The 72,089-nt window shown below is 37.2% G+C and overlaps 1 protein-coding gene and 1 long non-coding RNA gene across 2 annotated transcripts; both read right to left on the bottom strand.

The window, feature by feature from the left end:
• Positions 1-40,807: 40,807 nt before the first annotated feature.
• LOC113060221 (leucine-rich repeat neuronal protein 3-like) lies at positions 40,808-43,552 on the bottom strand. Its single transcript, XM_026229123.1, has one exon. It carries the CDS (start codon positions 43,518-43,520, stop codon positions 41,400-41,402), a length of 2,121 nt encoding a protein of 706 aa, XP_026084908.1. The 5' UTR covers positions 43,521-43,552; the 3' UTR covers positions 40,808-41,399.
• A 4-nt stretch (positions 43,553-43,556) lies between these two features.
• On the bottom strand, positions 43,557-52,063 carry LOC113060225 (uncharacterized). The gene is made up of 2 exons (XR_003278216.1): positions 51,735-52,063; positions 43,557-43,847 (listed from the first exon to the last, which is right to left on the bottom strand). It is a non-coding gene; the product is annotated as an uncharacterized LOC113060225 (long non-coding RNA).
• Between the last annotated feature and the right edge of the window lie 20,026 nt (positions 52,064-72,089).

The raw sequence follows: 72,089 nt of genomic DNA, 5'->3' as shown, positions 1-72,089 counted from the left end.
TACTAATATATTGTACTTTCCTTTCACAATATGTCTATTTATTTATCTATCTATCTATCTATCTATCTATCTATCTATTTAATTTATTGTTTGTTTATTCATGCATTTTTTTCATTTTTTCGTATAATTTTAATTATTGCATGCCTGTACACTATCATTCAAAAGTTTGGGGTTGGTAAGATTTTAATATTATTTTTATTTAAATAAAATAATAAATAATAATAATAGCTTTATTCGATTATTATTACATTTTTATTAAATGCTGGTCTTTTAAATTCTCTATTAATTGAAGAATCCTGAAAATCATTCAATCAATCATTCATGGTTTTCTCAATTTTAAGCAGCATAACTGTTTTCAGCATTCATACTACTACTACTAAATACTAATAAATATTTCTTGAGCATCATATTAGCAAATTAGAATGATTTATGAAAGATCATGAGAGTTCCCTGAAGACTTAACAGTAATGATGCAGACTGATGGTGAAAATTCACCTTTGTATCACAGGAAGAAATTAGATTTTTTTAAATATATTAAAATAGAAAATTATATATATATATATATATATATATATATATGGTGTATTTGAATCAAATAAATGCTGCCTTGGTTAGCATAAGAGACGTCTATAAAAAAAAAAAACATTAAAATGCTGTGCACAAAGTTTTTACTTAATCTGACTAGGACAGTAAAGTATAATTCTATTCTATTCTATTCTATTTGAAAGAAAGAAAGTGATAAAGAAAGACTAGGCCCCCCTCCCTCTCACCCCTTACAAGGAATTCATTTCTCATTGCAGAATTCAGATGCTTTTCAGTCAGTTAAATTGAGTTCAAAGAGTTCATTCGAACACGTTAGCAATTAAAACTAAATTAAACCATCTCCAAGATGTTTGTGCATAAAGGGAAACTTGTTGTGCCTTCTAAAGACAGAGATGAAGAGGAAGACAGCCAGAGCTAAAACTGACTCGTCTCCTATAGCAAATGAGTCATGAACGTCGAGAACTCCTCAACACTCTTTAGTTTCCCTGCTTAAGTGCTCCACTTTCCCCCCGCTAACTAAGCCAAATACCGAGAGGAAAAATAAATCTCCTCTGATACATCAAACACTTCCAGAAAAGCCTCTCGCGCGCTCTCCTCCTCCTTCATCAACATCAGCTGTCTAATTAAACCTTCCCTCAATCCACAGTCTCCTCCCCTGATTCAGGTGGCGTAGCCTCACCGTGTGACTCCTCCGTTCCATCCACTCTTATGTGTACTATTTTTGGCTGTTCTTCCCTCTCTAGCCAGTGAATGAATAATTTTTCATTCTCCACCGCCACAAAGGTGAAACTCAATAAATGTCAGACTCCCCATGGGCCCGCGTTTGTGGAGCGATCATACATTTAGAGCTTGCAATTATGTCAAAGCACCAAAATTAATGAAATGCCGTTCCACGTGAGACCTCTCTTCATTTACATAATATTAATTTCACTCAGGTTTTTTTTTTTTCTCTCTTACTTTTAAGGACACTTCCATATTGCCGCAGTCACATTTCACGGCGCATTACAGTATTCCAGACACTCGTTAAACTTCCAGCGTGGAGGCAGGTTGTTTATTTCCACGTGTCACACGCTCATTTTTCATGTGGTGCTTTTCACGAGTGGATTACTTAAGCATAGCACTCAGGTGCATTTGCTCTTCACTCAGTGTTTTAAGGCTAAAGCGGGCCGTCTGGTAAATCCCGGGGGACGCGCTAAAGTATGCAATTGTTTCTGAGCTTTTGGTTAGTGGCTTCCTGTGTTTAAAGGAATAGTTTAAACAAAAAGGATTGTACTCACTCCCAGGCCTTCCAAGATGTAGATGAGTGTTCAGATCAGAACAGATTTTTCATCACTTGTTCACCAATGGATCCTCTGCAGTGAATGGGTGCCGTCAAAATGAGAGTCCAAACAGTTGATATAAACATCACAATAATCATTAACTAATCCACACGACTCCATAACAGTCCACCATTTGTTTAGAACTGTTTTTTTTTTACTCTTTTGGCTTGTAAACAGTGCTTGATCTGTGCATATTTCTCTCCTGATTCAGATCAGACTACTGGAAAAAGCAATATTATGGATAGAAGACGTATTTTAACAGAAAGCAACAGTTTTGAAGTTAAACATCTCTAAATTATGGATGTGTTTTTACAAATTCACTTCACAAGATGTGACTGAAAAGTCACTGATGGAGTGGAGTCGTCTGGATTACCAGTGGATTACTGTGATGTTTCTATCAGCAGTTTGGACTCTCATCCTGACGGCACCCTTTCACTGCAGAGGATCCGTTGTTGATCCAGTGATGTAATGAATCTAATTTATTTATTTATTTTAAATCTCAAAACTCATCGACATCTTGGATGGCCTGATGGTGAGTACATTATAAGCAAGTTTTCATTTTTGGCTGAACTATTCCTTTAAGGAAAATTGAAATGGAGATGAGGGTTGAAGAGGTGAAACTTTTATATCCCACACTCCCATCTTCTCTGGCCTCAGAGCAGCGTGACCTGTGGAGAACAGAGCTCTCCTGTGCTCATCTGGGTCTTCAGGGACTTGTTCTGATCCTGAGAGCTAGAGTAACCTGCTTTAACCACATTAGTTAAGTCTTGACCTCTTTGAGAACGAATGGGACTCATTAAAGAGCTTAAAATCAAGATTGACTGACCATTTTTCTCAGTAAATATATTTCTAGAGGTGCTGCTGACATGAAATTTTCACCAGATGTTGGTAACAACTCAAATAATCCATACGTGCAAATAAAATAAAATAAATAAGTTCAGAAATTAAGTTATCTGTAATAGAATATAATGACCCAAGAAAAAAAAGTATTGTATATATGGTTTAGGGATGTCAAAGGCAAATGCTGTTTCTAAAAAAGAAACCCTTTATTGCTTTTCATTTATTTCTTTGTACTTTATTAATGTTTGCTTGAATGAATCCTTGGGGAACTGTGTTTGTTTACCTTCAAATACTTGTAGGCCACATTCCATTTTATCTTATCTTATCTTATCTTACAAAGAGGAAGACAATAGTTTATCACAAAAAGCGATTGTATGGTTTCAGAAGACTTACTGTATAGAATTTTTTTTTTTTTTTTTTTTTTTTTTTTGGAAATTAATATCTGTGGTTTCTTTGAAAGTTGAATAGATAATACCTACTTGAGTCTTTAGAAAATATAATTATGTTTCCACCTTGCATTGAAATTCAAGTTATAAGTATAAACTAATTCATTCAGCATCAAACAATTATTATAACAATGTAAACTATTTTGCAGCATTTATCAATTTATATGTTGTTTATTTTTTAAGTTTTTTATTAGTTTATTTATTTCTTATTTTTAAATAATAAGCAGCAAAACTGTTAGTGGTCTCTTATGCTTGAACCAAGGCTGCCTTTAATATTGTAAAATATTATTACATCTTAAAATAGCTGGTTTTCTATTGTAATATATTTTTACTTGTAATTTAGTCTTCAGTGTCACATGATCCTTCAGAAATCATTCTAATATGCTGAAACATTTCTTATCATCAGTGATCAGTGAACTGCTCCTCAAATATGCACTATAGCGGTGTTTTATTTGAAATATTTACAAAATTGTCAGGCATCATTTCAGAAGTTAGGGGAAAATGTAAACCGTGCAAAGAAAATCATATGATTCGTTCACATAATTGATATTGTGATAAAAGAAAACTAAACAGGGCATAGTGAGTATAATATTTAGATTAAGATGAGAATATGAAAATATTCTGCATACTGTAGTAGCAGTGACTAGTGAAATGTTTCTTCTTTTTAACATTCTCATTATCAGATCAACTAGAATCATATTAGCATGACAATACATACTGTACTGCAGTCGCTGTTTATTTCCTAATGCACACGTTTATCAGACCTGCGCAAAAGATAAAATGATAAAATCAGTGTTTATTTTACTGTATTTTTAATCACATAAATGCAGCCTTTGTGAGCATAAGACACTTTCAAAAGCATTCATTTTAATTTATACAGATTTAAATGTCAAAAATTTATTATTTTTTTGTGTATGTAGAAGTTGTATTATTAAATGCATATTTAATGCATTTAGCAGTAAAGTTTATTATAAATTGTCCTATCCTTTTTTTTTTTTTAAACAGAAGAAAGTAAGTCGCACAGGTTTGGAACGACATGGGTGACTAAATTGACAGGATCACGCATGTTTTTTTCCCATCATTTTTCCTGTCATGAGATGGTGGTTTTTGTGTCAGTATACAGTCACAGAAGGCTCTGTCCTCTCGGTTTCGCGTCCTCCTATAATGAGAGGATCTGTTGAGTAAATGCAGGCGGATGACAGTTGGTCTCCAGAGCTGGGGCTTCCCTGGTGTAAACAGGCTCTGTGTGATTCCAGGGGCCCGTAGACAGGCGCTTCATTACCATCTGTGTCCTGAGAGAACCTCCTTCATAATTAATGTTTCCATGATGGATTACACGCGCTGCCTCCGAACGCTGCTGACTCCTACTCGTTTTTGTGTTTTTCAGCAATACAATTTAATTGACGTGTTTGCTTTCCACCTCCTCCTGACGACGAAGTGGTTTCGCGGGAGCATTTGATGATTAAAACGTCCCGTGATGTACAGCTCCTCTTTGTTAGAGGAAATTAGTTTAATGCGTTGCTTCACCCTAATGTTTTTTAAACAATGCTGGATGGTCCTGAAAAATGACACTTTATTGTGGACCTCATAGGTGGCTTCATCCAGCTTTTTTGCATTAATCAACAGCATCGTTACTGATGCAGAGAGCCGAGTCAGCAAAATCAAGCCTCGATGTTCACTCATGCTGTTCGCTGGCTATTTGTTCACGTCAAAGAATAGTAAAACATTGCGGTCTGATACATATGGATTATTATTGTAATGTGGCGTTAAAATAACTTCATCACGATTTTACTGTGTTTACTGTAACCCAAGAAGCTTATTGCTTTAATAAAGCAGCAGCAGATGTAATCCAGTGTGATAAAGACAACGATGTTTACAAATAGTTACATTGTAATTAGTAAAAAATATTTAATTAATATAAGGGTTTATGATTGCCAAGCAGCTTAGTCATTGATTTGGCATCAAACATGTCTCATCTAATCAGAATTTTGTGTCAAAATGAAATAAATATGAAGATCTGACAGTCTTCGTCAAAGAAAAACAAAGCTCTTGTTTTCTGTTGATGTGTGAGATCATTTGCATATTTTGTCAGTTGATCAGGATAATTAAGAGTTACAATCTAAAGCATCTGTAGAGCAACCCTTTATTCTACGCTTTTATTTTCACAGTATTTTTCATTAAATTGGCAGATGTTTTCTTGTTTTTACGCACAGCATGCAAAAAATAATAAAAAAAAAGCATTATTGTTCATAAATATTTGTCACTGAAAATCTTTGAACCCATATACTACTGTCAACATTTCTGAAGTGAAATATAAATAATTATCGGGAAATTATATAATTTATTAGTTGACAGTTGGATGACGGACAATAAATAAATAATATTAAATAAAATTAATAATAAATAAATAAATAGTATTAAATGAATATTAAAATAAATAAATAAGATATACTTGATTTTATTTTTTATTTATAAGTTGTACATAAATATAAGGATAAAAACAAATTGCTTTGTGGCAGTTTTGCACAGACCAATCACATTAATCAAACTTTTTTTTTTTTTCCCTCTGTTTAATTTTCGCTATAATTTAATTCCATTTTCAATGTTGGAAAGTACTCTTTTCACTTGTTAAATGGCTCTGAAGCAGTTTGCTCGCCTTGTTTTGGCAGTCTCACACGCTCAATAATCCAGCCGGTTTCGTTTGCGTTCAGATTACACTGTGTGCATTGATTATTTAGCTTTTTCTCCGTCTCTCTGTCGTTCTCTCTCTCTCTCACCTACAGCTCTCTCTGATCATCTCATCCATCAGTGGGACAGAAATCCACTCAGTGCTGAGGTATTCTCAGCTTTACATATCTCACACCGCTTGTATCCTGATCTCTCATAAACGAGGTCTTTCATGTGTAAGGGGAATTCGCTCCTGTCAAGAAGAGCGAAAAAAAGATAATACAGCATGGCTTATCCATGCTCATTTTTCTCTAGCATTGTTCCCACTCATCTATAAAACACATTTTCTTGAATTCTCTTGCTGTTTGAACTATATGACACGTGCCAGCTTCGGAAAACGAATACTTTGGATTCTCCCTGTACGATCCATCATCCCAAACACTGTTTGGAAGAAATGATGCACAAATCTCAAACTTATAAGTGCTCTAAATAAACAGTTGTTTGTCAAAAAGTGGCCTCTCACCATTTAAAGTTGACATTAATGAATTTACTACATGCACATTCCTGGTTTTATTATATGTGATTCATTGTCTTTATAATTAAAGAGAAGACTGATGTTAAGAGAAATTGTAAATTGCTGTAAACGTAAATTATCATTTGTTTCACTATTTTCTTTTTCAGGTGATGTCAACAAGACCTAATTTTGGTATGTAAAGCTCTCTCTCCAAGTCGATTTCTACTGGATAAATTATACAATAAATATCCTGTTTCTCTCTGAAATATGTAGAGTAATGGAAGTGAAATGGTGTTGATCTACCAGACTTCACTCTAAAGAGTTTTGTTCTCTCAGATGCATTCATCTCTGTCACTAAATTGCTCCAAAAACTAGATCGTTCTCATTATAGTCTAAGAAGCTGTAATGATTGATGCAAAAGCTGGATTTTATTGCATTGGATGGCAAATTTACACTAGCTTTTAAAAGTTTGAGATCAGTAAAGTTTTTTTTTAAAGAATGGTTTCATTCAGTTTTGATGCATTTAACTGATCAACTGAAGTAGTTAAGACATTTATAATATGAAATAAATGAATATTTCAAATTAGCTGAATTTCAATGCTTTGGATGGTAAATTTATAGTCCTGAGATGAGGTATATATAAATATATATATATATATATATATATATATATATATATATATATATATATATATATATATATATGTGTGTGTGTATGTGTGTGTGTATATATATATATATATATATATGTGTGTATATATATATATATATATATATATATATATATTTTTTTTTTTTTTTTTTTTTTCTGCAAGGATGCATTCAGCTGATCAAAAGCTTGGAATCAGTGAGATTTTTTTTTTATTTTAAGAAATTAATAATTTTATTCAGCTGCGATGCATTCAGCTGATTAAAGTGGCAGGAAAACCCTTTATTATATGACCTTTTTTAATAAATGAATACTTTTATAAAAAAAATGATGAATGTAACTGATCTAAAGATACAACAATATTAAATATAATAATAATAATCATAATAATAATAATAATAATAATATATTTCTTTTTTATTATACTATGTAGTAATACATAGAAAATACTTCTACAAAAAATAAGCATATTAGAATGATCTCTGAAGGATCATGTGACACTGAAGAATGACGCTAAAAATGCAGCTTTGACATCACTAAAATAAATTATATTTTAGAATATATTCAGATAGAAAACTGTTATTTTCAGCTAAAATAATATTTCACAATATTCTTGTTTTTACTGTCTTTTTTTATTAAACAAATGCAGCCCTAGTGAGCATAAAATATATCTTTTTAAAACCTAAAAAAATCTTTCTGTCCTTGAACTCGTGAACACTTGCCCATGTTCATAAACAAAGATGAATAATTTGTTTGTGGGCAAGTAGTGCAGTCAAACATCAGCTCGACTCACATTTAGTCAGCAAAGATGTAGTATCCATCTGTGTTTCGAAGGTCTTCACTTTCTGCTAAAGACAGATCAGGGTTGTAATGTTCTTGCATCATTTTCTGTCTCCCAACTTGTCAACTTGGCTTTAGTCTGTGAATGCAGTCATAAAACAATACGTCGAGAGGTATGTAGCTAATTTCTCAGCTATTCCCAGAATGTAATGGCACACGGGAAGGAGCGTTAAAAAAGATGTGAGCGGGAGATAATTGACAGCTTGTGAGTAATGTTCAGCTGTCTGCATTGGCAAATGCGTTAGGAAGAGCTTCATCCTGAAGATGCAGTGCACTAATTCGACGTACACGACGGCAAGGAAGGTTTTCATTTAAAACGAATTAGCACATGTGATCGTCTCAAATTAAGCAGAGCTTCAGTTCTGGCATCACATTTTTCACCTGAAGCTGATTCAGACTGATAGCCTTAGGCGTTTTATACACTATATTCACCCTCTGACATGTTTCTTTCCTTCCTACCTGTGTTTTATTTGAAACAATTTTCTCTGTTTTAATTAGCACATTGCATCACCTCAATACACAAAAGGGCCTTATAATTTGGAAAAGTTGTTTGATTTAATTTAAATGGGAACTAAATGTTTCTGATTTAACCTCATCCTGTTTCTAGCGAATTCTGGGTTTCCAAGGCAACCCGTGGCAATCTGGGGCAAATATGTGTTGCTCTCAGTAAAGACCACTGGGATTCATTCAATTGCTTTTTAAGAAATGCCTCGTGCCCCCCACCCAAAAGGACAGGAATCATTTTCCAGATGCTTCTTTCTGTATGTCAGCTCTGGTTAACACGAGGTTTTGTTCTTGTGAAGTGTAAATGAGTCGAATGGTTTCTCGTACCTTGAGTCGAATCAAAGCCACAAACATCTCACATGTTCACCACACACTCCTGTCTAGCCTGAGCTTTGAATTTAGTGAGATATATGTTTTTATTCTGCCGTTATATAAGCTATTTCTATTACAAAAGTGCATGGTAGCTATACATTTCTGTCAGAAATATTACAGCTCCAACAGCGTAAAGAATGAACTGTTGAATGACAGCAGACACATCTATTTCAAATAAATGCTGTTTATGCTCTATTTGAGCATCATGCTCTATTTTCTATTCATTAAATAATCTAAATAATAAAAATTTGCTAACTTTTGCAGTGTTTATAATAATGAGGAATGTTTCAAATCAGCATTTGAAGACAGGAGTAACGATGCTTAAAAATTCAGCTTTACATCTGAGGATGTAAAGCAATAAAATTATATTTTTTGAACATACATTCAAATAGGAAAAAAAAGTTATTTAAAATCATAATAATAATATTTTACTATGTTATGTTTTTACAATACTGTTGATCGAATAAATGGAACCTTGGTGAGAATAAACAAGACTTCAAAAACATAAAAAACCATACCCACTACAAACTTTTGAACAGAAATACATGTGCATAAAAATTGCTATAATAATAATAAAAAAAAATTAAGAAATTAATATATATATATATATAATTTATTTATAATATAAATTATTTATAATATAATTTTATTTAGCAAGGATGCATTTAATTAATCAAAAGAGGCAGCAAACACATTTACATGATGAATAGAAAAATAAATGCAAGGCAATATTAAATATCATAATGTTTATTTTTAGTAAAGTAATAGAAAGCATGCAGCAATTTAGAAGATAATTTTATCCGTAATTATACTCTGTTATCTAACCATTAAAATTTCATTTCATTCAGAAAACAAGTAGAATTTTGATCTAAATGAGTTTAATATGCATTTTGATCTACAGTATGCAGACATACCGATGCGTTCAAGGGTTAATTTCTTGTTTTGAAAGCAGTAGTGTTTTTTTGATTGAATCTGTTGTTACCGCGGTAAATATTTGTAAGGGTTTTTCGGGACAGAGTAAACAATTTTCAGAACGCAATCTCTCATTGCACTGCAATTTGCACAAATACAAACATGAATTAAGTTTTGAGATTCTTGTATTAAATTGTCATCTCGCTCATGACTAATTAATCAAAATGAACTCCTCCAAATATTCTCTGTGTCTGATGGGTTTTGGTTCCGGGTGAATCAGCTGGAGAGGAGATCTCGGTGTTATCGCGGCGTTGATCATATTACATTCTCTCAGGCCCGCAGTGCTCAGTTTAATTGCCCCAGACTAAATCAAATAGGCTTGGTCTCTGGAGGGGAAGGGAATTGCATGCGCCTGGGGTGTAAATCAAGTGCAGGTATAGGCCAGATGAGGGAGCCGGGGCAGGACCCGAGCCATTGAGAGTGGATGAACCTGTCACTGTCATCAAACAGTGTGACAGCTCGGCCTTCAACTTCCTTTTCATTGTCATAGCAGAAGAAAACAGAGCATACAGCTGCACATCTTACCTGTCACTTCAGTGTGTGTGTGTGTGTATGTGTGTTTGACTGTCTATGTTTCAGTGTATATGTACTTCCCAAATGCGTATGCAAAAATAGAATATATATATATTCACGAAACGTGGATTGTGTGCCTCTCCTCTTTTCCTCCAGACTCTGGGACCCTGACTTCCAAAGGAAATGCAAAATTTACTTTCATCAGAGCACATAACTTTGGACTACTCAGCAGCAGTCCAGTCCTTTATGATGCTAGACGCTTCTGACGCTGTCTGTTGTTCAAGAGTGGCTTGACACAAGGAATGCAACAGCTAGAACTCATGTCTTGCATACGTCTGTGCATAGTGGTTCTTGAAGCACTGACTCCAGCTGCAGTCCACTCTTTGTGAATCTCCCCCACATTTTTGAATGGGTTTTGTTTTACAATCCTCTCCAGGTTGCGGTTATCTCTTTTGCTTTCACTTTTTCTATCACATCTTTTTCTTCCCTTCGCCTCCCTATTAATGTGCTTGGACACAGAGCTCTGTGAACAGCCAGCCTCTTTTGCAATGACCTTTTGTGTCTTGCCCTCCTTGTCTAAGATGTCAATGGTCGTCTTTTGGACAACTGTCAATTCAGCAGTTTTCCCCATGATTGTGTAGCCTACAGAACTAGACTGAGAGACCATTTAAAGGCTTTGCAGGTGATTTGAGTTAATTAGCTGATTAGAGTGTGGCAGCAGGTGTCTTCAGTATTAAACCTTTTCACAATATTCTAATTTTCTGAGATACTGAATTTGGGATTTTCCTTAGTTGTCAGTTATAAACATCAAAATGAAAAGAAATAAACATCTGAAATATATCAGTCTGTGGGTAATGAATAAATATGATATACAAGTTTCACTTTTTAAATGGAATTAGTGAAATAAATCAACTTTTTGATGATATTCTAATTATATGACCAGCACCTATACACATGTAAATATTTTCTTAAATCTATACTGTATGTGTATTTATATATGCATATAAATATACACTTTACACACATATATTATGTAAACTTTTATTTTGCAAGCATTAGCAAGCACTAATATTTATGCAAGTGTATGTGTATGTGTGTGTATACGGTATACAGTCTTGTTCAAAATAATAGCAGTACAATGTGACTAACCAGAATAATCAAGGTTTTTAGTATATTTTTTATTGCTACGTGGCAAACAAGTTACCAGTAGGTTCAGTAGATTGTCAGAAAACAAACAAGACCCAGCATTCATGATATGCACGCTCTTAAGGCTGTGCAATTGGGCAATTAGTTGAATTAGTTGAAAGGGGTGTGTTCAAAAAAATAGCAGTGTCTACCTTTGACTGTACAAACTCAAAACTATTTTGTACAAACATTTTTTTTTTCTGGGATTTAGCAATCCTGTGAATCACTAAACTAATATTTAGTTGTATGACCACAGTTTTTTAAAACTGCTTGACATCTGTGTGGCATGGAGTCAACCAACTTGTGGCACCTCTCAGCTGTTATTCCACTCCATGATTCTTTAACAACATTCCACAATTCATTCACATTTCTTGGTTTTGCTTCAGAAACAGCATTTTTGATATCACCCCCCAAGTTCTCAATTGGATTAAGGTCTGGAGATTGGGCTGGCCACTCCATAACATTAATTTTGTTGGTTTGGAACCAAGACTTTGCCCGTTTACTAGTGTGTTTTGGGTCATTGTCTTGTTGAAACAACCATTTCAAGGGCATGTCCTCTTCAGCATAGGGCAACATGACCTCTTCAAGTATTTTAACATATGCAAACTGATCCATGATCCCTGGTATGCGATAAATAGGCCCAACACCATAGTAGGAGAAACATGCCCATATCATGATGCTTGCACCTCCATGCTTCACTGTCTTCACTGTGTACTGTGGCTTGAATTCAGAGTTTGGGGGTCGTCTCACAAACTGCCTGTGGCCCTTGGACCCAAAAAGAACAATTTTACTCTCATCAGTCCACAAAATGTTCCTCCATTTCTCTTTAGGCCAGTTGATGTGTTCTTTGGCAAATTGTAACCTCTTCTGCACATGCCTTTTTTTTAACAGAGGGACTTTGCGGGGGATTCTTGAAAATAGATTAGCTTCACACAGACGTCTTCTAACTGTCACAGTACTTACAGGTAACTCCAGACTGTCTTTGATCATCCTGGAGGTGATCATTGGCTGAGCCTTTGCCATTCTGGTTATTCTTCTATCCATTTTGATGGTTGTCTTCCGTTTTCTTCCACGTCTCTCTGGTTTTGCTCTCCATTTTAAGGCATTGGAGATCATTTTAGCTGAACAGCCTATCATTTTTTGCACCTCTTTATAGGTTTTCCCCTCTCTAATCAACTTTTTAATCAAAGTACGCTGTTCTTCTGAACAATGTCTTGAACGACCCATTTTCCTCAGCTTTCAAATGCATGTTCAACAAGTGTTGGCTTCATCCTTAAATAGGGGCCACCTGATTCACACCCGTTTCTTCACAAAATTGATGACCTCAGTGACTGAATGCCACACTGCTATTTTTTTGAACACACCCCTTTCAACTAATTCAACTAATTGCCCAATTGCACAGCCGTAAGAGCGTGCATATCATGAATGCTGGGTCTCATTTGTTTTCTGAGAATCTACTGAACCTACTGGTAACTTGTTTGCCACGTAGCAATAAAAAATATACTAAAAACCTTGATTATTCTGGTTAGTCACATTGTACTGCTATTATTTTGAACAATACTGTATGTGTAAAGAAAGAGTTTAACAGCTGCATTGAGCAGTGGGCCGCTGTTTGCTGGTAAACTCCACATTAATGCTGCGATTGGCCCACAGCTGCTAAAGGTCCCTGTGGAGGTTTGCTGTAGGTGTCCTCGTTTTGCCAGATCGATCGGGGTCAGGCTTTACCCGGCATCAAGGCTTCCCAAGTTACGGCATTAAACTTTCATTCTAATTGAACTTCAGCAAAGCTAACTGAATCTGTCGCTGTGAGCTGTCAAAAAGCATCAGTCAGTTAAATGGAGCTGTACGCTGGAAAATGATTATTAATACTCGTTTTTCCATGACCTTGTGGCAGGCTTCAACAGTAATGTTGTTTTTCACTTCTGTCACGCTGGGACTTTCCAGAAAAGAGCTACTCAAAGCTTTTCTTTTCCGGTGGTTTATATGCTGTTGTGTTTCACAGGGGTCTGACAAATCTAAATATAAAATTCCCCAAGTGAATACAGTGCCAAAGGGGAAATGTAGCATTCAGAGAAAAGTGTGTTGTGCGATTTATTTACTGAATACCAACACTGACATGCGTAGTTTCAAAAACAGTGCTTTTTGAACTATTAAATCACATTCGTCTTTTATCATAGTCAAATATCTGAGTTGGAAAACATTTGCGGGGTGGTTCAGAGAGAGTTTATCCGTCTATGCTGTGATATATGAGTCTTCAGGTATCACTCCGTAGAGCCATGCGTGTGTGCTTACTCTGCAGAGTTTGCCTCAAATCATCCATCACCATCATTCATGAATCTGGAAATATTTGCATCCCTTGGCATTCGATGCAAATGTGCCTTTCTCCCTCTAATGTGTATTCGTCCTCTCTTGAAATGGAATGTTTTGGGAATAGGGCATGTTACAGTATGTTTGGAATAGCATACAAGTATACAACTCTTAGTGTTCCTCCATTGCATCCCATATATATATATATATATATATATATATATATATATATATATATATATATATATATATATATAATTTAAAAAATTATAATATCGTGAAGTAATGTCACAAAATAACTGATTTCTATTTGAATATTTGAACATAATACTGAATATATTTGAATTATAATTATTATTAATGTTAAAACAGTTGTACTGCTTAATATTATTGTGGATATTGTAAAATGAATTTATGAAATGACTTTTATTCAGCAAGGAAACTGATGAAAAGTGACAGTTAAGACATGGATAATGGCACAAGAAAAACAGTTTTTTGAACTTTCTATTCAGTGAAAAATCCAGAAAACATTGAAATGTATTATGATTTCCATGTGTTTCCAGAAAATAGTCTTTTAAGATCAGGCGATCTCCCTGTCTTATGTTTTATGAACTCTGCCCGTGTATTTCAGCTCAAAGCCTCAGGGTTGACGGTCAGGGAAATATGTTGTGCCAGGGCTGCCCACCGCTGCAGGCTACGCTGGCTAATTAAGCACCAGATTAGCTAGTCAACATGCGTAGCTAACACTGATCTAAGTGCGGGTTTGGTTCTGTGCCTGTTAATGTTGGCCAGCTCTTTTCAAAATGCAAAAACCTTGTGCACATCAGTAGCTTGCGGCTCTAATCGCAGGTGTTCCCTAATGAGGCTATTTTATTCACCAGCCTGACCCCGAGCACAAAACCAGCTGCCATGCCAGTGCCATGCCCAGAAATAAGGCTAATTTATGTCTGCTAACCGGCCTGATAACACAAGCAAACAAGTCGCTGTGCGATTAATTGATTGGTGATTCTACACAGCTGGAAATCATCAGGGAGACTCTATCAAAAGATCTGGGTGTTGTCAGTTTTAAGTAGTTGAGTCAGTCGGCCCCTTTGTTTCTTATCTTGCTGTCTCTCTCTGTTCAGTGAAAGCTACAGTCGCTAATTAGTGGCATCTTACGAAAAAATAACTTTGATTGCAGATTAATAATGTGAATTATATATATTTTTTCTTACCAGAAGCTTTAAGTTAAACTGCAAGTAAAAATTATATATATATATATTTTATATTTAATGGTAATAACCAGCTGTTTGTATGTACTATTCACATACTACAATACTTATCATAACATTTTAGTTATTATAACAATACATTCACATTACACAAACTTAACTGCTGTATAATAATAATAATAATAATAATAATAATAATGTCATTTGTATTGTTTTACATTTATTGTGATGGTTCATTTAGATTATTATTATTATACTGTACAACTATATCAATTCTATCATAATATTAATTATAATTTATTATTCTTATTAATAATGTTGTTATTATTATTATTATTATTTTATTATTATTATTATTATTATGCTTAATTGAAAACATTTAACAAAATAATGTAAATAATAAAATAATGTTCAATACCCCCCAAAAAACAAATGTGTCAGATACAGTATATATATATATATATATATATATATATATATATATATATATATATATATATATATATATTCCGTTTATTATATATTCAATGATAAAAAAATATATATAATTGCATTATATCATTTTTTTATACTTTTATTTCTTGTACAATGTCAATTGAATCAATGTATTGTTATATTTAATTACAGTTACTGAAATGAATCGACCAAATTAACTAATTGGCTAAAATGATTCATATTTACACATATTCATGCTACACTGCTGTTTGTTTACTACACCATTATTTGTTAAACAGGTGAACTCCTTTCACGCTACTTAAAAAATGTAGTTCATTAAATAGAACCTTTTAGTAACTCCCTGAACGGTACAAACGGAGTAAGCGAGCATGTTTACTTGATCAGACTGTAACTGAGCACTCGATAGCTGCTGTGTCTCGTAGCACTGCCAGTGTTCAGCTGAGCGAGAAAGCAATCAGAGCAATTAAGCTAATAATGCTTTGTGACATCAGCATTGTTTGAACATCTATACAAAATCACATCTGATTGGCTAGAGACCGTGGGCCCAGGCTTGTCTTGTCCTGTGATCTTTAGATGGAAGAGGTGCATAAAGGACATTGAATCAAATGTCTCTCGGCTGCGCTCTTGATTGCGTTATTGATGTGTTTAAAACAGCCCGATGCAAATAATGAATAGACTGTGATTGCGAGATGATGCTGAAACATTGTAGAATTGGTGAATAAGCTAATAATGGAGCGCTAGCAAACTTGCTAAAGTTTTATAGGAAGTCTCATTTGAGCAATAATGGATCCACAACATGTTTTTATTACACTGTCATCGGCCATACCAGACTTATTTTTCATCCTTTTATTTTCCAACTATGCCATTTCCCTTTTTATTGATCATAGTGCATGCCGCACATACAGAGACATGAGTCCGTGCCAAATTGAATCAGATAGCTTGCACCAGCCCCTCAGTGAAATGGTATGTGGTTGAATGTTGACATCTTCACTTATGCGTGGTTTGTAGAAACAATCATGTGGCAAATCAACTTTAGTTTGGGTTTTGAAAACGTGGTACTTCTGCAGCCCTGCGGATTTAGCTGTAAGTTAAAGTGTGAAAGAGATGAAATAGTCATTTGTTTCCTCTCTTTCCTCTCATAAGCTTTTACATCTTTTGGTTGAATCATTCGGCATTGTGCTATTTAATGACCTGTGATGCAACATTGATTTTATTAGAACTGTCTAATTAATTTAGCAGATTTAGCCAATCATTATGAAGTACAGCGGGCTTGTAGCAATAAACACCCGAAGGCTAATTAACTGATTCAAGTGGATTTTTATTGCTAATTACACAAAAACAAATCTGTTGCTGCAAGGCCTTTCTTTTATGTATTTTAGTTTAATTAAAAGCATTTTTTTTATTAATTATCTGCTTTTTGAGAAGCATCATTGTGTCTTTAGAATATATCAAATTCTAAAAATCACAAGCATAATTTTCAGTGAGACCATACATTTCGTGAGAGTCATGGCGTGATCTAAATGATCTGGTTGCTAGAGTTATCTTGATGGTTACAAAGGTGATCAAAAAGACTTGGCACCTTGTTCTGGGTGTTTTCAGGATGTTGTTAGTGCGATGAAGGTGTTACCTTGGTGTTTTTGGGTGGTTGTTAGGGTATTCTTTGTGTTGTTAGGATGTTCTGAGTGGTTTTTCTATCAGGATTTGGGTGTTGCCTGGGTGTTCTGAGTGGTTGTAATGGTGTTCAGGGTGTTGTAATGGTGTTCGTAACTGTTGCTAGGGTGTTCTGAGTGATTGTTGAGGTGATTTGGGTATTGTTATGAAGTTAATAGTGATTGTTAGGGTGATCTGGGTGTTGTCATGGTGTTCTGAGCAGTTGTTAGGGTGTTCTGGGTCCTGTTAAGATGTTATGAGTGCATGGTTGTTAGGGTGATTTGTGTGCTGTTGTGGTGTTTTGAGTTGTTGTTAGGGTTATTTGGGTGTTGGGATGTTATGAGCATTTGTTAAGAGTGATCTGGGGTATGTTATGATGTTAAGATCGGTTGTTAGGGTTATCTGGGTGTTGTCATAGTGCTCTGATCTGTTGTTAGGATGTTATGAGCAGTTGTTAGCATGATCTGGGTGTTGTTAGGATGTTATGAGCAGTTGTTAGCATGATCTGGGTGTTGTTAGGATGTTATGAGCAGTTGTTAGCATGATCTGGGTGTTGTTAGGATGTTATGAGCAGTTGTTAGCATGATCTGCGTGTTGTTAGGATGTTATGAGCGTTTGTAAAAAATGTAAAAGATTGGATGACCAATAATTTTCTCCTATTAAATTCGGATAAGACAGAGAGATTACTTATTGGACCAAAAAACAGTACTGAGAATTTTGTAGATTACAGTTTGCAACTAGACAGATGTACTGTTACTTCCTCTACTGTCAAAAATCTGGGTGTTATATTAGACAGCAACTTGTCTTTTGAAAACCATATTTCCCATATTACAAAAATAGCATTATTCCATCTTAAAAACGTTGCCAAGCTAAGAAACATGTTACCTGTTTCTGATGCAGAAAAGCTAGTTCTTGCATTCCATACCTCTCAATTGGACTATTGTAATGCACTGCGAGGTGGTTGTCCTGCACAGAGGCGTAGCAATAGGGCAGGCAAGGCATGCAATTGCCTGGAGCCCCACATTTTGAGGGGGCCCCCGACATCTGACCATTGGAAAAATCGGAAATCTTTCTTAATATAACTACTCATGCATTTGCTAATATAAACATTAAGAGGACTTGTTTTTCTGGCAGCCAGAAGCGTAAAAAATGAGGAACAAAAATTAACATGCCAGTGGTAAATGATGGCGATAAGATTGACTAAAAGATAATTATATGACAAACTAATTCTTTGTTGTTAATTCCAGCTTATATTTGTTTAATTATTAAAACTAAATTTCACATTACTGCCAAAATATTTTTTTTCTCCCCATGGTAGTTACTGCATCATTAGAGAAAAGTGCAGAAGCAGAATACAGGTTGAGCTACCTTCTAAATGTTCTCAATAATAATAATAATAATAATAGTAATATAGGTAGAGCTACATCTGATCATCCTTCTAGCTAGTTTAAAATATTTTGGTTTTTGTTTTCACTTGCCCGACCGGAAAAATATAGCCTGATAAAAACATAGGCCTAAGTGACAAAAAAAAACAAAAACAAAAAAAACAAGCACAGCATCGAAACGCGAGAAAGATTATTTTAATTTTATTAAGACGACAACATACAGAACTACCAAATTTTGCTACAAGTATGATTGCATCTTATAAAAATTGCTGTTAATAGTGTTCATTGTCTGTTTGACTATGTCTTTATTTTTTCCGAAAATTTCTGCCATATGCACATTAACTGACAGTCACCACTGATATACTACTATTAAATATTGTAGAAACTAAATTGTAAATTGTTCTGTAAAGTTGCTTTGCAATTATTTGTATCGTAAAAAGTGCTATACAAATAAACTTGAATTGAATTGAATTAATCGGGTGCTGTTTAGGGTGTGATGATTGGTTGTTATGATAATTGGTTTTTTTTAGAGTGTTCTGTTGCTCTAGAGTTGCTCTAAGCAGTTGTTAGGGTGTTCTGGGTGGATTCTTAAGTGTCATAGGTCCCATAGGTAACCAATACTTAATTATCATTCTACCTACATACCCTGACATGCTCTTGCACCCCACACATTGACAACCCCTAAGGTAGGCCGACTCCACTTGCATTCATCCACATGATTTGTGGAGATGAGAGGTAATGTGATTTATATAGTTTAATTTCGAATCACCCAAGCCATGGCGTTCCACTTCAAGCACTGGTTACACACCAGTGTTAGTAATAGTTAAGGTTGGAGGATTTGAAAAACTTGTAACCCCATGCTTCGGTTCACTTCTCTTTGTAGCTGTGCCCTCTCTCACACTTCTTCTGCTGTGTTCTTTATTTCAGTTTGTCAGTTTTGTCCCTCACTGACTGGAGATGGCAGGTTAGTTGATCTTTGTAGATGTGAAACGGAGAGCGGTCCGTCCTGTCTGAATGGCTATTAATGCTGCCCATCAAACCTGTCACGTGGATTTTGTTGATGCTGGCTTTTGCTCAGATTGCTTTTAGGGAACAAATCAGCTGCCTTTCCTGTTTTCAGTCTCAGTAGTAACATCAGTTCGTATTGTAAAAGGGGACAGTTCGTCTTTCTCCTCCAGCTTTTCTCGCGACGCTCATCTCAGATGACTTTTCAAACCGTTTCTGATTTGTGGAACGAGGTCTCTTTTATTTCTCCTCCGTGGCCTGTTTGAATGAGGCATTTTCTCCTTCTAAGCTACATGTGCGGTGGAGAGTGGAAACTCTACAGGAAGCTGGAGCTTTTTCAAATTTAGCACAGCTCAGGAGAGGTTTTTTTTCTCTATTTGATGTCCTGGTGTCTTTTAATGAAGCCTGACACACATTTTTCTTCTACTGCTTCAACAATCCCTGTCCTCATGAATAGCCGCTCAGATCGAGGAAGTTGAAAATTGCCTGTAGTGTCTCGGCGGATAATGTTTTCATTGAAGACACAGCCATCCAAATGACAGTGTGGGGTCGAGCAGGATTGGCTAATGGTGAGGTTACTGGTGAGGCCTATGAGAAGATAAAGGTCACGGCTCTGTGTGATCCCAATCTGCTACAGTACTGAAAGAATCACTTGAAGAAATTAGTCGTATTTCAGCCCAAAATCAAAAGAAATTAAGCATTCTATATATATATATATATATATATATATATATATATATATATATATATATATATATATATATATATATATATATATATGCATTGTTACATTTTCTTCATGCAATTAAGCACATTTTAGTACTATTTCTACAGTATATTATAGGTTAAATTTTTTTTTACATTTTAGTAAATTTTTTATATTTTTTCTATTTTTTTATTAGTGCTGTCAATCAGTAAAAAAATGAATTAATTAAAAAAAATTTATTCCCACCTAACAATTACGTTTTTTAATATATTTTTATGTTGCAATAATTTTAAATTTGATCTTCAAATTAATGTAGAAAGAACATAGACATAACATGTTTAATATTTGTTTAATTAACTAAATTACAAATAACTGTCTGCATTAACACACTAATTTTGACTGCACTAATTTTTTTCTATTAAATGTTTTTCTTGTATGAATATGAATAATATGAATAATAATAGTGAGACTAATTTCTTGATCCAAACTTTTTTGATTCAAATTTTTGCACATATTTTTCTTGGTTGTTTATACTCTTCATTTTTATAGTGGTGGCATATTCCTTTAAAATTTCTAGACTACAAATAGAAAAACACTATGAAATGTTTGATGATTCAGAAAGGGCACCGTATGGGTTAGTCTAGTTTTCTTTGCCACTGTGGGGGCTCTTGTGGATGTTATGCATCGTATGCTAATTTATTCTCATTTGTTATCAGTCAGGTGTTCCCTCAAAGCTGTTTGGAGTTGTCTTTTGTAGAGTAGAGAGAAGCTGCTGTTTGTGCTGTCATAAGCATGAGCTTACGTGGGAGCCCTCGGCACTGGCTCTGACCCACGACCGCAGCGCATCAGCCGATTGATTGGCTGGATTCACTGTCGTTATCAGATGTTTTTGAAGCCTGTTCAATGTCTCCTCAGGGCCCTCCAATGATGCCCTTGTGCGTTGTGCCGAGAATGCAATCTGTGGCAAACAGCCCTACGCTCCCAGGGAGGATTAGCAAAGCCTATTTTCTCACGCAGCTTTCTGTTTTAACCGCAATCTTCAGAACGGGGAAGATAAAAGATGTATATTTCCTTTATTGCATGAAATATTGCGTGCATTAGGCGGTCTGTGTTTGTTTACCTAAATATCCATTTAAAAAAGATATATGACCCTGGGTTGTTCAAGTAATATGATTGGGACCCAAAATCTGAATCTCAGTGCAATTTCCTCTATAAATCTATTTAAACTCCATTCCTGGCAGCACAGATCTCTTCTAGCACTGTGATCTGAGAGGCTTTCTTTTACCCTTCAACCTCCTGTGGGGTAACACAAGAGTCTTTTCTCGCACACAAACACTTGCTGTGGGCTCCAAGGACACACGGTCAACCTTTACAGTGGCGTTGACAGCTTTATAGCCAGAGTTATCGCCTCCTTTATACCACCCACCCATTTCTAGTGTTCTTTGCATTAACACTGTAATTAACACACCTACCCAAATGGCGCCACGTTCACGTTAGCACCTTTGATTTAAAGAGCGAGGTTTCGGAGGTCATGCATCTTGCTCACGCTCAGAATCAACCTCCAAGGACCATTTGCGGCAAAGAGGTGAAACTTTCAGTCGGAAATCTTATTTGAAGCCTCGCCAAGCACGCAAATCTTCGGATACCCGAGGCTGATTTCTCCCCGCGGGACCCACGTATACCTGCGAGATATGATTTATTCAGCATTGCCAATTTTCCCACCTGCCTCGCAGTTATTACAGTTTGCAAAAGCAGATCTCTGACCTATTTCCTTAAACAGGATTTGATCCATTTTATCATAACAGTGCTTTAAGAGCTTTAAAATCCTATCAGGAAGGCCTAACCGTAGCATCTTGGTCAGTGCGACACGGAGATCGTCCCATCAGTGCAAGCGTGAACAGACTTTACCTTCACCTCGGCGCCTCTGTGGAGTTCGGAAATAGCAACTTGCTCTCCCAGCTGGTTCTCCGCATGGTGATTTAGATTTTCAAGTCTGCGGGAGTTTGGTGGAGAACGCGGGCAGTGTGAAAACGCTCTGGGATTCCACTTCTTCATTTTCATGCTATTTTGAGCCTTTATTTGGTAGTAGCCTTTCACTCTAAGGCCATGTAATTTTCTTTGCTCATTTGAGTAGGCTCTCAACTCTGTAAGTGGGGGAATATATCTCTACTCGAGTGGAGGAGGTGTGCTGGTATTGATTTCTCCTATGCACGTCTATAGGAATACTGACAGATATGATATTGCATATAGATTTCAGAACAGTGACAGTCTAAAGGTGAAATTTTTATTTCTATGAGAGTATCAGGAAAAAAACGGAAGAGTATTGATGGCTGTCAAACACATTTTAGACATTGGCTCCACTCCATAATCAACTCACTGGTTGAGCCAGTTTGTTTTAATGTTTCTGAATGTGACTCGTGTAGGCTGGCTTGGGAGGGTTAGTCTGATGCTAAATGAAGGTTGGCAGTTTTACAAGTATGGGTCAGTTGAAAGGTCAAATGCTTTTACAAATGCATTGGAGCACATGGGCCTGACTTGTCCAATGGTTGCTGCTTTCTCTGAACTGGACTAGGCCTTGGGGAAATCGTTCCTGCAAGCATTGCAGAAGGAGATTACAAGGTCAGTCCCCATGGAGAAGTGAGCTAAAGGGTAAATTAGCAGTAGCTCATAGATTGCCCAGACCTCATGGGGTTTAAACATGCACCACTTGAGTTACTAGTGCAGATTGTACATGCACTGCTGTTCAAAATTTGGAGTCAATAATATATATACGTATATATATATATATATATATATATATATATATATATATATATATATATATATATATATATATATACTTTAGATCAGGCAACACTATTCACTATTGACTAGTTGCTTATTAGCAACTAGCATATTGACTGTTTATTAAAACAAAAGCACATTTTAATGCATGGCCATATCCTGGATCGTGGATCCTTTTACCTTATCCAGCACCTAAACTAAAGTTCTTTCACTCCGTAAGGATGCATTAAATTGTTTGGTAACACTTAACTTAAAACCTTCATGTATGATGCATTATAAAAGTAGTACCTTAAAATGCATTGTACAATTTCATGGATAATTGTAATTTTAATGCATTTTAAATTTTGTTATTATTTACGATAATATATAATGTATTGCAATGCACATTATGAATAATTATGCATTATACCTTTTAAAAACCCTTTATAATGCATTATACATAAGGGCTTTAAGTACATTTTTTTGTGTTCTTTTGAACATTGTATTCATCAAGGAATTATACTAAACATCTATCCATCCATCCAACCAAACCACCAATTTGGTTTTATTTTATTTTGTCATTTTACTAGAATGAAGATCATTCAGATGAGAGATGTCTCTCAGAGCACTGTACTGAACATGATTGTGGGTCTTTCTGTAACGGTGCTAATGGAGGACAGGAGACAAATGCAAGTACGAGTAAGTTTATTAGGAGTATGGTGATGATGAACGGTCGGAGAGTAACGCAGGAACCACGGTGGCAGCACAGACTGGTGAGTTGAGACGTGGGGTGCGTAGAACGATGACGACAGCGGTGATAATCCAACAGTGGTGAGTGTATTCCAAGCGTGACGACAGGATCCGAACAGAACGGCGACAAGGCAAGGCAGGAACAACACGAACACGACATCAAACACCAGGATCTACAAACAACGATCAGACAAACAGGAAACGGAAGACAGGGTGTTAAATAGTCTGTGGGAACTAGCCGCACCTGCCGCTGATCAGTGATCAGCGGCCACACCCACATGAAACAATCAACATGACGTAACATGACTACAGCTGGAGACGGTGCATTCACGAACCGTGACACTTTCAGAAGGTCTGAACCTGACCCGAGTGAAGGATTATACTTAATGTAACAAACATTAAGTATTATCATCATTAAAGTTGTTTAATGACCAGTAACGCCAGGATTAGGTGTGAAATAACCACTGTTGATAAAAACGTGATGAGATCACATAATCACAGAGCCGGAAATGAAAGACAGAAGGGTTAGAATCCTCCTAAATAGCATCCACTCATCCGTAACTCATCAAGCACACCATGAGGTATAAAGGATGTCCACTCTCGCTACTCTTTGGCCAAAGCACTAACGCAGCATTTAGTCCTTTCACTGGCAAAGCAATAACATCTCAGGGAAGCAGCAGGTATCATTTATGTGTACTTTTTATTTTCCTTCCTAATTTTTTTTTTCCCCTGCAGAGGCCTGGGGACCCTAAAGTGGACAGTGGCCTGGCACAGCTATGGAAATCACTCTGTCATCATAATTCAGCCACTGGATCACCAACTCCATTAAGTCAGCTTGCAGGTGTTGCTACCTGGGGATGGGTAATTGCTCTGCAGGAGTCAGCCCTGCCTTCATGCCTCATTAGGCAATTTTGCCTGCATTTCGCTACCCCCTCGCCCCCCACCCGAATGAGCGAAGAAGCTCTGCTTCGCTTTCCTTCATCCAGCAGCGGAATACAAACCAGTCGGCCCCATCCCGAGATCAACCTTACATCAAATATTCACACACACATACGCGTCCAAGCGTAGATCTCTTCTTTACTCTGACAACAGTGCTAGATTCATCAGAGAACAATGACCCACATGACAATAATTCAGGCTGGCAGGACACAAGGCTTTGCCCATACGTGTTACCTGCACCGGGAGTTACACATGCTTTACATTATTCATTCAGTGCAATTTGCTTTGTATGGGAGATGAATGAATTGAAATGTTCAAGGGTTTGATGGGTTTAGACACCGTGCATTTTGTTCAGCCTCGGGATTGTTTATCCTTGGACTCTTTTGAAACCTGGTTTATCATCTGTTGAGAGACATAATGGTGCTAGGACTGGACCATGTTCTGCAGCTAAGACAATGCTATCTTTTTATTATTAATAATAATTGTCCATAGTAATAGTTATTCATTTATTTACATAACCATTTGTCCTATGTAGGGTCAGTGCACATATAATTTTATTTACATTTTTACAATGACTTGAAGAGTTAAGTCAGAGATTTATTTCATTTGAAACAGACCATTTGAATGGTTTCACAGGAAGGAATCAAACTTACAAACTCCAGTGGCATTTTTGCCATTGCATATTATCAGAGATGTTACTAAAAAAATATCAGCTGTTATTTGATGTGAGACTAGGAGGTATTGTGAAACTAGTCACACTGTAATTGTTGTGATGATATTCACAATGTTATAGCACCAAAAGATCATTGCAGAAATTCTGGTTATATCTTAACCGCAACCAACAGTTCAATTTCAGTCTAGATTCAAGAAGTCCAGTGATGTAACCAATCTCACAAGGTTTTATTTTCCAATCTAGGACCAGGAAGATGTAAAAACGTCTGTCTTCCGAGAGTGATTTCCCCGAATGGATAGAAGAGGCCCTTTGATTTGTGAGACAACTATGAAATTATTTTCTGAGAAATGAAACTGTCTCCTGGTCAAAAGATTCAGTATCTGACAAAAAAAGAAAAAATAGTAAAAAATCGCTCAACAATCAGTGATCAAAACTGGACAGAATCAAATTACTGCAGATCTCTCCTGCAGTTTCATCTGCCTCCATGGCAGGACAGTGAAGAGGGGAAAAGAGAGGAAAGTACTGGGAAAGAAAAAGAAACCAATGCCACAGAATAAAACCCTCCCTCAGGAGTTGATTATGGAGCATAAAATTGCATAATGTGGTCATTTCTAATACAAACGTGGAGGACAGGCTTTCAGGCGCCTGACTTAGAGGCTCGAGCTGAATGTGACCTGTAAACGTTCTTTAAGTGTAATGATGCTCCTTAGACTTTAATGCATTCACTATAAATTTTGCACGTGGCACAGTTTGTTAAGATAAATGTGTGTGGAAATGAAATGAAAAAATAGCTGGTTCCTTCCCACTCACACGTATTAAAAAAAAATGTGGTGATCCTATGGGGTAATACAAAAAAAAAAAAAATACATACAATTTTTGCATTGAAACTTGCTCCAAAAATGTGCTTGGAAATCCGGAGATGTCCCTGTGAGTTCAGCATGTGAAGCATTGTGAAAAGATGGCTTTGTGATGTTGCTGATGTTATTAAGTAGGCAACCATAGATATACTGCATATGGCCTACATTCAACGCTCCTGGATGTTTTCGAGTGGAAGGGGTGAAGATATTTAGGTTGTGACATCCCTATATGGCAAAACTGAACTTCATGAATATTAATTAGCTTGCACTTGCATTGATATGTAATCATTGATGTTGCCTAATTAATATTCATGAGCAATAGAAGTGTTACGGTGCCTTGGAATTGGAATCTTTTAATGTCCATTAAGAGCTAAAATGTCAACAAAAGTATACAGATGAGATTCTAAATAACATTTTAATGGTTTAAATCATTTAGTGAAATGTACTTAGAGTTTGAAGAAAACAAAGCAATGATGTAACCTCTAGCCTGTGTTCACCTGCATGTTTATGATTGCATGTGTTCAGCTCAGTATTCAGACAGATCTGACCTCCCGTTACTCAGAGGAAGGGCTTTATTTTGAGGACGGCTATACAGCCCCCCTCGCTCTAACGGCTGAGTCCTGTCACCTTTGATCTGAATGGCTCTCCATTATGCCAGAGTCTTCACATGAGCCTGGAGCTTCCCACAGCTGAGCTTCATCGGCCCCTGTGACCTGCTCTGGAGTATCTGTGTCATCTCTCCCTCACTGCCTCATAAGAAGCTTTCATGCACATCAGTCATGGCTTACAGATAAAATGTAGGCGTTGATAAAGGAAAATATATGGTCATGAAAAAATAGACTATAGGATCTCAAACAGATGTATAAATAAAATGATTTTTATAAGGGTGAATTTTTTTTTTTTTTTTTTTTGAAGATTTCAGGAGTCAAGAATTATTTAAAACAGTCAATAATTATGTATACTGTATATATTTTCCTCCAAATTAATTTTGTGTTGTAAAAACACTAATTTTAGCATTTAAAATAAAAATTTAATTAGCCTTTTTTGCTGATTTGAGCAATATTTTTTTTTTCATGCTATGTTTCTTGCATAAATTAAATATGATTGTACATATACATTCTTTCATTATGGTAATGCAAGTTTGTACTAAAAAAGATTTAATTTACAAGCTACAATAATTCTTTTTCCTTAATTCACAGTATTTTTTTTATTTGTTTTGAAAAAAATTGTTTTAAAAATATAAATTGATGATTTTTTTTTTTTACTACATTGAACAATGACCCTGTCAATTCTTTGTAAGAATCAACACATGATAATGTAAATAAGAGTGTGAGAGAGGGACTGTGTGTACAGTCATGCCATGATAGCCATATGGAGAAATGTGGTTCTGTCATTCTGCATCACCCATTATTGACTGGGAGATCTGCATAGAACCCCGACAGAGATCCGCAGTGGCTGCTGGCAGCGTATAATAATGCAGATTTGGCTCTTTCTTCCACAGTGTCTTTTCTGTCTCACATTAGTTTTGCTAAGAGGCTGCACTGCTCGACAGGGTTCAACTTTCATGCATATACTTTGAACACACTGCTGAATTTTATCAGCTGCATATTTTATCTCCACATGAATGCATTATTGACAACCGAAGGCTACATATAGTATTGAGCATAATGTGGCAGTGTTTAAGAGAATATAGATCAATAGCAATTTCCTTGTTGGTTTAATTTCTTTGTTCACAATTGTGTGAGTGGTGTTGTGCGTTTCAGACAGACGAGGATGTCTGAGGCATCTGTGATTTGCACAGATAATGGTTTGTATGTTTGAACGACAGTTTGTTAGATCTGTGCAATTACAGCAATGTATTTACCAGATGCATCAGTGGGCTAACAGCACCGTGAATTTGAATATTAATAAATGCACTCTGTCCAGCTTCTATACTGATTAAATGTTGACTTCTGACACCCACTGGAATTGAAATTTCTACATGAATCTGTGCACGTTTAAATAATACAAGCCAAATTGGCTTGATTTTTAGCTTGACTCAGTCAATAACTCCAATGTGCGCTGACCATGTGTTTTGCTCTGATGTGGAAAGCAGATCACCTTGCAACACCTGAGGGCCAAATCAGACCTGGGTGATGTGTTTGTACCTCGAATGAGAGCAGCGTTACTTAGACATTGCTGTCGGATTGATTCTGAGATATGAAATCGTGTGATGGCCATTTTGCTTTAGGGTTTTGAATGACGTGACTGGCTCTAGAATACATGGATCTTTTGCCTCAGTATAATGTGCAGTGAATATGATGAGTTTCTGTGAACAGAAATAAATGTTTTTTGATAGGTTTTGCCTTTGATCAGCTTCTTTAGTCTTCATATTACCATAAAGTCTCACATGATGAAAAGAGAGAAGTAATGAAAGTTATATCTGGCTAGAGCTTACAGGAGGTAAACCCTCTCAGTTTGACATAACCATGTTTTTGATATCTCCGAAGGCCAAATTTCACTATTCGTATCATCTGTAAGTGACGATAAAGGATAACAAGATGATTATAAGAGAGAGGACCGTTAGAGACTCAAGGTCTTGGTTGCTGACGCGCTTGGTCGCGTTGCCAGGGTAGACGGATGAAAGATTCGTCCCTATGTGACGGCGAATGCCTGGGGAAGATAAGCGCGAGACAACAAGAAATTCTCAGCCTGAAGGAACATGCAGGGCACGGAGAGACTAGGGACAGAGGAACATGCAGGTGTACCCCATTCATAAGCACCGCATGGAGCAACATGCACTCTTTTTAAGGTTTGGGGAGCAAGGAATTGAAAAGAAAGATCAATATGGTTCGTTTTGTTGAGGCAGCTTGTTTGTACAGAAACAAAGAAGATTATGAACAAACGAGCGAGTTGCACGCCCAATGCAGGGCACCCCAAAAATATCATTGCATTCATAAATAAGTGATTTTTTTTTATGCCTCCGAAACTTTTACGCTCAGAAAGCAGAAGAAAAAGAATTTCAGATGGGTTTCTTCCAACTTTCAAAGGATGGGTTTTGTTGCATTTCTCTTTGAATTATTAGGTAATGCCGAGATATGTTTGTGTTTTTATCAAACTGTTTCATTTGCGCTTACCTGCTGTTTTCTATCACAAGAGAGCCCAAACGATATCCCGACTCACACCCACTGTTTCTTCAACACCTCTCTATTCAATAATACTGGGACCTTGGCCAAGATGAGGAGCGACAAAGACGCAAATCTTTAATTTATGAATCGCAAATAATTCATGCATTCAAGCTGTCAAGAGTCCACCTTGAATTATTGTGCTTTGTGTTTGCAGGGATGTAAATAAACCACAACGCCCAGGACTGACGTGCGCCCTTTTTGTCTTTCAAGTAGATGATGTGTTTACCATTGGCTTCACGTGTGCCGTTTGTTCCCTGTTGTTCCCCGCAGTTTTTCTTTGTAATCGGCGTACAGGTTTGACAGCAGATCTCTTTGGACGGCGTAAACAAGCTGGAGTTTCAGATGTTTCTTTTGTGTCACTGCTGGGCTCCTTCCAGGTGTGTTATTGTGCTATTGATGCTTGTAGGGTTTCACCACGCTTATGCTGTATACCAAACCACATTGATTTGTAGAACTGCTTGCATATAAATGGGTGGAACCTTATTGGATTTGTTGGTGGTGGAATCACAAGTCTTGACTGAACTGAAAATGGAGGGGTGTTTAAAGCTTCAAGCTAGTCTTTTGCGCTGTCGGTCAAAAGATCAATATTATATTCATGAAAGAAGATGGATGTGTTGAGACATTTTCTCTGTGTTTTGCTTATTTATTTAGTTTTTTTTGTGATCTAAGCGTGGTTCCAAACATTGGTCCACTTTGAGATCTACCAAATCTGCTTCAAGCACTGCTTCCACTTCAGTTTTATTAATTAGGACCTCTACTTTTGTTATCTTCGGTTAAATGAAACCACAGGGTTACACTTTGTGCGAAGCACTGTTTTGATTGTACTCAAGGAGAGCGATAGTTACCTTCAAACGTCTGTGCCATTAAACCAGATGTGTAGCTAGCTATAAACATGTTTATGAGATCTAACTTACTCAGCAGATTATCTTCAAACATTTGCTTAGCTTTACAACAGATACTGAACAGAAAATGGGCCACAGAAGATATTTTACATGATGTACTTATGTTGCATCACAAATTGCGTTCTGAACATTTTGGAAATGTGAAAATGTGTGAAATGAATCTAGTAGCTAGAAGAATCTGTGTTGAAGTTTGTGTATTGTGTATAGTTTTCGGTCTTCCCCAAACATGCCATCACCAGATTACTGTATCTTCACAGTCTCTTAGAAATCTTACAGTGTTTTTTCACACATTTCGACCATGTTTTCCCAAACATGTGGGATCACTGTACAAGAATTATACGATTTTCCAGCTGTTTATATATATTTTGTATTTTTGTAGTTTAAAATAAATAAATAAAAATCACTGTAAAATATTTCCTTTTTCTGTTTTTTTTATGATATAAATAATTGTTTTGAGTTTCTAATTTTCCAGGTTTTCCATGACCTTGGAAATCTTGCTTACAAAATATTTTCTCTACAAATATTTAAAATCATCTGCAGAAAGCTATTGTAAATATTAATATTCATCAGTTTTCTCTTTTGATTTAACAGATAAACTTCTCCCAGATGAATAACTGATGTCATCTTTTTCCTGGAGACCATCAACTGAAGGTTCAACCTGGTGGAGGATAAATTTATAATTCTGTTAAACATGCCAATATAGAGCATTGGGCAGGGACTTCAAGCTTAATTGATGCAGTAAAAATGAGCATAAATGTCTTTATTGCACCTTTAAAAGCTGTTCCCAACAAAACTCTATGGTGCAGAGTGTTCAGTTAGCAGCTCACGGCCTCGTTCAGTCTCCTAAAGAGCCCCAGCGCTTCGGGGATGGCCTGACATTCTTGTGTAGCCCACGCCAGAATCAATACAACAAAGGTCATTTGCTATTCCAGTCATAGCCAGCTCCATTCCCACCGAACTGTATTTGATGCATACCAAAGATTCACACAATGACTGCACTCCTCTGTCATTATGCAAGCAACATGGAGCATCTATTCAGCAGAGAATAATGTCATTTAGTCATCTGTCCACTTGAACTCCAGTTTAGGAAAGAAGGGAATAAAGAGGTTGTTTATGTGTGTATAAGTGAATGCCGTTGCATTTCCAGAATATAGTCAATAAGTTAATTTTACAATGAACATTCTGTTTCTTTTAGAGGACATGCTGTGCGACATGTTGCAAGCTGGTAAGATATGCTGTGTTTTTGCATGTTTTGTTAGCTAAGAAGTTCGTTACAACACTGTTACCGCCTAAACTTAGTTCTCTCTCCGTGGGGATCAGGTGTGTACAAGTGTTGTTTCTCTAAGCTACTCTGACGACTTCTTCCACATGAACAGCCGATTCGCTTAGACATGATACTGATGTCATGCATCGAATGAAAAAGTAAAGCCGACTGGGGAGCAGCGGGAAGGCGAGGCTCTCACCATCTGTGCGAGTGACCTGCCAAACACAGGCTCATCATCATCATCACTCAAAGAGCCGACTGAAGGCACCTGACTACTCATTTGTCCATCTGCCAGTGCTGGACTGCCCTGGTTCTGGCACCCTTCAATTGGCCCACTGAGATGTCCATCATTGCAGCCAATCAAAAGCGAAATGGAACATTGTTGCTTGACTTGTTTAGGGTGTGATACTCTGTTGGTAGAGGTCAGGATTCATCTAAGCTGATGGCACATAGGCATATTTAGCGTAGCTTTTTAAACAGTATCTTTTAACGTTTTCATGATAATTGTAAAAAATACAGCTATTCTCTACAAGATGCATGTTCTAGGATCTAGATATTGAGTTATTTTTGCACTGAATTAAGTAATGGATCGCTAAATTACTTACATGGTCCATGCCGGGATGTATCACTATCTAGCATGCTATTGATTACAGGGCTAATTTAGCATGACATATTGCATGAAATATAGCTCAATTCAATTCTGAATCCCCTTACTACCTTGTTCAGTTCTGTTTAGGTACAAAGCAGCAGCAGCAGCGTCAGGTTGTTTGGCTAACGGCTAGCCTCGATGAATAATTCCCTTAGGGAAGAAAAATTATGTAGTGCTTGTTCAAAATAAGATTTCGATTGATTAGCTGACATTGCAGCAGGACAGGGTTGATATTCTTTAAAAAAACAAAACAAAAAAAACTCATGTTCTGTGCACTGAGAGGATTATCACAGCCTCATGAAGGGTCTAAGGTTAGAGATATAATAGGTTTACACACAAGTTCATCTGGATTCTGCGAAGCATCATTAAGTAAGCAAGGTCACAGGGTGCAGAGAAGAATGTCGAAGTCCTCATCATCCTAAATTGTTTAATCTGTCAGTTTCTTGAATCGCTCCTAAAGAGCACATTTGGCCCTACAGACCAGAGTTGGGAAAATTATAAAAAGTGGATACAAAGGCATGGGTGGAGTTGCTTGTACGCAGATTGACGTGGTGATTTCTGACTGCTTTATCATGATACAAATAAAAGGTTTGTTCATCCATGAGTGGAAATTGAGAAGGAATAAGGATGTATACCTACACACATGTACTGTCAGAGTCAATCATGCCCGTATTTGCCTTTTAGATTACGATGAGGACAGTATTACTGCTGCATGTTGCTGGGAAAACAAGAAAAGGTATTTTATGCTGTCAACTGAAGTGTGCAAATGAAAATGTCTCCAGTAGCTGAAGATGATTGAATCTGATGGCCAGTCAAAGTCCCCAAGTGTACTGCCTGATCAAACGCTATTGTTTTGCATTCCTTTGCTGTTTCCTATTCACATGGTAGTTGATTCTGATTTGTAGATGTGAAATGTTTCATAGGCCTGTCTGATACAGGGTAATTTATTTTTCTAAAATGTAGCTAAACAAGATTCAATCAAATGTGTATGATTCTTTCTTACATGTTTTTACAAGCACTATGGTCGTACCATGGTACAGTGATGGTAATACTAACTTACTAACTTAAGTACACAATAAAATAATGGTATTTTTTATGGATCAAGTTTAAAAAAAGTACCATTATTTTATAGTGAACTTAATGGTGCTCATGAATACCCTTACAAAAATACTTTGGTACTGTTGTTTTTTACTATTGTTTTTTTTTTGTTTGTTTGTTTGTTTTTTAACCCTGATTTTTTTCAACATAGTATTTTGGAGTACCATGATAGTTTTTTTTTCTTTTTCTTTGAAAGTTATTTATCAAAGTACCATGATATTTCATGATATTGATATAATTAATGCACCATTGTACCGCTACAGTGCATCTTGTAAGGTTATTCAGGAGTATTTTTACTCATTTCTTTCAGTTCTCATGGACAAAAATGATTTGTTTTAAGTCTGACTTCAAACAAATTGTTATTCTGTCATTGTCTATTTCTGCATTTTTATTTCTTTATTATAATTGTTTTGCTTGCTTGATGTGCATTTATGAACCTTGCCTGTCGATGGCAGCATTCGGTTCTGACAATGGAGCTAATTTCTACTCCCGGCCATCAGTATTTCTACATGGCTTACATAAAGGGCCACATAAATACGGTGCTGGCTTTGTTCTGCTGAGAAAGCACACTGCCTAGTAACATCACTCCAGATCGCTGGGATTGGTTTTGAAGTCCTTCAGCGCTCCATTGGCTTGCGGCTTACTGCTGTGTCGTGGTATTCAAAGCCTGTGCGTCTTTGTGACTTGAACTCTGGTGGCAAGTCATAGATCTGATGCTAGTTATTGCATCAGCATCATAGAATATGTCTAAGTAGAAAACTAGAAAAAGTAGGCCATGTACTTTTTAAATGGGGTGTTTTATAAGACGTGGAGCTGTACCAGTACATGACAAAGAGATTGTTTCAGAAAGTGCGTCAATATGATGTATTTCTGTTGGCGGATGTTGAGATATAATGTGGTTTGAGCTCATTTTGAAAAATAACCCCCTGGCGATCTTTCGTTCCTGTAGTAGTCAGTTCGAACAAGGCAGATCTGAGAACAGCAGCTCCTGACAGTCTCTACCTGGAGTGGGATGCTTTGGCTTTAGAGACGGCCATGTTCCTGATTGATTCCCCTCATTGGCTCTATGGATACACTCACACACACTCCAGTTGCCCAGCACGTCTCACTTCCATCCTGTTAACCCACACTGAAGGTTGGGTTGGAGAAAATTCTTCTATCTTTGTGGCTAACTGTATGATGGCATATATTAACATGCACCTGCAATGGCTAGAAAGCAGTCAGCTCAGGTCTGATGTTAATGATTGCACTGGCACGAGGCGCAAGGATCCATGTGTGATGAACCGGGCTCGCTCTGGTTATCACTAATGGCCTGAAAGACTTCAGAGAAAGGTGGACAGGTCTCATTAACACCAATGTTCTTCCAGAGGCGAAGTGCCTGGCAGACAACAGGCCTCTCCCTCAATGTAATTGATATTGGCAAACGAATGTGAATCCTGAATCTTGAGGTACTGGTTATTTCATCTAATAGGGCTGTTTTGAAAGGTCAAATAATTCCAACGAATATATCTTTTAAGAGAATTTGTTTGGCAGCTATTTACACAATTGAAATTCAGAATTGTCTGTGCATGATTTTGAGGTGTCTTGTAGATTAACTTGATGGAACCGACTGATCATTTTTGTGAGTGCAGATAAGCACGTGGCACAGACTGTCACCAGACAGAGCTGCTAACTACCAGCATGCCTCATCAGAATTGCAAAATAATCTAAATAGATAATTAATGTTGAATGCAATTATCATAAATATGAAATTGCAGTGCATTTTTAGCTGTGATCTGCTATAATTTGGCGGATTCATTTTATTTTGGATGAATGGAAGTAGCTTAAAAGGCAGTGAGAGAGGGAAGAAGAGTAAGGGAGAAATCAACAGAGGATAATGAACATCAAATACTTTTTTTCTGCAGCGCAGGCAATTGTTATTGTAGTTCTCAAGGAAGCGTGTAATGAACTGAGGGAATATGGCATTTTTAATCTTCTGGTGTGTCACAAGGAGCAGGGCTATATGGAATGCATAAGGTGTCAATGCACATGCTTCCAAGTTTCAGAGATGGAAATGAATGGCAGTTCTGATGTCATCCCACCTTGCATAAATGTATTAAAGGGATAGTTCATCCAAAAATAAAAATTCTGTCATTAATTACTCACCCTCATGTCATTCCAAACCCACAGGACCTTTGTTCATCTTCAGAACATAAGTTAAGATATTTTTGATGAAATCCAAGAGATTTCTGACCCTACATAGACAGCAGTGCAACTACCACATTCAAGGCCCAGAAAGGTAGTAAGGATCAGAGCTGTAATCGGGCCATAAAAGATAGGCCAGACAGGACCCGAGCCAGACAGGTTTCAACCCGAGCACGACAAGTAAATTTTGATTGAGAGCTTTTTAAAAGCCGAACCCGTTTACAGCCCAACATTATTCAAATGTGCGCACACACACACAGCTCTTTTGCCTTTTGTGATTTATACCTGTTTTAACATAATTTATTCATAACTAACGTAGACTAGACCACTTGAAAGTTGGAATAAAGAAATTAAATAAGTCCTCTGTGACATCTTAACATCTCAGCACTCTTTTTAACAAATTAAATTAAGATAAATTTTAAATTAAGATGGGTATTTGTCAATAATTAAGATAAAGGCTCTGCCAGATTTGCTTCGCCACTTGCAGCTGACATTTAATAAAAGAATAATGCCAACATTAGTGTAAATACTCTGTCCACATTATGCATTTAAGATGAATGTTTAGTTATCATTTGAAAAACCTTTACTCACAGAGATTAAGCCTACATGTTTTTGTGGAGGAAAATTATTGAATCCTGCGCTCACTGATGGTGCGTCATTATTCACTCATTATTCTCATTATAAGCATGGTCAAAACTTTTCCACACCTCAGACTTTGCTTTAGTTGCTGGTGCAACCAAAACGTAATTGCCAGAGACAAGCCTCTGCATCCTACACCTACTCAGCATCCATTTTCACATCTTTCTCTTCTTTCAAGCCCGACCCCGGCCCGAGTCCGCGTAAGATGATATAAATTCAGCCCAAACCCGACCGAACTCGTCGAGTCCCATCGGGTTCGGGCAAAGATCTTAAACTCTAGTAAGGCTATCATATGGAATATTTTAACAATGTCCTTACTGTACTTTTCACATTTTATGGGAATGGTAAAAATAATAATAATTACATTTAAAAATAAATCATGATTAAGGGATTTTCTCAAAATGGGTACAAACTTTCTTTTTAGATCAGTCTAACTTGTACTTTTTATTTCTATGTTTAATGTGACGTTATCAGGGCCATCGACATTGTGGTTTTCATGGACTGTGGGCATGACTATTATTTCATAAACACTATGGATCAAAAACACTTAACACTTTATTTGTTCTTTATATCTCTGATAACCAGGTTACAGTGCACTCCATTATTATTGGCACCCTTGGTAAATATGAGAAAAGGCAGCTGTGAAAATAAATCTGCATTTTTTTTATCCTTTTGTTCTTTCATTCGAAAAATCCACATAGTGCTTCTTCTCTTCAGTTCACCACACTCATTTTCTACAGGTTTCAGGTCAGAAGACTGGGACAGCCATGGCAGAAGCTTAATTTCACCCATTTATGTGTTGATTTTTATATTTGTTTTGGATTATTGTCCAACCACAGCCCATTATAAGATTTCTGACAGAGGCAGTCGAGTTTAGATTTTTTATCTTTTTGGTATCTGATTGTGAATACATTATGCCATGTATCTGAACATGGTGTCCAGGACCTCCAGCAGTAAAAGAGGCCCACAACATTAAAGATCCAGCGGTATATTTAACCCTGGACATGGGGTACTTTTTTATCCCTGTTTGTACTAAACCCATCTGGTGGATTTGATGCCCAAAACCTCTTTTTTTAGTTTCGTTATTGGTCATGGGTTTGCATGGGTCTGCTGTGGGTCATTGAGCCCTGGCTGGTAGATATACTTGTTCTTGTGTTGCCATCCAGATACATTTTCCTGCAGCTCTAAAGTGATAAGTCGCATTGCATTTATGACATGATTGACTCTAATTGGCAATGAGCAAAGATTGCAGTATTGAATTTAATAAACAACTGTATCCAGGTTTTATTGACCTCCATGGTTTTTCCTCTGATCCAGGGGTCAGTACTTTGAAAATGATGCTGGGACACATGCAAGTTCAGCATCAGGCATTAATGGTGAAAGGCTCGGAATTGGCTGAATTGTTTTACATTGGTGTTGCATAGCAACGGTGCCTTAAAAGCTACCCTGTGTATCGTCAGTTTGAAAAATGGAATACTGTGGATATTTGCTGTGTATACATTTTAAAATCACAAGGACCCCATTTACAGTATCCCTTAATGTGCCGTTATTATGTAATTCTAGACCGTATTGGTCTAAATTGGGCTGTCTCCATTTACTTGTGTGCACTCCAAGTATTTGCTGCTTTTTGCTTGTTATAAAAGAATGTATAAGCTGGCATAATTTGGAAGTGACGAAAACACTAAAATATGGGATTATTATACAGGACTATCTATGCATTTTTAGATACCATAGTGACATTTCAATTAATTCTGTACAAGTTTTTGACAAATGTATGCCATGCTATTTTCATTTTAAAATTTGACCTCAGAAAAGTAAAATTTATCCCTGAAAAATCTATTTAATGGGAGCAAATTTAATTCCTTAATAAAGAATTTCTATTTCTACAATAAATTTCTGACACTGGTCGTGACCATTTTTCTTTCCAGCACCCATTTGAGAAATCTCATTTATTGTCCATCTCTTTGTGTGCAGACATGAGTGTGAATAGCTCATTAGCCCAACCATTGATTGGGCTTCTCAGCTGCATTTGTGAAATTCTTTTCCACAAAGACACGGGCTAAATGGCAAAGCAATCGATCAATAATCAGGAAAGCAATGATCCATGCCGGAATCTGAGTGCCAAATGGCTAAAAGGCTCCCAAAGGAATCTGACGTTGCCCTCATTTTCACTCTGAGGTCTTAGGAACAGAGGACTGTTAATGAGCCATAACAGGACTGACTGTTTTTGGTATGATAAATGTTACTGAGGTGAAACTTGAAAGCTTGTCAAAATGAAATAACAGGTTAATGCCATTTGAAAACATAGAGATTATAGTTGTTAGCATTTTAACGGTGCATCCAAAGAACTACTGTGTTTTTGATGATTGCTCATCTGTGAGTAAAACATTTTGTTATCCTCATGACAAATGCATCTGGTGGCTGTGGTGCTCTTATGGGCAAGAAACATATCTGTCTTGACATTTTGTCTCTCCAGGAAATGCATTCAGTGTGGTCACCACCCAGAATTTAATACTGCCTGGTTAAATGCAAGATTGTCTTCCAAGGGGGAAAAAAATTTACCTAAACTGCATTTTGTGTAAAATGTAGTATGTCAATAAATTACATAGTAGTAAATAAAAGATATTTCAGTGTGAACAGTGTAGTATAATTTTCTTAACATTTTAATTTTGCCCCTGCATGATTACAGGGAACTAGTTAGCACTACATCACACATTGTTTTATATTTATTTTAATGGGGGTTGCGGCACAGCCTTATTTTGCGGGCCAGATAACATCAGGGTGAGCTCACATAGATTATAAGTGCTATAATTATCCAAATCCCGGGGTGCTTGTTAAATAAATTAAAATTATTGTTGTCATTTCAGTTTTTTTTATTGCAGCAGAGACCTGTAGCAAGAAAGGCCCAAGTACAAGTATGTAGTTTTTAATAGGGCAATAACTCCGATGTCCAGCTGGGTTTGGCTCAAAAACAAACAGAACTATTGGATGGTTAATTTCTCCTTAGTGAGACTACCTAAGCGAAAAAGACTGTTGTTAGGATTTTTTTCCTGCATATGTTTTCAGGCATTATGGAATTGAATTTGTCTTAGACAGTGTAGGTAGCTTGTTCAACAAAAATCTGTTTAGTGGAATAGAGGAGATCTCATTGTTAGGCCCCTAAAGCTTTTAAAATCTCTCCTACTCCTTTCTTAATAAAAGTTATTATCTGTAAATGGTTTCAAATGCAGACAGATGAGTTCTTATATAATGTTTGATGGCCTTGGAGTTCTTTTATCTGTGTGAGGTACAGGGAAATATATTTGAGGATTCATCACGTTTAATTTTGTTTTGTCCAACATTGTGAAATGTTGCTGATTCCATTCATTCAGAATCTATTAGTTTTAAAATAGATATTTTGCATAATTAGTCATTGAGTTTTTACTTTTGTACCAATGCTTTCTATCTGTTGCAGGCTTATGTGGTTTGCCATACATCTGCTACAATGTAATTTTTCTTATGATGCAGTACAGGTATACCGTATGGTGACCTTGTCTGTATCTGCAGAAGCACCTCAACCTGCAATATGACTGAAAAGGGAGGGCAAAGGCTTGTGGATTTCAGTCTGCCTGAACAGTGCCAGCATAGAGTTTGAGTTATAATTTAGCTCTCCTTGTGTTTGACTGATAGCCGGCCTCTAAAAGGCTTGTCTGCACTGCTGAAAGCCTCGCTGATGTATGAGCATGACTGTCTGACAAATCCTCCGTGTCAGTCAGTGGCTGACGAGCATTTGTCATGTTTGTAATTTTTTGGGTTGTGAGTCTGTGCTGGATCTTAAATGGAGCAAATACAATGTGATTCTTTGCAGCTGATTCGGTTGTCTTGACTTGAACCAGGCAGTTCCCTCTTTATGCCAATGGAAGAATAGTTCTCCAGAAAAAATTTTTTGTCATTTGCTAACACAAGTTTAGCAGAACGTCTAAGCTGTTATTTTCCAAACAACATTTAATTTATTATTCATTGCTCATTTGCACTGCCACATTTTCCATGTTGACTTGTTTTTGTAGGCTTGACAGTGTCTATTCCTATTCACTTATATTGCACAGGTAAGAGCACCTTGGAGATCATGCTAACCTTCTATTGTGTTCTGCAGAAGAAAAAGTCCTATGACTTTGGAAAAACATGACAACATGAGAACATTCATTTTTAGATTAACTATTCCATCAAGACATGTTTGTTAATCATGGTAAGGCTTTTCCCTAGAACTTAGATCAGTAAAAATACTGATTCCACCATGAGAAGAAAAAAATGCTGACATTTATTTAGTTTTGAAATTACCTTGAGCACATTGGTCTCATTGACTAATGTGCTTAGGGTAGAACAGACAGCACAGTCAATGTAAAAATCGCTTTTTCACACTCAAAGCAAAGACGCAATGCTTTAAACCATGTTTATGCTAAAAATACTCAATATATTATTTGCACAAATTTGCATGTGAGGCTGGAATCATGGCTCTGTTCTCCAGGGATCTCTCAGGAAACCATTATAAGTAACATTCAAAAGTGTTTTTTTTCCTCACTCTCGCTATCTCTCTCGCTTCCTTTCTTTTTTTCTGGTCTAAGATTCAGGAGTAGGCACTTACCCTGTCATGATCAACCTTCTGCAATTTATGTCTGAGAGATGCTTTTAAAGTGTCTGCATTCAACAACATCCAGTCCTGATAGTAATATAATCAAATATAATATACATTTATGTATATAGATTCCTTAAGATGTACATTTGTGTTTTATTCAGCAAATGACTAGTCTCGTTACTTAAGTTGTATCTTTCATACTGCAAGTAATTCACACTTGTTTGTACTGGCTGGCTACTGCACAGAAGATACCTGTTACATTTCTGGATAGAATATATAACAATTTTAGGCATGAAAAGACAGATCTGCTTTTAAATAGAAAAACAACATAATTCATCAAAAGTCATAATTAAATCATAATCACTGTAATCATCTATTCTACTAGATTTCCTTCTCAACAAACCCTCGGGTCCCTAACACACCTATATGGTTGTCGTACAGCACAGACGGTATTGCTTGGGACCACAAGGACTGTTCCACTACTCTTTACACATTTAACAGTCAGGTATGAGAAACAAAACCTTCCTGATATCTTAATATCATCTGTTTTCAGTGAATAAACTAGAAATATCGCACTGCATATTTTAGCAGCAAGTCTCTGCCTCTCGCTAGTTAACCACTGTTCCACTGCCACTTGCCACATCTGACAGCTCATGATGAGGGGCTATAGAGCTAGTTATAGATTTTCAGACATCCCTTCCATTTGAATTTGATGTCTGTATCAAGGCAAAAAGATAAATGGCAAGTTGGAAAAGCAAGTTCTCCGCTCTTGCCTTGTCAATTTGCTTTTAGTTTGTGTGGTCCTCTGCAAGTGCAGCTTAAAATGCATTGTCCAACACATTTATGACTGTGGCTTTCACCTCAGAAGCAGCTGGCATTCCTTTCCCAGAAATCCAGAGCCTTGTAAAGGGAGACTGCTGGCTGGTCTCAGACATCAGAGCCATTTTGGAAGGGTATCGGTTCAGTTCTCCATAAATGCAGTGGTTCCTCATAAAGACATAAATAAGAAAGCAAGCCACTGAGATCCCAATGAAAAGCACACCAAAAGCAGCAATCAGCACCATGTCCCACCTCTCAGAGTCCTTTATGTCTTGTTCTAATCCTTTAGTCAGGACATTGATACATCTGCTGTCATGTTTATGATGGATGCTGTGAATGTCCACACACACTTTGTACTGTGTAGCAGGGCTGAGATGTGTGAGATTATATACAGTCACGTCAGATGTTACCCTAGCTGTGAAAGCCACAGTTGGATGGTTTGCAGTGGGCATTGTATACCACTTAATGTTTGGTGCCAGGCTACCATGAGAGGCATTCCAGGATATTAACACAGAGTTGGCCTGTACAGATTCAATGTTGACATTCAATGAGTCATTGACAGGTTGTGGGAAGTATCCATTTACCTCCACTGAGACAGATTTCAGGTCTGCCCCAACAAGATTGTGTGCCACACATGTGTACAATCCAGCCTCGCTCTCAGTGATATCATAAATATCAAGTGTGCCTTCAGGGTGCATATAGAATCTTGCAGAAACAGCATTTGGGATCACCCTTCTCCCTGACGGAGTCACCCAGTATATGTCTGGCTCAGGTTCAGCAAAGGCACGGCAGTGAAGAGACATAGATCTCCCTCTTTCCACACTGATTTGTGTGGGGAGGCTTTCTGAAGAGATGAGAGGCAGACAGATTTCCATCATCTCTCTGAAGTGAACCTGCCGCACGTGCTGACCTTCATACTCTGGAGGTTCCACACAAAACAGGGAATCAGGCTCCATGAAGCGAATGTTTGTCTTGTTCATGTTCATCCATCGTACAACACAGTCACAGCGGATGGGGTTAGAGTGCATGCTAACCTCCCGGAGATTTGGGAGGGACTCCACTGTTATCCTGTGGAGGGCACTTAAAGCATTGCCATTTAACATTAGAGTTTCCAACCTAGGCAGCCTATAGAAAGCATTTGGATGTATGTAGGAAAGTTTGGGGTTGTTGGTGGCTTCGATTTTGGTCAGTTCTGGGAGGTTGTTCAGGGCAAAACTATCAATGGACACCAACTCAGGCATGCTGTTAATGCCCAGCTCCTTAAGATGGAGCATGTCCACAAAGTCACCCCTCTGAATTCGCCCAATGGGATTCTTATTAAGATCCAAAAACTTGAGGCTCTTCAGATGCCTGAGAGCACCATGGGGTACCTTAGGGAATGTATTATCATAGAATGAGATACTCTCAAGATTGTCAAGTCCCAGAAGTGAGTCATCTGGTATCTGTGACAGGTTCATTCTAGTAAGAACCAGGCTACGAAGGTTTCTCAGAGGCTTGAAGTTCATATCCTGAATAGAGAGGACAGGATTTTCCCCAATCATTAGAATTTCCAAATTTGGTAAGGGTTCAAACCATTCGCTTTTTATACTCTGAAGTCGGTTGGAGTTGAGGTGAAGTCTCAGCAAACTCTGAAGTCCACGAAAAGCCTCAGGAGAAATGAGGGAGATAAGGTTATGATTTAAGTAGAGCTCCTGAAGGTTGGTCAGTTGAGAAAGGCTGTTGTCTTGTAGGGCGCATATCCAGTTCTCCTCCATGTGTAGGGATAAGAGTTGAGGGAGGTGGCCAATATTGACATCACTTATTGATGACAGGTTGTTTTGGGAGAGATCAATCTCAGTGATGTTTGGCAGGTAATCCAATGGGTGCTCAATCTTAGCAATGTTGTTGGTCTGCAGTAAAACGACTTGTGTATCAGATGGCAATCTCATGGGCAGGTCAAAAAGTCCGAGGTCATTACAGTCAACAGTGGGAGCCTCCATATAGACAGAGCTAGGGGAAAACCAGGGTCTAATCTCACATACACAAAGTTTTGGACAACTGACTCTCTCTTCTGTAGCAAGAACCAAGGTAGTCACTGCAAGACCCAGTAGCAAATAATCCGCGAATGATATGTCCTTCATATTGGCACAGTTCCCACCAGTTAGTAGTTGGTCCTTAAAAATTTTGTGGCAAAAGCACTTCACTTCAAAAAATAATCAACCATTTGTGGTGATCACTTCAATCCAACAGAGGGCCTTCCCTAGGCCCTGACTGATGTGCTGTCAACAGATGCGATGTCCCGTCTCCCGTAATTCAGATTGAAGGTGGTGTATGCAATTTTACTGGTTGGGCAGATAAAGGTAAAAAGGTCACAATCAGGTAGCGGTGGTTTCAGTTAGGCAGAAGCAAGGTCGTTAATTTCTTTTAATAATACAGATGATGCCATCATCAGCCTAATCCACTTCTACCTGAAGAAAATAAGAAGAAAGAGATGAAAAATATTAGCATATAATTACCGGAAAAATGCAAGGGCATCACTAAGGCAAGACAGAGGCATGCTGACATTTACAAAAGCCACATTAAAGCCCTGTGATGTCTGCTGACATTTTATTCAGCAGTACCTTGCACGCTAAGCCTTTGACATACGGATACGCATGTCCTTCACCTTGGATATTATTTTGGGATTCTGAAGCTGAAGCTGAAAAATGAGTGAATTATGAAGCTTAGTATGTTTGACATATAGGCATTAATATGGTTGCTTTTTTTTTTAAGGGTAGATTCGCCAGACGCAACTCACCATGATGAAATTTTCTAGCCATATACAAAAAACATTCTCACTATACTCCACTATACTGAAAATATCACAATTGGCTATAAGCAACATATACCATGCCCTGAACACAAGATATTTAAATGGCACATTAGGTCTCAACATTACTTTTAAAAAAAATTTGTTATTGTTCCACTGTTAAAATTAACTCTTTGGTGTACTATGTGGAATGCTGATGAAAAATTAGCAATTCTGTTAGAGCTGTCCGTATCACCAGGGTTACTATGAAATGTGCCATAGCCAGAATGCAAGCAAGCAAGACAGACAGAAAGAAAGAGTCTGTTCCATCACACGATCTATCATCCCTCTTTTCAACTTCAGTGCCTAAGGAAGGTGATGAAGTGAGGATACCACAGAAAGTCTTCAGTAAGCTTCACAGATGAAGAAACCCAGAGTTCATCCCTCAAAGCTCTGTGGAGGTGAGAGTGTGTTTTTTGGTTGAGTAATTGAGGGGGCGAAATATGTGATTTTCCAAGGCAACAAGATTATGCATTAATCCAAGAACACTCAGAAAACCCTTCAGTACAGGAACCTTTATGATGAATAATATTTGCAGCAACAAAATCAGTTTGAAGTACATTATATATAGGGTCTTCCCCAGATCAGGTGATTTCTGTCTGGGTGGGGGGTTACTGCACCTGTTTTGTTGTCTCTCTATCGCCAAAGTGTACTTGTGTTGTAAACAGAGAAGCTAGGAACTACACTGAATTGTCCCATAGACAACAACCATCACATTGTTAATAAGCCTAATGAGGACTTTTAAATGTAGGTGTTTATTACACCTCATAGATGGGCCGCTACTCTCACAGTGGTTGGAAAATGGCTGTTTGACAATACCTGTGTCAGCCATAAATACTGGAAAATGCATCTAGTTTTCCTGACTGACACGAATGGCCTATTTTCCTGACGTGTTAAATGGAGCACTGCTCCTACAGCACCTGCATGTTCTCTCTAATAGTGCAGGTTCACTACTAATGCAGGGCGTAAGCATGCTTGTCTGTTGACAACATAGCATTAATGTGCAATAAATGAAACTGCAGTTTGTTTTTATTCTAATCTTTAGTCTCTTCTTTTAAATTGTGATAGTTCTGGATCCCTGATTTTCCAAGATATTAAGAGTATTAAGATATTAAAATTATTATTTAGTATTTAAAATTTTTTTGGAATTATGATGTATTTAGGAGAACTGCTCTGGCGACCCACGTAGAATGTTTTAGCCTTCTTTCTATTTTCTGTTGTGCAGGAATGTTTTTTCATCTTTCCCTTTTAGATAAGGTCATGCTTTTGATGCAGGGCCAGAGTTTCACATCGTGAACAGGACCATTTAACAATGCATAATAAAGGTGTAGTTCAATGGGGCATGAATAATTTTGCACTGCTATGAGTGTGTTAAATCAAGGTTTCCATAGTCAACAGCATCATCTCAACAGTTTTAGATTTCTGTACATTATTTCAGAATGTAATTATTTAGCTACATAAAAAAAAGATTAATGGAGTAATTTTAGTCATTTTAAGACTACAAAATCGATACACTATCCTCCAGAAATAATCATGTTAGAGCACTAGTTTCTGTGATGGCAAATAATGTCTTTTTTTTGGGGGGGGGGGGGGGTGTTATGTCTGGCTCATGATTGTGTTCTGGAGGCTGTTTCTGTTAAGAGTATCTACAGAAAACACTCCCAGGAGAGGGAGCTGTACACTAATACAACTAAACCTGTATTAACCTCCAATGATTCTGTAACTGCAATAAAGGTATTGCGCACCCATTAAAATTTCCAGTCAAAGACAAATGAAGGAAATTAGGCTTAACCCTGTTAAGTGTAGGTGAGAACCTACAAACGTAAGAACTTAGAACAACACCGTTGCTCATAGAGCTTAAGTGCCAATACCTTGCATTGTATGCCACACTTTTAGAGACAGAGAGAAATGCAACTAATACCAGAGAAAATGGAATTTCAAGATGGATGCCTCTAATCACTGTCCTGATGTACTGCAGAGTCAGTCAACGAAATTGGAGAGAAGAGGAGTCAGAGAATCATTCCCGCTATTATTTGTCAGACATGATATCACAGAGCTAGCTAGCATCATCTTGATTGGGCTTGTAAAATATAGTGGCATGTTTGAATAAATGTGTCCAGTGGGCAGAAGCCCTACTGACCCTGGGAAGTAACTCAGGCTGAATGGTGGCAGCCCGGCTCCTGTGTTTGCTTTGGGCTGAGTTGTTTGAGATAGGCTGTAAATCTTGGGCTGGGGACTGATAACTGAGCTTGTGGTCCCCTTAAACCCCAAGTAAGTGCCTCTGCAAACTGGAAAATAGCTGTTTTTAAATAGGGATCCACATACATTAATGCTTCAATCTTTAAGAATCGGCTAAAAACACATCTCTTCCATCTTTATTTGACCCTCTAACTCTAGCACTCTCTATTCTAATTCTATTTTTTATAAGAAAAAAAACTTGCACCTTTTAGAGTTGCACACTATTTCTAAAAATAGCAAATACAATAATGTATTTTGATTTTATTGTTTTATTCCTTACAGGTCTCAAGCCACCTCTACCTAGCCACTCCATCTCCAGGTTATTTTAAGCTAATTATTATAAGCACTATAAAAAAAAAATAAAAAAAATATATATATATATATATATATATATATATATATATATATATATATATATATATATATATATATATATATATATATATTGGGTTAGAACATAAAAGTAACATTTAACTGACCAGCAAGCTTACATGGTTGTTTGAAATGCATAGGATCCCAGGTGTAGCTGTAGGCTTTTTTTTTGCAGTTAAACTTCTGTCAGACAGATCGCATGTACAGAAAGTAGGGCAGAGGTGGAATTGCTTCCTGTAGAAATAGCCTTTTGTATTATAGAGATGATTCAGAGGAAATATTGTTCAAATGGTCTTGAGAATTTTTCTCGCTCATTCATACAAATGTCTACAGAAAGACACCCCTGCTCTTAAACCTATGCTCTAGCTCCTCTTTGTGTTTCACTTAAGCTCTTATTTTTCCCCTCCTCTCTTCACATGCTCTGTGTAAGCTGTTCTCTCAGACCAGGAGAAGACGCAAAGGGCCTAGGTGCCAGCCAGTTTGCATAGGCTTCTCAATGGGTGGCATAGTCTGTTTTGATGCTCCTCCCCCTGCCCTGTACTTCATTGATTTGCCATTACACTATTTTCAAGGTAAGGGAAGAGTCCATTAAACAGGCTTTGCTTTGCAATGTGTGTGCATAATGAAGTTTCCAGTGCAATGCTCAAGGAATGTTTCCCTTTGCACCTGCTCCTATGTGCTCACAAAATCAGCACAGAGTCGACAGTTAATGCAGAATCAATGTTCCAAATTAACCGATGGACCCCACAGGTTACAGCTTTTCCACTGCCGTCGTTTGTTTCCCTCAATGAATTCAAGTGTAAATGAACAATTCTGGTATTTTGTAACTGATTGTTTGATGCTGATTTGCTCTATTAAGAAAATTTAGTTTGTGCTGATCAGGGGCGGAGCCAGAAGATGTAAACATTCGGGGCTTAGCCCAAACCTAGGGGGCTGCAGGGGTGTTTTTTTCCCCCATTTATGTCAGCTAAATGCACTATTTTTCAGGCTGTTTGAGATAACAGAATGCCTAAAAATCTATACACTATCTGGGAAATGATGGTTACTCAGAAAAAAAAATATTCACCCAGTAGAGCCTACAAACTATTTTGTATTTAATTGTTCTCCAGCTATATTTCTCAATTAATCTATCTTCTTATCCCACTAATGTGCCGAGAACAGTTGTAAAACATGCCCTGAAATAACTTAGCATTTGATACATTGGGATATATTGCTTTTGAATCAGGCGGTTAGTCAGTGAGCTCGCTGCGACGGCGGTGAAATAAAAAGCCCACCAGCCCCTAATGACAACGACGAAGAAGATGATTTATATTCTTCTTCGTTAGTTTTTATCAGCAGTTGGCAAACAAGCGAAGTGATGCGTGATGCTTTACCGTCCGCCACAACGCACAGTAATAGAGCTTTTGTTTCTTTTTTTTGCCGCTCCAGTCTGAGAGACTGAGAGGAAATGAAACAAAGTTGAAGTTATTTTAAAAAAGCTAAAAGATTCGGGGCTTTTGACAAAACATTCGGGGCTTAAGCCCCATTAGCCACCCCCCCGCTCCGCCCCTGGTGCTGATATAAATTAAGCTGAAGTAAATATCAGTGCTTGCAAGGCAGGAAAAGAACAGTAGTGATGTACTAAAGCACAGGTTTTAATATTTGGTTCTGTGCAAATGAAATTCCAGATCAGAGACACTTTTGCTGTTGTCATGACACTCAGCATGCATCTTATTTTATTTATTATTTATTGTCTCTCGGCTGTGCATGGGACCTCAAACCCAACGCAACACCATCTTTACCAAGTAACACCGTGTCATAACTATATGCAACACAATAAAAGGTATCTTTTCCATGTTTATTTGAGTTTTTGTCTTAACAAGCTGCAATGCCAACATACAAAATTTCTCATTTAGAAACGGTTTCTATTCCTGCGATGTCGCAGCTGGAAGATAAATGTGTCTAATATGAGTTTAAATATCATATTTCGTGATCTTATAGCCATACTAAAAGCATCAATAAATAGTTCACCTCAGATCTTGAAGATCAATTAAAGCAAAGATGACCATTAAAACTGTGAACCAACAAGAGTATTTCTTGACAAAGATGTTATCAGTCACTCAGTATGTACATTTAATGATGTATCCATTTCGTTGCCAGACCAGTGCACTTCCAGAGAGAGCCCGCCCACACACGCTTCTGAATGGCTGTGACATTTGATTGATTCTGTTGCGTCGTGGTGTCGTGTCGACTTCAAACTCTTAAAGAGATCTAAGGACAAAATTATTTATCGTCAGTCACTACGCAAATAGTTGCAAGGTGGAAGGACAAATCACAATTTGTTTTGCAAATATTAGAGTGGATTTTGAATAGTAAACATCAATTACCTTTTTTTATTTTAATATTAGGCTAAATACGTGGGGAAGAAAGTAAAAAGGGGTATATCAATACAGTTCTACCATGCAAGCACTACTTCAATGTATTTATACATATATAATTTAATAACTCCAACATTACATTCTCATTGAGTTTTAAGAGTTTTCCAGAATTCCAGAAGGTTCCGAATATGCTCTGTGAAAATTATGACTCATATCGATATAACCACATTGGTCATCCAGAGACATGTAACGTTGCTATTTGCTCTAACATGCATAACCCAGCACGAGGAAAAAATACCGTGCACAATGAGCAGAATAATTTCTTTACTAAACTACACTATACAGTATATGACAAATCTAATTATGGAAACCAATCAAATCTCCCCAGGGTACAAATACAGCATTTCACTCTAATTGGGCCTGATTGATTGAAAGCATGTTCCCAACAGCAAGTGTCAGTCATACTATTGGTGTAGCAGTGTATGGTTTATTGTGTTATAAACATGTCTAACTTGACTTTTTAGACACAATGAGATCCCAGTTCTCACAGTATGCGCTCTATACTGCACCGGATGCCTCTACTACAGGTATAAGTCTAATCTAAGAACAGATGGAGAGCACAGCAGTGCTTCTCAGATGGTTCTGCTCTGTTTACTCGTGAAAACACAGATAGCATATGCTGCTATCATATTCTCTTATTAAAGTCTATATTTTGAAACAGAACTAGTCGAGGCTTTTGCAACAATGAGACAACGTGGAGTGTGGCGACCTTTTCAACAGACCGACAGAGTGTTCCCTGCCTTAGATTTTTCTTTTTTTTTCCTTATTTGTTTTAGACATGGCAGGTACAACTACACAAAAAATATATAGCTCTAAATATAAATTCCTCATGTTTCTGCATGTCTTCTATATTAAGATATTATATTAACATTTCCATTAATGCATTTGGCAAAGGACCAAAGTGACCCTCAGTGCAATCAAGGTATGCTTTCAATGAGAATTAAACCCATGATATTAGTGTGGCTAGCATTATGCTCTGCCAGAACATGAAAGCAGTTTAATCTTTCATTTGTTTGATGAAGTGTTAAGCTAATGAAATGCTACACTTGCTATTTTTCAACACTCATGTTGTGATGTTTTGTTTCGAAGCCCACACCACTTTGCAGTGACAATGCAGGCTTGCATAAATTGGATTTCAAACCACACATCCACCATTGATTTGTGCTTCAAACTGTTTAGTATGACGCAACGATCAGAGAAAGCAATTTTCCAGCACCTCGTCATACAAAGAGGTACTAAAATCAGTTAAACACTCCAGTGTGCTCACAGAAGCCGCGTCTGAGAGATCCTTAATATCAAGGGTTTTACTTATTGTCTGTTAATTAGTGCAGCCATCGAGTGGCCCATGTGATTACATCTGTGATTAAGAATTGCCTGCTCAGGTTTTTAGACCTCTTAGGAGTTTGGAGAGTTTGGCATGAAAGAGACTCCAAGGACACAAATTGGTTAGAGTGTATTGTCTACCAATAAGCCACAAACATTTTCGCTTTGCAACAAGTCAGTGGCCTGGCATCAGTGAGGGGCAACTAGTAATGGCAGTCCCAGGCCCTGTGATGGTCCCACTAAGGTCCTCTATGGGAAAGCCCAATCTTTCCATATTTTTATTTTGCCCGTGAAACCAAGTGATCTAATTGGTATCTGCTTGCTAGTGGAGGATCATATATGGATATTTATGTGATGCATTTTTTTTATATCTAAATACTTTAATATTTTTCATTTTAATAATTGAACTGAGTTACCCCAAATATGTGTTAAAACAATGCATGCATTGCAAACACATAAATACTATTTGCAATCCGTAAGACAACCTCTGACTTGTGTTTTAGAAAGTGCAATGCCAGTCTGCAATGATTCCTAACCGCGTCCATATACAAAGAAGAGAAACTCGCTGGTTGTGTGATTAACAGCTGGGGTAAAAATGTCATCATCTGCATAGGAGGTGTTTTGCTGTGGACTGTATAAATTAGGCTGAAGCAATGCATGCAGATCAGACGAATGGTTCAGAATCACAATGCCTCCATTCAAAGTGATATACATTCATTTAACGATACTTACTGTACAGTGGATGCTCGAGGCGACTGCATTTGAAATTCATGTGCTATAGGGGTGCTGTAGAACATCTTGGACGGCAACAGGGTGATTTAAGGGACATTGAGAACAGCCAGATGCAAGACTGCCTGTGGCTATTCGTCCAGGACGTGCCTTGTGTCCAAAAAAAATATGCATGACAAACTGGAGCACTGAATTCTCAGCAACAGGAATTCTGTGCTCCAGGTTGGCATGGCTATTTATTCGACTACCTACGTGCTTGTTATCCATTTCCCTCCATGTCTGCTTCTTCACGGTCGTTTTGCAGTAAACTAATCACTCTGACGCATATTCTCTCAACTTGAATGTGGATGATCATGCAGTGAAAACCAACTAAGGTTAATATTTATCAACCAAATAGATGAGGTGGATCGGAAAATGTTCAAACTTACCGTTTCAACATAAGTCATTCCGGTCAATTAAGCGGCATGTATTCCGTTCATCTAGCGCAATGCTCCAGAGAGCGGAAAGCCCGCGCCACGCAAATGAAAATAAGCGCGCGCCGTCTTCTTTTAACGCAGATGGATAAATAGTAGCGTGTCGCACTCCTAACGTTAAGATTTTGCCGTGCGAATGAGGCAAAATCCACCAGGTGAGAGCCGTCTGGAAGCTTTTTAGAGTCCCTCGCACTGACAACCTCCTCCTTCCTCCGCGTTCAGAGGCGCATCTGCAGCCGCTCGTTCGGTTGTCACATTGACATGCCGCTGTCTGCCCAGCGGTCATTAATATCGGAACAGCCCCTGAGTCTCAAGAGATCAACCAATAGCGGCGGGGCGGAGAGAAACTCTCGCAGCTGATTGGCTAAACAGCCGCGTCTGTCAGACAAGAACAGTTGAAGAAATAAGGAGAGGCAGAAGAAAATGGATAGATAATATGTTGATATTAATTTCTGATTGCGTCTTATTTTGGGGTTGTTGTTGTTTTGTTTTTCAGATTTTTTCTCTGAGAAAGAGTATGAAAGATCATCGTGTATTTATATAGTTTTTAAATTAATATAACCTCACGTTTAAAGCATAATGTGGAGGCAAACCAGTGCTAGTTGTCACACTTGGACACTCCAGTGAATATTTCTGGTTCCAGTGAATAGGTTCTCAGTCTTGACTTACAAAATTAGTGCATATTGTTATTGTTTGTTCCTGTTACAATGAAAACTTAATCAAAACCACGTAGGATAGGCTTTTTTATCTGAAATTACACTGTAATACACTGAGATAATTAAAGATAATTTAAATAAATCATTCATGAGACCACAGATATACAATAAAATATGCTTATAATTATTAATTGGCTACAATCATTTTGTTTTTTAAATAATTGTATCATATTTAAACATTTAAAAGATGTGAAAACTTGGGTAATCACAATGAGATTACCCAATGAGAATGCAGAAAAGGTGTAGCAACTTCATTTAAGGACTAGAACTGCCCACCAACAAGAATTTTGGGACAAAATTTTTTAAAATCCGGAAGCTGAAGGTAGCCTTTGCATGTATTCAATTGTTTTGGTTCTTGTTTCAGGAACTCTGACAGAATACATCCTTCTGCTGTGACCCTGTTTTTAGGGATGAATTCACTGTGAAGGTGCTTTCCTGAAACGGGTCTGTCTTGCTTTACAGCCCATGCACAGGTCCTTCACAGCTCACCCTCGGGACTGCACACACCTTGAGAAAACAGGGATATAACTCATAATAAAACTCCCAATAGGGTCGGACACTGAACCATTTTTTTTCTGTTCTGGCATCAGGAGACTGGTCTGCCGAAGAAAAAATGTGCATCTGCTATAAAAGCATAAATCTGGGTTTTGGTTGATGTCAGCAAGTACCAGGTTTTTCATTTGTCCATGCCCCGATTTATGAAAAATTTAGAGAAATATTAGGAATTTGTGAGGCGGTTTCGTCGTGGCATTTTGCTGCATCTGTTTTCTGACAGACAAGGCCTTAGAGGGCATTTCAGTTTATTGACTAGCGTTCCACAGTTATAAATATTTTTACAAGAAACTTAGAGAAGATGGTCTTACAGCCTCTGACAAAGACATAGAACCTGTAAAGTTTTCTGAAGAGCCTTTAACTAAAGTAATTTTAAATCTAAAGCGTATTGATTCTGAAACCACCATTATAGCCAATACTTGCACTGTTGTAAACATTATTATTAAACTGTTTAAAACTGATTTTAATTTATGATAATATATTTATGTCTAATGGATTCGATGCTTGTCAGTCATAAACTGCCCATGCCAGGTTATTGAACTATAAACTAGTGTTCCGCCAAGTAATAGTCAACAGAAGTCCTTTTTTATAAAACTGCATATGTCTCTCCTGATTCAGGTAAGACAACCTTTTTTTTAGAAGAAAAAAAAAAGGACTTGTATTTTAGCTAGAAACAGCAGTTTGAAGTTGAAAATTTTTCATGATGGATTTTTCATACAAACATGCAGCTTTTCGCTTAACAAGATGTTAACTGATAAACTGGAGTCATGTGCATTACTTGTGGATTATTTTGATGTTTCTATCAGCTGTTTGGGCTCTCATTCTGACAGCACCCATTTGCTGCAGAGGATCCATTGGTTCTGTTCTGATTTGTGACTGAACAGAGAAATGGCAAGTGACTTTTCTTTTTTTATCTCATGAGAAAATTAAGACGAGATCACAAGAAAATGATTCATGACCTCTTAGGGCCTCTGTATTATTCTGATTATTATAATTTATATAGAACTTCTATCCTTATTAAATTACTGTTGCAGCCGTGTTATAAAATAAAAATGTACTGTGTTAAAGCAATGCCCTTTTGATATGTATACAGTAATAGCTGTTACACGATCTACAGATAAACAGTCTAATTTCTCATTATCCACTGCATCAGCACATTGCTTTTCAGTTTGGTGGAGTTGCCGAAAGGCTGGACAAATGATGCTCCGTAATATAACGTGAAAGTGGCATGCCTGCAGAGACGCATGAGGTTGCCTGGGAATACGCCTCTCAAGCTGTAGCAGTTCTTGTGGTATGGGGCTGTCTGTGCCTGCAGTGCAGCTAACAGGCTTCCCAGGTGGGGGGTTGTTTAGTTAAGACTGATGTAGAGACATCCTGCCACCAGCCAACCACACACAACATCTCACTCTCCTCATTAGGCCTCCACACTCCCATGATGCTCAACTTACTTTGCCAAGTTAAAAAATAGCTCATTTTCGCTTCCAGTGTGCAACAGAACCAGTGACTGTGTTCTTTCTTGCCTGCTTTATTGCTTTCTTTCTTTGTCTTACTTCCTTTCTTTCAGGAGCCAGGTGCACTGCGAAATTTATTTCACCTATTAAACGCTGCATAATTTGTAAGTAAAAGAGTGAAAAAGGGTAGATTTATTAGCCGGTGATTAGAAGCTAGTGTCAGCACACTGGCTAGCCCTGCAGTTTAGTTTATGTATCTCCAATAAGGCATTTGAAGCTATTTAAACATCCTTGTTAAGAGCACAAACGTCCTGAGAGGCAGCCATCAAACATATCCAGCTTTCTTCTGTTAAAGTCAATATTATTAATATTCTCACCAGCACCTGCATAACACCATCTCTTCAACCGTTGCTCTGAATGCTACAAAAGCTGACTGGATAAAAGGATAGATTTATTTTTTTTGTTCCAAGCAAAAAAAAGCAGAGTGAGATTGCAGTTTTAGCCGTGGGATGTTCAAGGGTCTCTCTGAGGGGTTCTGTTGTCTCCCCTGGTGTTCTGAATGAGTTCCCAATAAAAGTGTTGAGTTGACCTTCCTTATCTCAGCCGATCATGAGCTGAGGCTCCAGGAGACCGGTGCCATATCTTGGAGCTTCGATGTTGGGAAAAGGGTGGTAAACATAAGAAAAAGAGAATAGAGAAGAAGAGGCTTTTTGTTGGAGGTGGCACCCTGATGTTGTGGAAATGGACAAGTGTGGTGACTGAGCTTGAGTTTCAGATCTCCTTGCATACACAGACTTCAAAAGCTCAGTAACAGATTTATGACTGGCTTTGGCTGTCCATTGTTGAAACCCATTTTTATGTGTGTGTGCATTTCTGTGCAACAGAGGCAGAATGATTTTGAAATTGAATCCTGGGATTTCCACCCAAGCCCGTATAGCTCTTACTTCTTATGAGATACAGTACAGCTTGATGGGATGGTGCATGTTGAATTGTGCTTTGATAAATTGCCCTGTGCAACTTCTTCATGGACGCCCTGAGTTCATATCCAATATTTCAGTTGAATATTACTCAGTATTTCTCTCATCACAGTTCTCTTTCATCAATACCTTTTTCTCTTGATGTTTCTCATATATCTGGTCTTTGATTAGTCCCTCTCTTTTCTAGCTGAATACTGGTTATAGTAAAGTAGGAATATATTCCATTTAACTCAAATGTAATCTTTCTTATTTTAATACATTTAAAATGAATTAAAATATCTCTTCTTGTTATTTATTACCATATTTTGACAAAATACATTGAAAAATCAAAATAAATAAGGTATGTCGCCATAGGTATTTATTTTCTTGTAAAGTTTATTAAACAGTTGTCATGGCAGAACCGGTGTGTGTCTTAGTTGAGTGATTCATTCAGTGACTCAATTATAAAAAAAATTGACAGTATCAAAACAAATGTCTTATTCTTTAATATATATCATAGGTGCTCTTAATCTTACCCCATACCTAAACCTAATAATTAAATTACTAACTATTAATAGACAGCAAATTGAGTTTACTGAGGTAAAAGTCATTGTGAATAGTTAGATAATAGTGAGAATTGCTCCCCAAACCAAAGTGTGACCAAAACACTTCTCATGGCTACTTTTACACTTTTATAAGCATGTGCATTTTTTTTTGAAAATTTTCTTTTGTTTAATTTTGGAAAACAGATTTTTATCTTTTACATTTGACTGGATACATGCAGCATTTTGTTTATAAACCTTTCTAAAGCCATAATTTTAGAATTCAATGCAGGCAGAACAATTGCCACTATTATACTGTGTGTTTTTAGACTCTCCAGCCATATGTCAGTTTGCTCAATAGATGCATGAAAATGGGGGCATGCATTGTGTATAACACTCAGGCCAGATGTTGAAACCTTGCAGATCAATGCTCTGTCAATTCCCTTTGATGTGCTGGAAACAGCAACAATTTTATTTTCGATGGGAGAAAAATGGCTGTAAAGGCCGTTTCTGAAGTGCACAGACATGGCAACAACCTTCAGATTTGTTGATTAGACTTCAGCAGCGATTGTGCTGGAAAAATGTCACTCAGAGTATCCATTTATGACAAAAAAATAAATAAAATACAAATCGTTCGAGCTTACTAAAAGGAGGAATAAGAAAAACAATAATTTGGAACGTGTGGGAACAGTCCAAAGTTTTTGCATGAATGCCATTGTGAAATGAAAATCTTTATGACGTTGGAACTATAAGAACAAACGAACACAGAGATGTGGCAGCATTGTGCCGGCATCTGAAATCTCCCTTGTTACTCTTTTGTTTCATTATATTCCTTTGTGCCACCACAGTGAATGACTGGTACTGATTATGCAAATGAGCCAGAGGAAAGAAGCATGGGTAATTATCACAGTTGTGGATAGGCTTTGGGGAAAATGCTCCCTCTGCATAGAGATGCTATAAGAAGAAAAAAAAATGTTCAGAGCTTTGCACCAGAAACAGCTTCGGAGTAGCTACCAGAAGATGTATGTGGCCTTTCAATGTAATGCATTGGTAGATTTCCAGCCCATATCCTGCCTAATAAATAAAATAAAATACTGTTTTTAATTTGAGCTTAAAATGCACATTTTGTGAAACTCTTATTGTCATGTTTTATTCCTAATTTGAAATCTGTTATTTAAATGTAACAGTGACAAACCGTTGTTTTTTTCTTCCTCCACGCAGGTAGTTTAAGGCTGTAATTGCATCGCTGGAAATAACAGCTGAGTGTACTGGCTCACTTTTAAGGGATGGAAAATATTACAGGTATCTCAAAATGGCAGCACTATAACAACAATGAAACAAAACACACTAAACTATTTTACAAAGTTTAGTGTCTATGCTGAAACTTTGGTCTGGGTGCTAAAAGATTGACCTATATCATTACCTGAGTCACTGGAGGATGTCTGCTTATGGAGGAAAACCTCTCTCAAACTGTGATACTAGTGTTAGAACAAACCAACCTGAAAATGTAGAAACAGAGGGCTAAACCGCTGTGACTGGGTTAACAGAGGGCCAGCGCAGGTCTCCCTTTCCATTTAGTAAATGTAGTGCCTCAGTGTGTATGTCAGTTTGTCTCCTGGTCCTACTGTGCACAAACTACCGTAATGCAGGTCAATAGGCGGAGAAGCTACTCTGGTGCTAAATTGGAACCTCTTGAAATTGGCTTCTGCCCCTGTATTTAGCCCTGACTCTACTGCGGTGCACATGCTGCACACCTAACTGAACATCGGCTGTCGGAAATTGAATGCTTTTTTTCTCAGAGTAAAGTTTGGTTTAAAAATACCCCCATTGTTCATGGAAAACAATAGCCGCAGATTTGCGCCGGGTGACAAGAGATGACGTTCCAGAGCTTTCCGAAAAGCACAAATGCGGGTCTCTGCAGAGAACATGCTCACATAAATCATGTCCTGAAAAGCAGCTCCCTTGGGAAAATAAAAGTGCATTTGTCGGGGCAGTCAGCAGAGTTCATAGCTCACGGGCAGGCGGCCAGAGTCTTGTGCTGCAGCTCTTGCATCTGATCGCATATCAAATGGGATTATGACATTATGCGCGTTCCTCAGCCCTGTATTTTTAATTGAATTACATGCTCCTCTTAATGCAATAATCTCCCGAAGATCCACTGCATAATGTTCAAATCAATGATAATAAAATTAGGCCGTTTCTTTTTGTGAGTCTTGCGGGAGCGACTCAAGATCTCAGACGTCGGATTGCGCCAGAGACGCCGATGCTTGCATAAAGCCATGTGTGAGATGACACCCACGCTCGGGTGAAACACGTTCCAGAGATTGATCTGAATCATTGGGGCTGTTAAAATGGTGATCCTCCCGCGTCTGTCCATGTGACACCGTGGTGACTGGTTTTCAGAGAGGGGACCGCGCCATAGGGAACCTTTTACATGCTGACAGCCAAATAAAAGGCTGGCCGAGGCTCTTTGCCCATTAACGTCATCCCTGAAAGCAGATTGTGTTGCCACGCAATTATACTGCACTGATTCTCAAACAGCGGGTTTGGTTATCATTAATTCATCAGCTCAGAGATGGAGCCTGGCTGGACAGGCACATTTACGCCAGCTGTAGTGTCGGGAATTTACTTTCTTTGGCTGCACAGGCTATTATTCATGTGCATTTTTCATTTATTTGTACAGAATTTGCATTGCTGCACACACATGTTAATTTCACTTTTTATTGTGTGAGGAGAGAAGGATGCATGAGATACAATTTACACTGAATACCAAATTATGCAATGTCTAAAAAAGGACATTGCAGAGGTCTAAAATGTTTTTACACAGTAGAGTAGACCAGGTTGTCATGAGGGCTGTGAGCTAAATTACACAAATGTCTTGTTCGTTTCAAACACCTTGACTTAGAAACTTTTGCGAATTCTATGCAAACTAAATTCCAATATTATGATATTTCATATCAGTGTCACATTTTGTAGTAGTATTTGTCAAATGGGGGAAGGTTGTCACATGTTTTGTGTTGGCCTTAATAATGGTCTGATATTTTTATATGTTTGCTTTTCCATTTTTCCACCATTTTGTATACCACAATTGTTTTTCTGTTTAACAAAATAAAAATTAAAAAATACTTAAATAGACTGTAATTTGATGTTTAGCTGCAGGTTCCAGTTGTGACAATGTCTGTTAAATGAACTGCGGTTTTTATTATTTATTTATTTCCTGGATAATATCATTGGACATGTGCAAATTGATTTTATAACCAACACTTTTAGATGCACTGTATGTCTATAAACATGGACTTTCAAAGATAAACCTACCATCAGTGAAAAGTGTGACAGCTAGCCCCAGTCTTCCCTATACATTAAATGCATCTAGAAGTTGCCATTTAGTTCATAAATAGCAAATATAAACTCTTATTTTTATTCAAATGAAGTCTATTTCCTATTTGAGTTTGGCAAATTCAGTGAGTAAATTGCTTTTAGTTTTACATTAACAACTCATTTCAAAGCTGATCGCCATCATTTTTGTCCTCTAGTGAATCATTGGTAAATAACCTACAGAATAATATAGAATCTATTTCCAATCATCAGTGCAGACTCCAGCGAGCTGAATCACTGTCTGCCGCCTCCATGAGCAGCTGTCCGCAGTAATGGAAACTTATCAGTGACTGGTTGGAGATGATTTTCGCAGGCATCAACTTCATTGACAGCCACTCAAGCGTCAAGAAAACAGCAGTCATCATGTGACACCCGCAGAAAACAACCTAACGCTCACAGCTAGTACTGACGTTAACGTAACGTCAACTACTGTAGGGAAGCTAACAAGCTGACATTAGATGTTCAAACATCCGTAGCACACAAATGTTAAGTGAAATAACACAAATAACATCAGTTTTGAAATAGAGTTGGGAAACAATTAATCGCATCCAAAATAAATGTTTTGTGTACGTAATATATATGTGTGTACTGTGTATATTTATTATGCATATATAAATACACACACATGCATGTATATATTTAAGAAAAATATGTTTTAATATTAAATATAGTGCTGGGCGATGATTAATCACATCCAAAATTAAAGTTTTTGTGTACATATAATATATGTGTGTGTGTACAGTCAGTGTATATATAAATACGAACACATGCATGCATATATTTAAGAAAAATATGAATGTTTATATATTAAATAGAATTATATATAATATAAATTATATGAATATAAATGTATACATCTAAATACATGTAAATATTTTAAAAATATATACTGTATGTGTGTGTCTTTATATATACATAATACATATATAAAGTACACACATATATAACCAAAATTTTTATTTTGGATGCGATTAATCATTGCCCAGCACTAAAAGTATTTATATATAATATAAATTAAATTAATATAAATATATACATGTAAATATTTTCTAAATATACAGGTGCATCTCAATAAATTAGAATGTCATGGAAAATTTCATTTATTTCAGTAATTCAACTCAAATTGTTAAACTTGTGTATAAGACCAATAACAATAAATAAATAAATAAATAAATAAATAAATAACATTTTTACTGAATTGTTGGCCTTCTGGAAAGTATGTTTATTTACTGTACATGTACTCAATACTTGGTAGGGGCTCCTTTTGCTTTAATTACTGCCTCAATTCGGCGTGTCATGGAGGTGATCAGTTTGTGGCATTGCTGAGGTGGTTTGGAAGCCCAGGTTTCTTTGACAGTGGCCTTCAGCTCATCTGCATGTTTTGGTCTCTTGTTTCTCATTTTTTCTCTTGACAATACCCCATAGAGTCTCTAGGGGTCTGGTGAGATTGTTGGCCAGTCAAGCACACCAACACCATGGTCATTTAAACAACTTTTGGAGCTTTTGGCAGTCTGTGCAGGTGCCAAATCCTGCTGAAAATGAAATCAGCATCTTCAAAAAGCTGGTCAGCTGAAGGAAGCATGAAGTGCTCCAAAATGTCTTGGTGAACGTGTGCAGTTACTTTGGTTTTCAAAAAACACAATGGACCAACACCTGCAGATGACATTGCACCCCAAATCATCACAGACTGTGGAAACTTAACACTGGACTTCAAGCAGCTTGGACTATGAGCTTCTCCATCCTTCCTCCAGACTCTAGGACCTTGGTTTCCAAATGAAATACAAAACTTGCTCTCATCTGAGAAGAGGACTTTGGACCACTGAGCAACAGTCCAGTTCTTCTTCTCCTTAGACCAGGAAAGACCCCTCTGACATTGTCTGTGGTTCAGGAGTGGCTTAACAAGAGGAATATGACAACTATAGCCAAATTCCTTGACACGTCTGTATGCCTTGACCCCAGCCTCAGTCCATTGCTTGTGAAGTTCACTCAAATTCTTGAATAGATTTTGCTTGAAAATCCTCATAAGACTGGGGTTCTCTTGATTGGTTGTGCATCTTTTTCTTCAACACTTTTCCCTTCCACTCAACTTAACTCAACCACAATTAAAATAACTAAATACTTAAACTACTTCAGTCTGTGTGCAATTAATTTATTTAATACACAAGTTTCACAATTTGAGTTGAATTACTGAAATAAATGAACTTTTCCATGACATTCTAATTTATTGAGATGCACCTGTATACTGTATGTGTGTGTCTTTATATATGCATAATAAATATACACAGTAAACACACTTTTATTTTTGATGTGATTAAGCACTGCCCAGCACTATTTTGAAATAGCCGAAGAGTTGAAATCGAGTTTAAACCATTTCAAACCAGTGTGACATCTTTTTTCTCCCATGTTCTTTTTTTTTATGTGCACCAATGATTAATTTATAATAAAACTAGGCATCTTTATTGAGAAAAGTAGGGTAAATTTTAATTGCATGTCGTCTTTAAGCCACCTTCTGTGCTGTTTATGTAAAAATCTGCTATTAAGAAAACATAAAAAGAGAATTTCCAGCAGGGGGGATTTTCTCTCTGTGGACTTTTAGCAGGCCACTTTTAGTGTGATTGTGCCCCATAATTGTATTTTTCCTGAATCAATAAGTGACAAGAACGATTGTTAGCGTAGAAACAAAAAAATCTGAACTGCAACTAAAGATGAATATAAAATATGTGGCAAGCTTTTCCATTTAATTAAATCAGCCCTTAACAAGTTCCATAACGTCCATTAAAACAGTTTTTCAGTCTAGGGAGAACAATGTGGGAATCTGTGGGAAACAGTGATGGCGGAACGTGCTCTTTTCATCCGGTCTGACTGTACAAATGGACCTCATTGTCTATGGAGAAATTCGATTTTCTGCCATGCGCCAGCTCTACATAAACTCCTCTCTGGGGTCTGATGCCACCATGCTCAGGCTTATCAACAGCACTCAGGGTGTGAGATTGAGTTCTGGCGCATATTAAACCATGGGGAGACCAGGAATGAGAATCAGAAATACAGCATAATCCCTCTAGAGATCCTCCTCTCACATCTGCTTTCATCTGGTACCGACTCGATCCTCTGTCAGAAAAAAACCTCTAAAAACTCTTCCCGATGAGCATGGTCTTCTGAGTGTGTAATTTGCTCCTTTATCTCCTGTTCAGAGCTGGCCCCTAAAATGAAGTCATTATCATCGTTCCTTGCAAAGCTCAAGCTTGGTAGGAGAAGCCGTCCTTCTTGGATCCCTAAAGAGGCTGGATAAAGGAGCTTCGCTATCGGCTCTTCGGAGTGAGATGGCTAAAACCACACATGAGCTCAATCCACCTCCCTGCTGCACTCCTGCTAAGCTGTTGCTAGGCATGTTGGAGAAAAAGTGCTACAGAACCTTCACATGCTCATGGTGCTGTTATTAAATAGTATATTGTGCTCGAAATGGCACACAAACATACTACTCTTTTTTTCTCAGTATACAATTAGGGCTGTTGTTAAATTATTATTTTTAGGGTTTCCCCACCTCCAAAATTCCAGTTTATCCATTGAGTATATAACAAACCATACTGCCATTAGTACTGTATCCCACAATGCACTGTGCTTGATCTGATCTTTCGTTTAGAAGCATCAGCCACAATCAGTTAATTTTCTTGGCTCATCATGTGATTAAATTGTTAAGTTAAGATGTGTTAGCATATGTTATGTTGTGTTGTGTTATATGTTATGTTATGTTATACTGCACAGCAAAATACTTTTTTTATACTTTTTTCTGTTCTATTATTATTATTATTATTATTATTATTATTACTTTCTTAAATCAAGATAAATTTAATAGACAAGCAAAATAAATTCATATAAGTATTTTTTTCTGGGAAATGCATCAAAATTAAGTGAGTTTTTGTTTGAAACAAGAAAAAAATATCTGCCAGTGGGGAGAAAAAAGTTAACTTGTTTTAGCTTTGAATTAAGTTTTATTCTCTGAGTCCATTTAGCAGATATGTGTCATTTGTCTAATTTATAAAGTATTTTATCTTAAGAAAATGTATCTTGATTTAAGAATAAAATGAAAAAAACTAAATAAATATCAAAAGCAGAAAACAAGTTTTCCTCTTTTCCTTTATTTACTTTTTGTTTGTGTCACTCAGATGTATATATATATGGCAATGGCAGGTTTTTCTTGCATCAGCATGGTAGAAAGACAAGTGATAAATTTGTCTACATAGCCTGTTTCCTTCCTACAGAGAAGAAACACATTGTGGTTACATAGTTCGTCAACCGCAGTGTAAGATGCTCTACACAGAGACAGCATGAAGTAATGCCTCATTTATCGCGACCCAAGAAAGTCACATGATATGTATCAGCTGTGATATACAACAAGAGAGAATGTTGGAGATATGCACATGTGCTGTCATGTGTGAATGAGACAGCGTGAGATAATTTTTTGATAAACCGATGATGATGATGCAATGGAATCCCGTGAGGCTTTACCTCATTTCAAAGATAAAAACATGATTGTAAATAAGACTTTTTCAGGCAGAAGTTCGGCGTGGGTGAGTCAGAACAGACAGCCGTGGGGATGGAGATGGAGAATGAGTGTTGCATTGGAGGGAGAGAAGGAAAGAGGGCTAGCAAGCAGTGAAACACAGAGCGTCGCACATTAAGCATCATGCTGATGAGACGCCGCTGGGTTGCTTGTGGATTTGAGGTTGGCAGCGGGGCCTCCACATTTACCCATGCTCCCTTGGTGATGAGCATAGCTGGAGATGTGTGATTGTCATGGTTGGGCAAAATGTAACATTTGGCTCACATTGAACTGATGAGCTGAAATTTTAATTACATTTACCAACTGGAAATTAATTTTATTACTTGCCATTCATTTTATTAGGTGCACCTGTTTAACTACTCATAACGTAAATATTAAAGGGGGGGTGAAATGCTATTTCATGCATACTGAGTTTTTTACACTGTTAAAGAGTTGGATTCCCATGCTAAACATGGACAAAGTTTCAAAAATTAAGTTGTACGTTTGAAGGAGTATTTCTGTTCCAAAAATACTCCTTCCGGTTTGTCACAAGTTTCGGAAAGTTTTTTTCGAGTATGGCTCTGTGTGACGTTAGATGGAGCGGAATTTCCTTATATGGGTCCTAAGGGCACGTCTGCCAGAAGAGCGCGCGCTCCCGTATAGCAGAGCACTGAGAGCACAACAGACGGTCGCTGATCAGAGCGAGAGCATCGCGAAATGTCACAAAAGGAGTGTGTTTTTGGTTGCCAGGGCAAGACAACCCTGCACAGATTACCAAAAGAGAAACAGCATTAAGGGACCAGTGGATGGAGTTTATTTTTACAGAGCATCAACGGAGTTGTGCAAGTGTTTGTGTTTGTTCCCTGCATTTCGAAGATGCTTGTTTTACAAACAAGGCCCAGTTTGACGCCGGATTTGCACATCGTCTATTTCTTAAGGATAATGCAGTCCCAACGAAAAAGGGTCACAATCGTGTGTTGGAACCGCAGGCGGTGAGTAAAACTGCTTAAAATATCTCTGTGTTGTTAACTTAGTTATCGGCGCGTAAGCACATCAAGTAAACAACATGTGATGTTGTCATCAAACTGCACTTTCCACATGTACAGCTTAAAAAAAAAAAAAAAAAGACGACAAAGTGGAACTTAGTCATTTTCCAAAAGCAAATATATACAGTTTCAGTACATACCACATAGAGACGTTGTTGCTGATGCTGCTCTTGTTAAATTTCAGCCTCTGGATCTGATTCTGGATCATAAATATACGCTGAATCTGACTGTTAGCCATGGTTTGTTTTGGTTGGTTTTGTCCTCACGGTAAAGTCACAGCTTCCAAATGCTCTCAACGCAAAAGCTTATGCTCGCTCGTGATTCTTTAGCTCCGCCCACACGTCACGCCTCCAGCCGGTCGTGTTTTTCCGGGAAAAATCGGTACAGACTATCTTTCTCTTATGAATATAATAAAACTAAAGACTTTTTGGAGTTATGAAGGATGCAGTACTACTCTATAGGTACTCAAGATTAACAGGATATTGAGTGAAAATGAGCATTTCACCTCCCCTTTAAATTAAATTTATGCATTTAGCAGGCTATCAATCTTTACGTATCATGTGTTCCTGGGGAATCAAACCCCTAACCTTGCGCTTGATAGTGCAACGCTACAGGAACACATTATAATCAAATACAAATATCTAATCAGCCGATCACATGACAGGAAATCAATGCATTTAGGCATGTAGACATAGTCTAGTCCAAACCAAACATCAGAATGGGGAAGAAAGGTGATTTATGTGATTTTGACCATGGCATGCTTGCTGGTGCCAGATGGGCCGGTCTTAGTATTTCAGAAATTGCTGATCTACTGGGATTTCCATGCACAGCCATCTCTAGAATTTACAGAGAGTGGTCCAAAAAAGAGAAAATATCCAGTTTGCAGCAGTTCTGTTGGCGAAAAATGCTTTGTTGATGCCAGAGGTCGGATGGGAATGACCAGACTGGCTCGAGCTGATAGAAATGCAACAGTAACTCAAATAACCACTTGTACAACTGAGGTATGCAGAACTCTCTGAACGCACAACACATTGAACCTTGAAGTGGACGGGCTACAGAAGCAGAAGAGCACACTTAGTGCCACTGGCTCACTAAAATTGGACAATAGAAGATTGGAACAAGCTCACCTGGTCTGATGAGTCTGTGTTCCTACTGCTACATTCAAATGGAAGGGTCAGAATTTTGCCAAAGGACATGATTATCAAGAAAAGTAATCATTTCACATTATAGACCAATTACTCGAGCTATTCTCATTTTCAGAGTGTGGCACAAAACATCACCTCTGATGTTCCTCTGGTGTGTACCGCAGCTGCGCCACTAATATGGCGTGCAAATTTTCAAATGAACTCGTGTACAGTGGGCATCTGGCCCAGATTCACGCTGGGATACTTATCCTGTCAGGAATAGAGAAAGAAAATCATTGTTTTCAGATGGGATGATAATTCAATCTGTTTTTCTTTTCCTCCGTTCCCAGTCGCCACATCCGTGAATGGAGCTTTTGTCCAATCTCCGGCACATAAAGTCATCCCAGAAGCACGTACAGCCCACAAAAACGTGTTCTCTTTGAAATGTCATTGCTTTTTAACAGCTAAATAACAGTGCTTTTGCAATAGCATGTTATTGCTGTTCTGCTAGTTGGATTTTTTTTTATAGAATATGTTGCATTATAATAGCTAATGGTTTTGTTTATGGCTGTATGTTGCAAGGTCTCCGCCGTGGAGAAAGAATAGACCCCCCGGATACACACAGGAAGGAGTCATAGCAGTAATTATGTTTAGGATTGAATGTGAATTACATTTCTGCATAGCTCACATCCACTACACACTGACTATTAACGGTCAATGAAAACGCACATATGCATAAACAGAACAACCAGTTCCACTAATATAAAAACCACTCGGGAGATGTTACACTTTCATTTCTGCAATATTGCTTTCTTCCGTGTTGTTTTCCTGCATTGTTTTACTGAAGCCTGAAATATTCAGTTAATTTGTCTCGCTGGCCCTCTAAATGAAGATTAATGTCATGCTGGGCATCTAATGAGCACCATAACGCCGTTCCCATACCACTGCAGCGACAGAACGTTAAAATTTACAATTATTGGCTTCAATTTCAGCAATTAAGCACTGAACTTAACATTTCAGCAGATAAATTAGTAATTATAAAGGGATGGAGCTCAATTACATAAACATAATTGACATTAATGTATGCGTTTGTGAGAACACAGACTATGTGAAATATAGAAGATGTCAAGCTTCAGTTTTCCCTCATTTTAAATATTGACATTTTATGAAGACTAACCATTGCACTTTAAAGCAGACGTCACTTTTCATTTCTTGACTAAAACAGGCACTTGAATGCAACATTTCATCCCAAATGTAAATTGTTTCATAATATCTTGGGGACGTTTAGTGCTCAGTCTCACAAAGACTTTTTTTAAAGCACATCCATCTATATATACAGTACAGTGAAGTTTCTAAATTTGCAGAGAGAGGGCCGTCTGAAGCACAAGCTTTGCATTGGTCTGGGTTTTGTGCCAAATCGCAGATCTGATAGCAAGTGCCAGTGGTTGGCAAACAGTTTGATTTGAGGTGACTTTGTTGCTTAATGCTATTCCTGGAGATGGGTTATACTAAAATGCAGTACATTTTTGTTTTCCCATCATATCTGTCTGAAATTATTAAACAAGATATGAAACTTTTTTGTACTGGGGTACTACTTTCAATAAGGTTAAATACATTAGTTAACATGAACGAACAATGAATAATACTTCTAAAGGATTTATTTATCTTAGTTAATGTCAGTTTTGAATTAAATGCAAGAAATGTACGTCAGCAAGTCATTGTACATGTGAAGGCTGTCACTCAGATTTGTTGTGGCTAGTATAGTAATTCAGAGTAAATACAGTTATTTGGATGCCCTGTCAGCAAACTCTGTCTCCTCCTTTTCATCCAACAACAATCGCAGGAGGTGCTGACAGAGAGATACATTTCCCTGTCTTGTTAAAGTACAGATAATGAGATTTGGACACAATCGCAATGCAAATCTAACATGTTTGCATAGCAAGTGCTGCTTTTGTGGATTTAATGATCTTAAAGATGGGGTTAATTATACACTGTCATATGTAATGCATATCTGTGTAGGTTGCAGGGAGGAATGTGCAGTCATGTCGTTGGCGCCTGTTTTGCAAGCGCCTGTCTTTGATGCCAACTGTAATATTAATGCGAATCTGTGTGGCTGCTGCAACATCATTATTAACTGTCTCGTCACATTTGGAATTTGTTTATTATCCCCTTAATGCTGATGTGTCGAGATAGAGATGCTGCGCCGGTGCTAGACCATTAGCCGTGCAGTAATAAACTCTCTCCAGCTCTTAGGTCAGAGTGTTCATGCTAGTTGAGGGAAGTGAAATTAAACATTTAAGAAAGGCTGTCAGTGCTAATGGGAATATGTTCCTGCGCGTGTGTTTCTATGTTTCGGAGAAAGGGCTTGTGGGAGCAGCGTTTTTTATTTACTACTCGTGCGCTCTGACAGGTTAAGTGATTAAATCCATGCCTCATGCTGAGGGACAGCATATCCCTACAGAGAATCTTCCAGACAACTTAGGCCTACATTTCTCCGGGCTGAGGACAGCTCACTTACTGGGTCCCCGTAGTGGAACACATCAATGGCAATCAGCAAACCTGTCTGCGCTTAAACCTTGACAATAAGCACTTGTCCTGATCCAAATAATCCCAACTGCTCACCAGAAACATCTGGACTTTCAGATATAGTGAGAGTAGCCTATTAACGTCCCTTTCTGGCATTTATGGGGAACTTTCATGCACCGTGAAGGAGAAGACTGGCGTGCAATGTGGCCTATCATGATTTGAACTTAAAAATAAAAAAATAAAAAGATAAAAATAAATAAATATTTGTATATATATTCAATATTGTTTGCATTAATTAAAAATAAATAAAACAAAATATGAATATATAAATATAGATGGAAAACTTTAAGCTTGCTGCCTTTGAAAATAACTGAAATAAGCTCAAGTACTAAAATTGCTCAAATTAAAACAGCAAGAAAATAAAATTAAACTTAGTAACAGTTTAAAATAGTAAAAAAAATGACAGAAAAATCTGAATTAATAATATCATAGTATAAAAAAATTATACTAAAATAACACTACAATGAATTTGTAATAGAAATATATACAGTATGGTGTTTTATGCTTAAATAAATTAATTGCCATTGGCTTTATGTTGTGTCCGTGTTTCTTATTCTACTGAGATATCCATAAAACATTTTATTGGATTTAAACATTCAGTTTTTACTCCAATTTTCAAAATGGTTTTGCATTGATTGAATTGTCTTTGTCAAACCTCTTACTGAAGAATGTTTCAAAAAGGCAGATGGAGGAAATTAAAGGATTTTCAGCTTTCTTTCAGAACCAAGGCTGTCAAAATTGCACAGTCACTGTTGAGCTCTTTTGCGTTGCAGATTCTATCTTCCTATTTCAGTATATTGTTTTCAGAATGTATAATCTGAGATTGTGAACTATGATATATAGTACTGGTATACTACTGACTGTGGCCAAGAGATACAAATCATTCATGAGTTCTCATTAGAATGATTTTTTATGTGGTTGCTCTGATGTCGTTTGTGCCATATAAGGTCAAGCCGTAGTGAAGTTTTGAACTGTTTGCTCGTCAGTAGCAAAAAAATAAAAGTATCAAACCAACTCAAAAACTCCACTGAACTTTCAGAACACCACGGGATTCTCCGGGGACATGGAACACATTTTACGCAGTCTGCATTTTAAAAAGCTTCAATCTAATGAGGAAGGAATTAATTCAGCTGGGATTTTTAATTCTGCCAGGCCACGATTAATCCCATCAGTAAACAAAGCAGAGGTCATCTTGTTTTGGAGAACTCCAATTAGACCCTAATCAGCACTAATCAGACAAGCTGCTCGCCAGAATCTCGGCACATCGTTTTTGCCTTCCAGAGAGCTTTGGCTCTTCTCTTCCTCCTCTTTGCTGTTGTGTATTCCCTGCCCTTAGCACTGAGTGTGGCCTCTGCTCTGTGATTTCGTGTTCAAGGAGTTAGAAGGAGAAAGAAGGCTAATTACTAACACTGTGGCGTGTAGGCACTCATTAAATAAATAAAGATTAAAGGAGAAGGTGTTCACAGACCAGAGCGGCTTTAGTCCCAGCTTCATTAGCAGCAAACTTTCCCACACCAGCAGAATAAATAGTCACGCTTTCCCTAGACTTGCAATGGACGGTTTATTTAAAGGCCCAGCTCCTCATTTGAAATATTTCAGACACTGCAAACATCTGGTAAAGTATTTTATCACATTAGAGTAATGTGTTATGCAAGGCCATACTAGACTAGCCTTTTAAAGAATTAATAAAATAAAATATCAATAAAATTTTTTTTTTTTAATAAAATGTTTAAAATGAAAAATATATATATATAAAACAAAAAAGATGTTAAAGAGCTTTTTCATGACGAAGACTTTTATGTATAGTATGCCTACGCAGAAATTGATTTTCAAAAACAAATGATCCCTTACTGGAGTAAAAAGTGTGTCATCTAGCTTCATTCGGAGTGAAAAATAGTGACAGCTTTTGAGCATAATCTCACATATATATGTAAGATGTTGTCTACTTCAGCAGAACTGTCTGGCAGAGTGTGAATGTGTTTGTCACAGCTATTTACCATGTAGGGGAAACCGGGGGCAAATGTAACATTCTTTACATTTTTCATCATTTCACACACTATACTACAAATCTCCTGCCATCCTTTGGTAGACAAAAGTGAGTAATTGTATAGTTCATGTAATTTTGAGAAATTAGAAGATGGTGGAGATCTATGTGTGTGTGTGTGTGTTTTAACTATTTAATTGTATTTCATACGTGTCTGGGGGTGTTATTGTTATTAAGTGCCGTACTATTATATTATACATACTTTTTAACTATATCTTTAATTTAGTACTAATTACATACATTGCCCTCTATGAGTATTGGACAAGTAAAGACAAAATTGCTTTCTCTGCTGTCTGTCATCAACTACTGTTGTTTTTCTCAGCCAATCAGGTCGTCTTTGGTTGCTGATGTCACTGGTAGTTTCCAAACTCTTGATTTCTCCATGCTCTTTGTTTTTCCTCTAGTTCTAATTGACTTCCTCTTTTCATTTAGCATCCAAATTGCTTGCTTTTCTTTAAGAGTCGGCTCTCTCGTCTTCATCCTGGTTTGTGTGTGCCATCGTCGAATGCAAGACTTAAAAGGCAGAAGCAATGGCTATAACTGATAAGACACATTCCCTGCTTTTATTATCTGAAGAATGAATGCAACAGGACACATGCAGCAGAACACTTAGAAAGATCTGTGAGGAAACTGTTCCAATATTTCAGCTCACATCAGATAGGGAGATGAAACTCTAAAAGTGCTGATCTTCATAGGTGTTAAAACATCTTTGTGTTGAATCACCCAATAATAAAATGTGACATTCTGTAGTTTTGCCTCATGTTCATCTTTTAATCATATTTACAGATTTCTTGACTCCACAGCAAACAGAACAATTTGTTCTTTACTGTTCAAATACTTATGGAGGGCACTGTAAATGTGGGTGTTTTAAATGTTATGTTTTATACATACTTATACGCGTGTGTTTATTATTATTATTGTTATAATTATTATTATTATTATTATTATTATTATTATTATTTTATACTTGTCTGTGAATGTGTTAATATATTATTATTATGTGTAGTAATATAACATATAATTATAGTTTGAATTTATTAATTGTTTTAATGTTGGTGTGTTATAAATGTTATATTTTGCGTACATACTTGTGGGTGTGTTATTATAATTAAACAATTTGTAATCATTATTTTATTTTATTAATATAAAAAATGTAATATTATGGACATTTAATTTAATATTATGTAGTTTTTTATATTTATATACATTTTCTCAAAGGTTTCTGAGCATGTGCTGAATTAGTGTAGTCACTTGTGTTTTTGATTTAGTGGTTTCTGTTACAAATTCCCTCGGCCTCCATTACTAAAGCAACAAAAAAGACATTGCTTTAGGTATCTCAACAAAAAAAAAAATGATCTGAACCTTTGGGGCTGATCAA

Source organism: Carassius auratus, chromosome 4 (assembly GCF_003368295.1).
Source record: "Carassius auratus strain Wakin chromosome 4, ASM336829v1, whole genome shotgun sequence".
NCBI lineage: Eukaryota > Metazoa > Chordata > Actinopteri > Cypriniformes > Cyprinidae > Carassius > Carassius auratus.
Note: the sequence above shows the minus strand (reverse complement) of the source record. Positions and strands in the feature narration are given on the sequence as shown.

Bases quoted from the DNA above. Each gene is read 5' to 3' on its own strand.
- LOC113060221 (XM_026229123.1), bottom strand. From the start codon at position 43,520: ATGAAGGACATATCATTCGCGGATTATTTGCTACTGGGTCTTGCAGTG.